At 36.9% G+C, this 72,089-nt stretch overlaps 2 protein-coding genes and 2 non-coding genes across 4 annotated transcripts; 2 read left to right on the forward strand and 2 right to left on the reverse strand.

Moving 5' to 3' along the window:
* Positions 1-11,043: 11,043 nt before the first annotated feature.
* On the forward strand, positions 11,044-11,147 carry LOC148545905 (small nucleolar RNA R71). Its single transcript, XR_015900311.1, has one exon. It is a non-coding gene; the product is annotated as a small nucleolar RNA R71 (small nucleolar RNA).
* A 17,741-nt stretch (positions 11,148-28,888) lies between these two features.
* LOC107619597 (protein ACTIVITY OF BC1 COMPLEX KINASE 7, chloroplastic-like) lies at positions 28,889-30,451 on the reverse strand. The gene is made up of 4 exons (XM_088500690.1): positions 30,378-30,451; positions 29,387-29,981; positions 29,102-29,245; positions 28,889-29,023 (listed from the first exon to the last, which is right to left on the reverse strand). The coding sequence occupies exons 1-4, from the start codon at positions 30,449-30,451 to the stop codon at positions 28,889-28,891; spliced, it is 948 nt and encodes a 315-aa protein (XP_088356816.1).
* Positions 30,452-37,447: 6,996 nt separating this feature from the next.
* Positions 37,448-38,815, forward strand: LOC107616611 (uncharacterized). The gene is made up of 4 exons (XM_088500391.1): positions 37,448-37,597; positions 37,946-38,003; positions 38,194-38,348; positions 38,695-38,815. The coding sequence occupies exons 1-4, from the start codon at positions 37,448-37,450 to the stop codon at positions 38,806-38,808; spliced, it is 477 nt and encodes a 158-aa protein (XP_088356517.1). The 3' UTR covers positions 38,809-38,815.
* A 24,346-nt stretch (positions 38,816-63,161) lies between these two features.
* Positions 63,162-63,269, reverse strand: LOC148545906 (small nucleolar RNA R71). The gene has a single exon (XR_015901445.1). It is a non-coding gene; the product is annotated as a small nucleolar RNA R71 (small nucleolar RNA).
* Positions 63,270-72,089: the final 8,820 nt, after the last annotated feature.

Consider the following 72,089-nt stretch of genomic DNA (forward strand, 5'->3'; position numbering starts at 1 on the left):
AGAGAGGACAAAAAGTTTGAGCAAAAGTTTGCCTCAAACTTTAGCTCAAACTTTTGGATTAATTGAAAACGAACCAGGGAGCAAAAAACTTGACCAAAAGTTTGCCTCAAACTTTTGGGCAAACTTTTGGGCAAAAAGCTGGAGCAAAAGTTTGCCTCAAACTTTTGTGCAAACATTTGGGCAAAAAGCTTGAGCAAAAGTTTGCCTCAAACTTTTTGGCAAACTTTTGGCATCACAAATCAACACCCTGGAGAGCAAAAGTTTGCGCCAACGTCTGCCTCAAACTTTTAGGCAAACGTTGGCGCATGAACAACACACCCTGGAGAGCAAAAGTTTGCGCCAACGTTTGCCTCTAACTTTTTGGCAAACGTTGGCGCCATGAGTGTGCAAGGGGAGGCCAACGTTTGAGCAAAAGTTTGACCCCAAACTTTTGCTCAAACGTTGGTATCAGCAAAATAGGGTGGCTGATGTGAAAAGTTTGAGTAAAAGTTTGCCTCAAACTTTTACTCAAACTTTTACTCAAGCTTTCATGATTCCAAACCCGGTTCAATTCGGTTCTTCTCCAAACTCCAAGAGCAATTAACCAAGGCCTCTATCAACCCAATTCCATCAAGAGCAAATGCCCAATTGAAGGCTTGAAGACCATTTGAAGAAAGTGTATAAATAGCATAGGATTTAAGTTTTTCAGGGAGCTTTCCTTTTAGTTTTCATAGAGAGTTTTCGGAGAGCTTTTGGTGTTGAGTGAATTTTAATTTCTAAGTCTCGGGGAAGGAGAATTGAATTCCCTTCCTCTTAGTTTCCTTGCTTTCAATTTCAATTACAATTGTCTTGGATCTTGGGTTGGAGAATTGAAGGAATTCTGTTTCAATCTCATCCTGAGACCTCTTTGTTTCTTTACTGCACAATTGAATTTAAATTTTTGTTAATTGCTTCTTCATCTACTTTCTTTGCAATTTACAATTCCTTTGCAATTGTTCTTGTTGGATCTAGGAAGGCATTGAGATCTAGACTTGGTTATCTAGTCTCTTGGGTCCTGAGATCCGGATTTCCCATTTTCAATTCTCTGTTTACTGCTTTCAAGCTCATTTACATTTCTGTTTTAAGATCCGTTCAATTCAAGTCATCCTTTACTTCTCTGCTTGTTGCAATTTTACTTTTCCTTGTTTAATTTCTGCAAATCCAATTCCCAATTCCCTTTACAATTCAAGCCATTTACATTTCTTGCACTTTAAGATTCTGCAATTTACATTTCTTGCGTTCTAAGTTTCTGCCATTTAATTTCTTGTTCTTTAAGATTCAGCACTTTAAATTTCAGTTCTCTTTAATTTCATGCCAATTACCCATTCCCTTTACTTTCTATGCAATTTAAATTCTGCAAATCACAAATCTCTCAACCAAATCTTGATTCGCTTGACTAAATCAACCACTAAACTAAAATTGCTCAATCCTTCAATCCCTGTGGGATCGACCTCACTCCCGTGAGTTATTATTACTTGATGCGACCCGGTGCACTTGCCGGTTAGATTTGTGTGTTTGGAATTCGTTTTCCAAAAATACACATCAAGTTTTTGGCGCCGTTGCTGGGGATTGATTAGATTGACAATGATTAAGTGAGGTGGTGATCTAGATCAAGCACTTTTTCTTTATTTTTCTCTAATTTTGACTAACCCACTAACTGTTTGAATTTTTGCTTAAGCTAACTAAAACTTCATTCTAGCAGTAGATTGAAGTGTCACTGGTTTGTGTGTTTCTTATGTTCTGCTTGTATGTCAGGTATAAGAAGAACCACACCCACCTTTCATGAACAAGACGAAAGAACTCTCAGGAGGTTAAGAAGAGCTGAAAGAGGAAAAAATATTGTTGGAGATGAGGAATCAGAAGAAGAATTCCAAGATATGGAGGAACATTCAACCAATCCACCTGGTGGAGCAGACAACAACAATAACAACCCACCCCAGAGGAGAGTTTTGGCCTCCTATACCTTTGCAAATGCTAGACATTGTGGAAGCAGCATTCTCACCCCTAATGTCAATGCAAATAACTTTGAATTGAAGCCACAACTCATTACATTGGTCCAAAACAACTACTCGTTTGGGGGAGGACCATTGGAGGATCCAAATCAACATCTATCTACCTTCTTAAGGATTTGTGACACTGTAAAGTCCAATGGCGTGAATCCTGAGACCTACAAGCTTCTGCTATTCCCGTTCTCATTGAGGGACAAGGCCGCACAATGGCTTGAAACTTTTCCTCAAGGAAGCATCACTAGCTGGGATGATTTGGTGACTAAATTTCTAGCCAAATTCTATCCACCTCAAAGAGTCATCAGGCTGAAAACTGAGGTGCAAACATTCACACAATTGGATGCTGAAAATCTGTATGAAGCATGGGAGAGATACAAGGCTCTGCTGAGGAAATGTCCACCAGAAATATTCACTGAGTGGGACAAGCTATAGAACTTCTATGAAGGACTCACTCTAAAGGCTCAAGAATCACTTGACCACTCAGCTGGAGGATCATTGCAACTGATGAAAATAGCAGAAGAAGCTCAAAATCTTATTGACATGGTGGCCAACAATCAATATTTCTTTGCTCACCAAAGAAATCGCCAACCATCACAAAGGAGAGGAGTAATGGAGCTAGAAGGAGTGGACTCAATCTTGGCTCAAAACAAGATGATGCAGCAGCAAATTCAACAATAATTTGAGCAAATGGCCAAGAGGATTGATAGCCTCCAAGTTGCAGCAGTTAACACAAGCCAACCATCATCCACATGGGGGCAAAATGAAGAAACTCAAGAAGAACATAACAAGAGCAAGTACAGTATATGCACAACCAAGGACCAAATGAAGTGTATGGTGATACATACAATCCATCCTGGAAGAACCACCCAAACCTCAGATGGGGAGATAATCACACCCAAAACCAACAACCATGGCAGAGGAACTCAAACCAAAACAATCCAAGAAGCAACCAAAACCACAACCAGCAGCAAACTAACCAGAACCCCTACAGAAAACCTCAAAACAACTACCCCAACCCCAACCAGTACCAATCCAATAACCAACCCACCAACCAAAATGCCTACCATCCACCACCCACATCTCATAACCCACCTCAAGTATCACCTAAATCTCAAAGACTCACTAACTTGGAGACCTTGATGGATAAAATGTTGAAATACCAGGAAATGACAACCGAGAACCATGAAGCCTCCATAAAGAGCCTAGAGAGGCAGTAATGCACATAAACTAGTTATGCTACGATTTAGGAAATTGCACGATCGGCAAAATTCCTTCCGGCAAGTGCACCGGTTATCGTCAAGTAAAAACTCACAATAGAGTGAGGTCGAATCCCACAAGGATTGGTTGAGTGAGCAATTCGGATTAGAAGCGTGTTCTAGTTGAGCGGAATCAAGATTGAGATGAGTATTGCGGAATGTAAAATTGGCGGGAAAAGTAAATGACAAGAAATTGAAATGGCGGAATCTTAAATTGCATGAATTAAAGAGCAGAAACTAAATTGCTGAAATTAAAAGGGAATGGGGGTGATTGCATGAATTGAGTAGCAGAATGTAAAGAGAAGATGGAAATCAGAATTGGGGGATTCATTGGGTTATAGGAGATATTGAGATCTCCGAATCAAAACATGTTTATCTCTTCCTCAAGCAATGCGTTCATTGAATTTTGCTTGGCAATCTTATATGATTGGATCCCAATCCCTTGGCTCACCAATTCTCTCTAAACATGAACAAATTCCCAATCCCTTGGTTTAAATGTTCATAAGAAGAGATGATGCTCGATCACTGATTATACCACACAGTTTCATGAACCACAATTTGGTAGGATTACATGTCACAATATCCATCCAAACCCCAATCCAATTCACTGTGAGAAAGCTTCTCTAGCATGAATCCTCCATTCCTTTCCCAAGGTTCCGAAGGATTCCAATTATGGGTAGTTTCTTTCCCAAGACAACTACCCAATGGAATTAGATCGAGAAGCTTTCTAACAAAATTCAAGAGAAAAGATTGAAGAAGAAGATAAACTATTATTGATTCATTGAATTACAATAGAGCTCCCTAACCCAATGAAAGGGGGTTTAGTGAGTCATAGCTCTGAATTCAATTACAAAGAAAATGAAAACTAGCTAAAAGTGAAGTAAAAGTAAAGGGTCCTTCCTAACTTAAATTCTATCCTATTTATACACTTTCTATATTGAGCTTCAGTTGTGCTTCTTGGGCTTTGAGGCCTCTCCTTGCTTTCCTTTTGCCTTGGGTTTATGATCCATAATCTTGATGAGGCTGTTGATCCAAATTCTGTAACATTCATTGAGCCAACTTAGTGATAATCAAATAATGACACATGACTCAATAAATTGAGATTTCAAACTCATCAATCCTTCAGGTCCAATCCCATAAACCATGATATTCAATTGGGTTTCATACCAGAGTAAGTTTAAGTTATTGTTTGTGCTCAAAGAGTAACTTAAACCGCAAGATTATTGGCCCAGAAACCTTTTCCAAGAGTGGCGTTTAAGTTGCAGTTTAAGCTTAAACTGCAGCTTAAACGCCAGATACTTCCAGTGAGGCCTTTTGTAGAAGCACGTTTAAGCTTCAGTTTAAGGTTAAACTGAAGCTTAAACGTGGAAATGGAAGAAGGTAGCCCTGGAGAGTAATGTAGTCGAACACGTTTAAGCTTCAGTTTAAGGTTAAACTGAAGCTTAAACGTGGATAAAGGAAGGGCAGCTCTGGAGGTCGAACACGTTTAACCTCCAGTTTGAGGTCAAACTGGAGGTTAAACGTGGAAGCTTAGAATGGTAGCCCTGGAGGTGTCGAACACGTTTAACCTCCAGTTTGAGGTCAAACTGGAGGTTAAACGTGGAAATGGAGAGAGCAACCCTGGAGGAGAAAGGCTGTCGAACACGTTTAAGCTCCAGTTTGAGGTCAAACTGGAGCTTAAACGTGGAAATGGCTCCCTGGTGCTATTCCCACTTCTGGCGTTTAACCTCCAGTTTGAGGTCAAACTGGAGGTTAAACGTGGACTCCTTCCTGAGTGGCATTGTCATTCTGGCGTTTAACCTCCAGTTTGAGGTCAAACTGGAGGTTAAACGTGGAATGCTTCTTTGGTGAGACTTTTCATTCTGGCGTTTAACCTCCAGTTTAAGGTTAAACTGGAGGTTAAACTTCCATTCCAGCATTCCTTAGCCTTCATGATTCTGGCGTTTAAGCTCCAGTTTAGGCTTAAACTGGAACTTAAACTCCACATGTGATATTCAAGCTTCCTTTATTGATTTTGTTGCTTCCTTGCTTAGCCTCTTCTTCCCTGAAATCATCCAAACAAATGCATCAAAGTCTTGCAACATTTCATGAGAAATCTTCCATTCATAGCATTCAAGTAATATAACTAAAACTCATGGAAATTGCATCAAATTCATATTGTTTGGATGGTTCATTGCTTTGTTCTTCATTTAACCATTTTTGGTTACTTTAAGCTCAAGAAAATGCATAAAACAACTAAAACTAACAGAAAAATGCTAGTGAAACTAGCCTAAGATGCCTTGGCATCACAACACCAAACTTAATACTTGCTTGTCCCTAAGCAAGTCCTGAGTTATTTAAGAAGAAAGTATGAAACAGAAAGCAATTACATTGGCTATATTAGCAAGCATTTGAAGTTCCTCAGAAGGGTTTTATGCAGAAAGTTGCAGAATCACTTTTTCATACTTATCAGGTAAGATTATCACTTTTTCATTGCATCCATCAAACACTGCTATGGCCTCTTGTTATTTTTATGTCTTTGGCACTTTTCTCTTCTTTGTTTTTCTTTTCTTTTTCTTAGAGCTTCTTTTGCTCCTTGTTTGCTTAGTGTCATGTGTTGCACAAGCCTTTGGCATTTTCTTTTTCTTATCAGTGCACTACACATATCCACTTTAGGCATTTTAGTTCACATTTCTTCTTGAGACATTGGTGCCCAGCACCTCTTTGTGTGACTAAATGTTTTGTATTTAGGTTGCTCTTGATAATGGACTTTTGGTTGATAATCCCGGGTTAGTTAACCCAAGTTACCAAGTGTTGAAACACTCCTCAGAACCTATTCATCCAAGCATATCCTTAATACATAAACACCACAGGCATTTGTCTCAGAAGTTCAAACCATTGGTACCTAGCTTATTTTCTCAATTTTTTTGCTTTTTGGTTGCCCTTTTTCAGTGGCTTTTTCTTCTTCTTTTTCTTTCTTTTTCATGGCCAAAGACATTTATTCATCAAGATCCATAGACAGTTTTCAATTTCTACACAAAGAATGATAATTCTACACTCTAATTCTAGTGATCTGACTAAACAATCAAGCATGCATACCACCACTTAATTCTACTTGATTTGTCACTAATTTAGCCAAGTTACTTTTGTTCAAACTTTTCTTTTATTTTTTTAAACAGAACAAGCATGGCAAGCACTCGTTTAAGAAGGTGAAGTTATATCCAAACATCTAGGCATTCACTTTATTCAAAGCAAACAACAGACACATATACTAAAAACTTCACATTCCAGAAAGATTCAACAATTACAGTTTAAACCAGAACACGCATGCTTTTGTTTGCCCTTTTTAAAGAATTATCAAGGAACAATACCACCTTGTGAAATTCCTTGTTTTCTCTTTGTTGTCAGGAAACAATTTGATTTCTCCTTCTTCTCCTAAATGTTGCTTCATGCTTTAAGATTCTTGTTTCCTTTCCTGCAAAGAGTGATGAAGTTGCTTGCTTCTCAAGCACTTGAGTGGTTAGCTCAACTATGTGTGGGTAAGTATCGGAGTCTTAGGTTGGTGTGTGAACACCAAACTTAGTCTCCCACTTACTTCTCTGTTCTTTGAATCCTTGAGTTCTCTTGGAATGAAGTTGCTACTAAGGGTTTTAAGCATTTCTGTGACTGCTTAGAATGGTTGTTCCTTTCATATAATTCAAAGGTTGTTGTGTTCAGTTGATCTTTATGGTGGAACACCAAACTTAGAGTCACACATTCCCCTTTGAATTATTGATCCATGAATTCATTGTTTGGTGTGAAACACCAACTTAATTCTTTGCAATGCACAGAAACTACTTCACCCTTTTTATTGAAACAAATAAAAGAAACAGCAACAAGGTATTACCTCAGGTTGGGTTGCCTCCCAACAAGCGCTTCTTTAACGTCATTAGCTTGACGGTCAGCTTCCTCAGTTGAGGTGATATTTAACTTTGTCCTTCTCCTCCACATCTCCCAAGTAATGTTTGAGTCTTTGACCGTTCACAATGAAGGTTCGTTGTGACTTTTCTTCCATGATTTCTACTTGTCCATATTTGGAGACCTTGGTGACAAGGAATGGTCCAGACCACCTTGATTTTAGCTTCCCTGGAAATAGCTTCAGCCTAGAATTGTAGAGCAATACTTTTTGTCCTTCTTCAAATTTCCTTAGGGCTATGTTGCTGTCATGCTTCTTCTTTGCTCTTTCTTTGTAAATTTTGGCATTCTCATAAGCTTCCGCTCTGAATTCTTCCAACTCTTGAATTTGCAACATCCTTCTTTCTCCAGCAGCTTTGTTGTCCAAGTTCAAAAGTTTCAAGGCCCAGTATGCCTTGTGCTCCAACTCCAGTGGCAGATGGCAAGCTTTTCCATATACTAGTTGGTAAGGAGACATTCCAATTGGTGTTTTGAAAGCTGTCCTATATGCCCAAAGAGCATCATCTAGCTTAATTGACCAGTCCTTCCTTGAAGTTCCCACAGTCTTTTCCAGGATCCTTTTGAGTTCTCTGTTAGATATTTCGGCTTGCCCACTTGTCTGTGGATGGTATGGTGTGGCTACCCTGTGTTTGACTCCATATTTTAGAAGCAATGCTTCTAATGGTTTGTTGCAGAAGTGGCTTCCTCCATCACTGATGATTGCTCTTGGAACCCCAAAACGGCAAAAAATGTGTTTTCTGAGGAAGTTCATGACTACCTTATTATCATTGGTTGGAGTTGCTATTGCTTCAACCCATTTGGAGACATAGTCTACTGCCACAAGAATGTAATTATTTGAGTATGAGGAGGGAAATGGTCCCATGAAATCTATCCCCCATACATCAAACAATTCAAGTTCCAGAATGAATTGTTGTGGCATTTCATTTCTTCTTGGCAGGTTCCCCGCCTTCTGGCATTCATGGCAGTGCTTCACTAATTCTTTTGCATCTTTGAAGATAGTGGGCCAATAAAAACCACACTGCAACACCTTAGCTGCTGTTCTTTCTCCTGCAAAATGCCCTCCATAAGTGGAGCCATGGCAGTCCCATAAGACTTCCCTTCCTTCTTCCTCGGATATGCATCTTCTGAGTATGCCATCGGAACATTTTTTGAACAAGTATGGTTCGTCCCAGATGAAGTATTTGGCATCATTTACCAATTTCTTCCTTTGATGTTTGTTAAATTCCAACGGTAAACTCCCAGTGGCCTTGAAGTTTGCTATGTCTGCAAACCAGGGTGCTTTGTGAATTACCATGAGTTGTTCATCAGGAAAGCTCTCATTTATATGTGTGCTTTGTGTGCTTCCTTCTTCACATGGTATCCTTGATAAATGGTCTGCCACCTTGTTCTCTACACCCTTCTTGTCTTTGATTTCAATGTCAAATTCTATTTGGTTGTAGCCTGAATATCCATCCAAGAAGCAATAGTAAGCATGTCCGGCAAGCCTTTCAAGCATCTGATCCATGAATGGGAGTGGGAAATGATCCTTTCTGGTGGCTTCATTGAGCTTCCTGTAGTCTATGCACATCCTCCACCCAGTGACGGTTCTTGTGGGTATGAGTTCGTTCTTCTCATTTGGCACCACAGTTATGCCACCTTTCTTGGGAACTACATGGATGGGACTAACCCATGGGCTATCAGAAATGGGGTAGATTACCCCTGCCTGCCATAACTTCCTGACTTCCTTTTGTACCACTTCTTTCATGACGGGATTCAATCTTCTCTGAGCTTGAATGGAGGGTCTAGCATCCTCTTCTAACAAGATTTTATGCATGCATATGGATGAACTTATCCCCTTCAAATCAGCTAGGGTCCATCCAATGGCATCTTGATGAGTTTGCAGCACCTTGATCAATTCTTCTTCCTGTTCTTGGCTAAGGGCAGAGCTAATGATAACAGGGTGACTCTCATCACTACCCAAGTATGCATACTTGAGATTAGGGGGCAATGCTTTGAGCTCAGGTTTTGGTGCTTCCTTTTCTTCTTTCACTCTCTCTGGCATGCTTAGCATGGTTGTGTCAGCGCCCTTGATATCACTAACTTCAATATCCTTGGTGAACTCCTCCTCTGCCACTTCCTTTATTGTTTCCTCAAAAGTTTCTTGTACTGCAATGTCCACTACATCAACCCTCATGCATTCCCTTAGTGATTCTGATGGATAACTCATTGCCTTGAATACATTAAACACCAATTTCTCATCATGTAGTCTAAGAGTGAGTTCACCCTTTTGTACATCTATGATGGCTCCAGTAGTAGCTAGGAAGGGTCTTCCCAGAATTATTGAAGCTTTGGCTTCTTCCTCCATATCTAACACCACAAAATCAGCAGGAAATATAAATTCTCCCACTTTCACCAACAAATCCTCAACTATCCCATGAGGGAATTTAAAAGTTCGATCTGCCAATTGGAGGGCCATTCTTGTTGGTTTGGCTTCCTCAATCTTCATTCTTCTCATCATTGTTAGCGACATCAAATTGATGCTGGCCCCTAAGTCACACAAGGCCTTCTCCACCATGACTTCTCCTATGATGCAGGGGATTTGGAAACTGCCTGGGTCCTTCAATTTCTGAGGCAATTTGTGCTGAATGATGGCACTGCATTCTTCAGTTAACAACACAGTTTCCTCATTTCTCCAGCTTCTCTTCTTGGTCATTAATTCTTTTAAGAATTTTGCATAGAGTGGCATTTGCTCTATTGCCTCAGCAAAGGGAATGTTGATTTGAAGCTTCTTGAAAATCTCCAAGAACCTGGAGAATTGGCCATCCTTTTCACTTTTCATCAAACGTTGAGGATAAGGTGCTTTAGGTGTGTAAGGCTTCAGGACCTCTTTTTCTTTTTCTTTTGTTGCAGACGGTGTAAAAGATTGTCCTTGTTCTTTGTCTTTCACATTTTCCTTTGCTTCATCCTCTGTGGTTTCCTTTGAGATCTCCTTTAGATTCTTTCCACTTCTGAGGGTTATGGCCTTACATTCTTCCCTTGCAATAGCCTTGGCAGCATGAGAACCGCTTGTCCCAGGGGCTTGCTTAGTCAAATACAAAATTTGATTTTCTAGCTTCTGGATGGCAGCTCCTTGGTTTTTCAAGTTAGAATTTACTTCTTCCTTAAAAGCTTTCAATTCGGTTATGTCTTGACTCATGGTTGCAAGCATTCCTTCTATCCGGTTTAATTGATCTTGAAATTGTTGGTTCGGATTAGGTTGGGTAGGTTGATTATTTTGGCCATGATATGATGGTTGGGAGTAAGTGTTTTGTGTGGCTTGGTATGATCTTTGGTTGGAGTTTTGGTATGTGGAATTGTTGTGTTGGTTGTGGTTGTAAGGTTTGTGGTTTTGTGGTTGGGTTTGTTGGTTTCCCCACCCAAAGTTTGGGTGGTTTCTCCAGCCTGGGTTGTAAGTGTTGGAATGTGGATCATATGATTGCCTTTGTTGGTTTCCCACATAGTTGGCCTCATCCCAATCACCTCCTTCAATGCTTACTTCCTCTTGATCTTGTGTGTGTATTGCAGCCACTTGCTTTGTTTCTAATTGCCTGGTAAGCTCTGCTAGTTGCTTGGCAAACACCTTGTTTTGGGCTAGAATTGTATCAACATGGTTCAGCTCCATGACTCCCTTAGTGTTGTGCCTTTCTGATGCATAGTAGTACTCATTCTCAGCCACTGTCTCAATCACTTCAATGGCCTCTTCCACAGTCTTTTTCCTGTTCAATGAACCTCCTGATGAATGGTCTACAGCCTTCCTTGATTCATAAGAGAGTCCATCATAGAAGATATGCAATTGCACCCAATCATGGAACATGTCTGGTGGGCATTTCCTTGTCAAATCCTTGAATCTCTCCCATGCCTCGTAGAGAGTTTCACCATCTTGTTGTCTAAAAGTTTGAACCTCAGATCGAAGCCTATTGACCTTTTGTGGGGGGTAGAAACGTGCCAGAAACTTACTTTCCACCTCATCCCATGTTGTTAGACTCCCCCTTGGGAATGATTCCAGCCACTTAGCTGCTTTGTCCCTAAGTGAAAATGGGAACAAAAGCAGTTTATAGGCATCTTCCTGGACTCCATTGGACTTCACAGTGTCACAAATTCTCAGGAATTTTGTGAGATGTTGGTTGGGATCTTCATTAGCACTCCCACCAAATGAACAATGATTCTCCACAAGTGATATTAGCTGTGGCTTGAGCTCAAAATTGTTGGCCTGAATGGGTGGTTTCTGGATGCTACTACCACAATTTCCAGAGGTTGGGTTTATGTATGAACTAAGAACCCTCCTCTCAGGAATGGCATTGTTTCCATCAGCTCTCTCATGGTTGTGAACTTCTCTATCCATATTGAGATCTAAAGCTTCCTCAAAATTGTCCTCAGATTCTCCTTCAGATTCCTCTTCTCCCACTACTCTCTTCCCTCTTGCTTCCCTTCTCAGTCTATGAAGGGTCCTCTCTGGTTCGGTATATGGAGGAGTTGATGTCTCTCCTCTCCTACCTGTCATACAAGAACACAGCACAGGCACAAACAAGTGAAATACTCTTGGTTAATGGAAGAGTATGGTTAGAGCAATTGAGGAATTAATTCAAACAGTTAGTGATTCAGTGAGTCAGTTGCTTGAATTTAAAGGCATAAAGAAAGAAAGCATGTAACCGAGTGCAGAAATTAAAATTCAACAAGTAACTTGAACAGAATTAACAAAGCAAGAGAAAATTGCTCAATCTAGTTAGCTTCCAATTGGAGAATTGCCAATCGAAAACCAATCCCCGGCAACGGCGCCATAAACTTGATGCACATAAACTAGTTATGCTACGATTTAGGAAATTGCACGATCGGCAAAATTCCTTCCGGCAAGTGCACCGGTTATCGTCAAGTAAAAACTCACAATAGAGTGAGGTCGAATCCCACAAGGATTGGTTGAGTGAGCAATTCGGATTAGAAGCGTGTTCTAGTTGAGCGGAATCAAGATTGAGATGAGTATTGCGGAATGTAAAATTGGCGGGAAAAGTAAATGACAAGAAATTGAAATGGCGGAATCTTAAATTGCATGAATTAAAGAGCAGAAACTAAATTGCTGAAATTAAAAGGGAATGGGGGTGATTGCATGAATTGAGTAGCAGAATGTAAAGAGAAGATGGAAATCAGAATTGGGGGATTCATTGGGTTATAGGAGATATTGAGATCTCCGAATCAAAACATGTTTATCTCTTCCTCAAGCAATGCGTTCATTGAATTTTGCTTGGCAATCTTATATGATTGGATCCCAATCCCTTGGCTCACCAATTCTCTCTAAACATGAACAAATTCCCAATCCCTTGGTTTAAATGTTCATAAGAAGAGATGATGCTCGATCACTGATTATACCACACAGTTTCATGAACCACAATTTGGTAGGATTACATGTCACAATATCCATCCAAACCCCAATCCAATTCACTGTGAGAAAGCTTCTCTAGCATGAATCCTCCATTCCTTTCCCAAGGTTCCGAAGGATTCCAATTATGGGTAGTTTCTTTCCCAAGACAACTACCCAATGGAATTAGATCGAGAAGCTTTCTAACAAAATTCAAGAGAAAAGATTGAAGAAGAAGATAAACTATTATTGATTCATTGAATTACAATAGAGCTCCCTAACCCAATGAAAGGGGGTTTAGTGAGTCATAGCTCTGAATTCAATTACAAAGAAAATGAAAACTAGCTAAAAGTGAAGTAAAAGTAAAGGGTCCTTCCTAACTTAAATTCTATCCTATTTATACACTTTCTATATTGAGCTTCAGTTGTGCTTCTTGGGCTTTGAGGCCTCTCCTTGCTTTCCTTTTGCCTTGGGTTTATGATCCATAATCTTGATGAGGCTGTTGATCCAAATTCTGTAACATTCATTGAGCCAACTTAGTGATAATCAAATAATGACACATGACTCAATAAATTGAGATTTCAAACTCATCAATCCTTCAGGCCCAATCCCATAAACCATGATATTCAATTGGGTTTCATACCAGAGTAAGTTTAAGTTATTGTTTGTGCTCAAAGAGTAACTTAAACCGCAAGATTATTGGCCCAGAAACCTTTTCCAAGAGTGGCGTTTAAGTTGCAGTTTAAGCTTAAACTGCAGCTTAAACGCCAGATACTTCCAGTGAGGCCTTTTGTAGAAGCACGTTTAAGCTTCAGTTTAAGGTTAAACTGAAGCTTAAACGTGGAAATAGAAGAAGGTAGCCCTGGAGAGTAATGTAGTCGAACACGTTTAAGCTTCAGTTTAAGGTTAAACTGAAGCTTAAACGTGGATAAAGGAAGGGCAGCCCTGGAGGTCGAACACGTTTAACCTCCAGTTTGAGGTCAAACTGGAGGTTAAACGTGGAAGCTTAGAATGGTAGCCCTGGAGGTGTCGAACACGTTTAACCTCCAGTTTGAGGTCAAACTGGAGGTTAAACGTGGAAATGGAGAGAGCAACCCTGGAGGAGAAAGGCTGTCGAACACGTTTAAGCTCCAGTTTGAGGTCAAACTGGAGCTTAAACGTGGAAATGGCTCCCTGGTGCTATTCCCACTTCTGGCGTTTAACCTCCAGTTTGAGGTCAAACTGGAGGTTAAACGTGGACTCCTTCCTGAGTGGCATTGTCATTCTGGCGTTTAACCTCCAGTTTGAGGTCAAACTGGAGGTTAAACGTGGAATGCTTCTTTGGTGAGACTTTTCATTCTGGCGTTTAACCTCCAGTTTAAGGTTAAACTGGAGGTTAAACTTCCATTCCAGCATTCCTTAGCCTTCATGATTCTGGCGTTTAAGCTCCAGTTTAGGCTTAAACTGGAACTTAAACTCCACATGTGATATTCAAGCTTCCTTTATTGATTTTGTTGCTTCCTTGCTTAGCCTCTTCTTCCCTGAAATCATCCAAACAAATGCATCAAAGTCTTGCAACATTTCATGAGAAATCTTCCATTCATAGCATTCAAGTAATATAACTAAAACTCATGGAAATTGCATCAAATTCATATTGTTTGGATGGTTCATTGCTTTGTTCTTCATTTAACCATTTTTGGTTACTTTAAGCTCAAGAAAATGCATAAAACAACTAAAACTAACAGAAAAATGCTAGTGAAACTAGCCTAAGATGCCTTGGCATCAGGCAGATGGGGCAAATCTCTAAGCAGATCTCTATTGAGAGACCTTCAAGCTCTCTGCCGAGTGACACAATTCCAAATCCTAAGGAAGAATGCAAGGCAATACAATTAAGGAGTGGGAGAACATTGATGAGCAATAATGACATTACAAAGAAGCAAGCAGAGAGCAGCAAAAGGCCAATAGAAGATGAGGAGCAAACAAAGGCAGATGAAACCAAGGATCAAGTTGTGATGCCAAACAAGAGCATTGAGAAACTCAAAGAGAAGGACAACCAACCACACGGTTCAAAAGAAGTAACTCAGGGACAGCAGCAAATAGGAAAGAGCATCACACCTCCACTGCCATATCCCCAGAGGTTCAACAAAGAAACTAAGGACCAACATTTTCATAAGTTCCTTGAGACTTTCAAAAAGCTGGAAATCAATATTCCCTTGGCTGAAGCACTTGAGCAAATGCCTCTGTATGCCAAGTTTTTGAAGGAGCTTATCAACAAGAAAAGAAGTTGGCTTGAGAAGGAAACCGTGTTACTCACCGAGGAATGCAGTGCTTTGATTCAAAGGGGCATTCCACCAAAACTTAAGGATCCAAGAAGCTTTGTAGTCTCATGCACCATTGGCAGAATAATTCTCAACAAAGCTCTCTGTGACCTTGGTGCTAGCATCAACTTAATGCCTCTCTCAATGATGAGAAAACTTGATATAGAAGAGCTTAAACCCACCAGGATGTCATTGGTCATGGCTGACAGATCAATCAAAACACCCACTGGAATTGTGGAGAATTTGTTGGTGAAGGTTGGGGAGTTTATTTTCCCAGCAGATTTTGTGATTTTGGATACTGAAGAGGAAGGAAACAATTCAATCATTTTGGGAAGGCCATTTCTAGCCACAGTAAGAGCCACTATTGATATAGAAAAAGGAGAAATGATCTTCAGGGTCCACAATGAACAAATGGTCATAAACGTCTTCAAGTCAATGCAACACATTCCCGAGCAAGAGGATTATGTGAGAGTGGACATGATAGAGAGTTTGGTGGAAGAAATGCTGGAAGAAAGTCCCCAAGAGCAAGAAGGAAATCAAGGGGAAACAGTGGAACAAGTAGCTGAGACTTCTATTGAGCAAGATGAAAAACAAGACAAGAAGGAAGAAGTACGAAAACAAGAACTGAAACCATTACCCACCCATCCCAAATATGCATTCCTTGGCACATCGGAGAGCTTCCCAGTAATCATTAATTCATCCCTGACAAAGAAGGAAGAAGGAGAACTTCTTGATGTACTCAAAGCTCACAAAGATGCTTTAGGATGGACCATTGATGACCTGAAGGGAATCAGCCCTGTAGTGTGTATGCATAAGATCCTCTTGGAAGATAATCCCAAACCAGTGGTTCAACCACAAAGAAGGCTAAATCCCACAATGAAGGAAGTTGTCCAGAAGGAAGTAATGAAGTTGTGGAATGCAGGGATAATCTTCCCAATATCTGATAGCCCATGGGTAAGCCCGGTTCAAGTTGTACCAAAGAAAGGAGGAATGACGGTCATCACTAATGAGAAGAATGAGTTGATCCCTACTAAAACAGTGACTGGGTGGAGGATGTGCATAGACTATAGAAGATTGAATGATGCCACCAGGAAGGACCATTTCCCTCTCCCATTCATTGATCATCAGATGCTGGAAAGGTTGGCCGGCCATGCCTATTATTGCTTTTTGGACGGATATTCTGGGTATAATCAAATCGTGGTGGACCCCAAGGACCAAGAGAAGACTGCTTTTACATGTCCATTTGGAGTCTTTGCATACCGGAGGATGCCCTTTGGGCTTTGCAACGCCCCTGCCACATTTCAAAGGTGTATGCTCTCCATTTTCTCTGATATGGTCGAAAAGTTTTTAGAAGTCTTCATGGATGACTTCTCTGTTTTTGGTGATAATTTCAATGCTTGCCTAAACCATTTAACCCTTGTTTTGAAACGGTGCCAAGAAACTAATTTAGTGTTGAACTGGGAGAAATGCCATTTCATGGTACCCGAAGGGATTGTTCTTGGCCATAAAGTTTCAAGAAAAGGGATAGAGGTTGATAAGGCAAAGGTTGAAATCATAGAAAAACTCCCTCCACCAATTAATGTGAAATCTGTTAGAAGTTTCTTGGGGCATGCTGGATTCTACAGAAGGTTTATCAAGGATTTTTCAAAAATAGCCAAACCTTTGAGTAATCTGTTAGTGCTTGATAACCCTTTTGTCTTTGATGAAAACTGCCAGCATGCCTTTAAAACTTTGAAAAACAGACTTACAACAGCACCAATCATCACACCTCCAGATTGGGAGTTACCTTTTGAACTCATGTGTGATGCAAGTGACCTTGCAATTGGTGCTGTACTTGGGCAAAAGAAGGGAAACTTACATCATGTCATATACTATGCAAGTAAAGTGTTGAATGAGGCCCAAAAAAATTACACCACAACAGAGAAGGAGTTGCTAGCTGTAGTTTATGCATTTGATAAGTTTAGATCATACTTGATAGGATCCAAAGTTGTGGTTTATACTGACCATGCTGCACTTAAGTATTTGATGTCAAAACAGGATGCTAAACCTAGACTTATCAGGTGGATATTGCTCCTACAAGAGTTTGACATTGAGGTAAGAGATAGGAAGGGCACTGAAAACCGGGTTGCTGATCATTTGTCGAGACTACCACATGAAGCAATTCAAAAAAACCTCTCAACCCATGAATGAAAGCTTCCCAGATGAGCACCTGTTGCAGATCCAGCAAGCACCTTGGTTTGCTGACATAGCAAACTACAAAGTGGGAAGGAAGATACCTCAAGAGTTCTCTAAGCAACAAGTGAAGAAGTTAATCCATGAGGGAAAGAAATTCTTATGGGATGAACCCTTCCTGTTCAAGAGATGTTCTGATGGAGTAATTAGAAGGTGTGTCCCTGAGAGTGAAATGAGGGATATCCTGTGGCACTGCCATGGTTCAGCTTATGGTGGACACTTTGGCCCAGAGAAAACAGCTGCAAAGATATTGCAGAGCGGCTTCTATTGGCCAACTAACTTCAAGGATGCCAGAGAATATGTTCAGCAATGTAATGAATGCCAGAAAGCAGGAGGATTAACAAGAAGGAATGAGATGCCTCAAAACTTCATCTTGGAACTGGAATTATTTGATCTATGGGGAATTGATTTCATGGGGCCCTTTCCCCCTTCTTATTCTTTCAGATATATCTTAGTCGCAGTGGAGTATGTCTCAAAGTGGGTGGAAGCCATAGCCACGACCACCTGTGATGCACAGATTGTCCTCCAATTCCTTAAAAAGCACATTTTCACAAGATATGGAGTGCCCAAGGGTCTTGTCAGTGATGGTGGTAGTCACTTTTGCAACAAACAGATGGAGAAGCTCCTCCACAAATATAGAGTAATCCATAAAGTGGCCACACCTTACCACCCTCAGACTAATGGCCAGGCTGAACTAGCAAATAGGGAATTAAAGAAGAGCCTAGAGAAAACAGTGGGAAGCACAAGAAAAGATTGGGCTAGGAAGCTAGAAGATGCATTATGGGCATATAGGACAGCTTTCAAAACTCCTATTGGCAAGTCACCCTTTCAGCTATTGTATGGCAAATCCTGCCACCTCCCTGTAGAGCTTGAACACAGAGCTTTTTGGGCCACTAAACTCCTCAACCTTGATTCCCAAGCTGTAGGAGAAAAAAGGTTGTTGCAACTAAATGAGTTAGATGAATTCAGGATAGAAGCTTATGAGAGTGCTAAGATATACAAGGAAAGAGCTAAGAGGTGGCATGACAAGAAGATCACAAAGAAGGAATTCAAGCCAGGACAGCAAGTGCTCCTGTATAATTCAAGGCTTAAGATTTTCCCTGGCAAACTGAAGTCAAAGTGGACTGGTCCATACTTGGTAACAAAGGTTTTTCCTTATGGGAGTATTGAACTGCTAGATGAAGCAACAAAGAACCAATTCACAGCAAATGGTCACAGAGCAAAGCTGTATTTGGGAGGACAATGGGATAAGGAAAAAGAAGTCCAGAACCTACTGCCTTCTTGAAAGGAATTGAAAGATGTCAAGCTAGTGACAATAAAAGAGCACTTGTTGGGAGGCAACCCAACCTGAGGTAGTTTTCTTTTCATAGCTTTTTTCAATAAAAATGTTGAATAATTAATATGTATTGCAAGGACACAAAATTTTGCCTAGAGTTAACCTGCTGTATCCAGAAAAGTGGCAAGAAATTAAGTTTGGTGTTCCCACACCAAATTGAATCCACAAGCCACAATCAATTCATGCATACTAACTGGTCATCTAAGGGCTTGAGAAGCAAGCAACTTTTGAGAATTATGCAGGGAATTCACCACCATTTGAAGACATTATGCATCATAACTCAAAAGGGCACAACAGAAGGAAGGACAAAGGAACTGCAAACCAATAGGTTGTATTTACACTTAACTCTTACTGTTGAAAAATGTTTTGACTTGTGTTTTGTTAAAGTGTTCATCTAATACAAGTAGAATCACTCTTAGAATAAGTAAGCTAGTCTATGTGTGTGCTTGTGTGTTTACTTTCACTGAACAAAAAGCATGCTTTGTCCCCTGCATTTTCAATTCAATAAAAGAAATGTTTGAATGTGAAGTGAGATAGTTCTCTGTTAGATAGGAGTACAATAAAAGTAAGTGGTGGTGTGTGTGTGTGATTGTATAATAGCTCACTTTAGTGAATAAAAGAACTAGGATGTCTCCTTCTAAGTATAAAGTGGCCTACTGTCTATGAATCTCAATCAAATAAAAATCCTTGGTTAGAAAGAAAAACAAAAAGAAAGAAAAAAAAAAGGGGAGAAAAAGAAATAGCCAAAGAGTGGCAGAACAAAAGAAAAACAAAAAGAAACAAAGCTGGACACCAATAGCTTGAACCTTAGAATATATGCCTGTGGTGTCTTTGTATTAGGATCTGCTTGGATTATTAAGCTCTTTGGAGTGCATCAACACTTGATGACTTGGGTTAACTAACCCGGGATCATCAGCTGAAAGTCCACTATCAAGAGCAACCTAACTACAAGGCATTTAGTAGCCCAAAGAGGTGCTGGGCATCAATGTTCTAAGAAGGAATGTGAGCCAAGTGTCTATAGTGAATAATGTGTCAAGTATAAAGAAAAGGAAATGAACTTGCTACACATGACACTCAAATAAAGCTTATGAACAAAATAATAGCCAAGGATAAAGAAATAATGAGAGGTCATAGCAGTATGTTACTTGAAGCTTGAAGGAGACTTTCTAGGCTTAAGAGTCAATAAGAGGTGAGTGTTTACATATCCACATAAAACCCCATGAACTACCAATAACACTCTACTAGCATGAACATCCTCTTCCATTTCATTCTTTCTTCTCAATAAATCATTTCTTGCTTGGGGACAAGCAAGCTTTAAGTTTGGTGTTGTGATGACAAGTCATCTTAGCCTAGTTTCACTAGCCTTTTTCTTTTATTTTCAATTGATTTATGCACTTTCTTGAGCCATAAGCAAGCTAATTGGGTAGATTTTCATGCTTCCTTTGATTTAATCAACCATAGATGAATTAATGCAATTTCATGAGGTTTTATGCTATAATTGTCACATATTATGAGAGAATGAATATCTCATGATTTTGAGCATAGCTTTGATGTGTTTGGTTGATTGATGATAGGTGAAGAAAGCTTGGAGAAAGGTTGAAGCAAGAAGGAATGGCTAGGAGGAAGAGAGGACAAAAAGTTTGAGCAAAAGTTTGCCTCAAACTTTAGCTCAAACTTTTGGATTAATTGAAAACGAACCAGGGAGCAAAAAGCTTGACCAAAAGTTTGCCTCAAACTTTTGGGCAAACTTTTGGGCAAAAAGCTGGAGCAAAAGTTTGTCTCAAACTTTTGTGCAAACTTTTGGGCAAAAAGCTTGAGCAAAAGTTTGCCTCAAACTTTTTGGCAAACTTTTGGCATCACAAATCAACACCCTGGAGAGCAAAAGTTTGCGCCAACGTTTGCCTCAAACTTTTTGGCAAACGTTGGCGCATGAACAACACACCCTGGAGAGCAAAAGTTTGCACCAACGTTTGCCTCTAACTTTTTGGCAAATGTTGGCGCCATGAGTGTGCAAGGGGAGGCCAACGTTTGAGCAAAAGTTTGACCCCAAACTTTTGCCCAAACGTTGGTATCAGCAAAATAGGGTGGCTGATGTGAAAAGTTTGAGTAAAAGTTTGCCTCAAACTTTTACTCAAACTTTTACTCAAGCTTTCATGATTCCAAACCCGGTTCAATTCGGTTCTTCTCCAAACTCCAAGAGCAATCAACCAAGGCCTCTATCAACCCAATTCCATCAAGAGCAAATGCCCAATTGAAGGCTTGAAGACCATTTGAAGAAAGTGTATAAATAGCATAGGATTTAAGTTTTTCAGGGAGCTTTCCTTTTAGTTTTCATAGAGAGTTTTCGGAGAGCTTTTGGTGTTGAGTGAATTTTAATTTCTAAGTATCGGGGAAGGAGAATTGAATTCCCTTCCTCTTAGTTTTCTTGCTTTCAATTTCAATTACAATTGTCTTGGATCTTGGGTTGGAGAATTGAAGGAATTCTGTTTCAATCTCATCCCGAGACCTCTTTGTTTCTTTACTGCACAATTGAATTTAAATTTCTGTTAATTGCTTCTTCATCTACTTTCTCTGCAATTTACAATTCCTTTGCAATTGTTCTTGTTGGATCTAGGAAGGCATTGAGATCTAGACTTGGTTATCTAGTCTCTTGGGTCCTGAGATCCGGATTTCCCATTTTCAATTCTCTGTTTACTGCTTTCAAGCTCATTTACATTTCTGTTTTAAGATCCGGTTCAATTCAAGTCATCCTTTACTTCTCTGCTTGTTGCAATTTTACTTTTCCTTGTTTAATTTCTGCAAATCCAATTCCCAATTCCCTTTACAATTCAAGCCATTTACATTTCTTGCACTTTAAGATTCTGCAATTTACATTTCTTGCGTTCTAAGTTTCTGCCATTTAATTTCTTGTTCTTTAAGATTCAGCACTTTAAATTTCAGTTCTCTTTAATTTCATGCCAATTACCCATTCCCTTTACTTTCTATGCAATTTAAATTCTGCAAATCACAAATCTCTCAACCAAATCTTGATTCGCTTGACTAAATCAACCACTAAACTAAAATTGCTCAATCCTTCAATCCCTGTGGGATTGACCTCACTCCCGTGAGTTATTATTACTTGATGCGATCCGGTGCACTTGCCGGTTAGATTTTTGTGTTTGGAATTTGTTTTCCAAAAATATCCATCAAAGGGTATGTCAAGAAAGGTGAAGTTTGAGTCTCAGAGGGTGACCAAGAAACTGAAGAAGAAACTTTTCTTTGATTAGAATACAAGAGACTCAGAGGTAAGTAGTGTTAACCGTTGGCCAAACTATTTCCTATCAAGAAAATGATTCTAGGCGCTACTTTCAACAACTTATAGACACTGCTACATTTTAGACTTTTAGTAACATTTATATGTTAACATTTATTAAAATGTTAGTAATTATCATAAAATTAAATTCTAAGTAACATTTATACTCATATGTTAGCAAATATATTTATTTTTTTTAAGTTACAAAAAGTGTTACCTATTCTATTCTTAGTTAATTTTCAAAATGAAACCACATCTCACTCTCGCTCTCAGTGCTTTGAAATGTGAAATCTCGTCTCCATCCTCCTCAATTTCTTCCTCTGCCTCTTCGATCTCTCCTCAAGATGGAAACCACAATCGCGTGTTCTGCTCTGAAGTTTTGAATCCAACTTTTAATCCTCTTCAATCTCTTGCTCTGACTCTTCGATCTCTCTTCAGCCACTATCATCAAAGCCTTCGTCACGGTATAGTCACCGTCAATGTGAGTTCTCTACTCTAGGATCTGAATTGGAAACTCTTAAGGTATGTAGCATATAATCTATTGTTTTATGCTTGTGTTCTTGTGTCTAAAGTTAATCTCGTTGAATTGAATCCATGTCTTCTGAAAATTGTGCCTTTTGTTAATCTCATGCTTCACTACTCATTTCAATAATTTTGGAAATGAAAAGGTTGATTTGATAGGTTCACAAGTCTTTCATGCTAGTTCTCTTACCTGATTATTACTATATATCTTATATCTTAGAGAAATTTGGAAGTGCATTTAAGGTGTTCGAAGAAATGCCTGACAAAATTTTATGTTACTATATATCTTATATCTTAGAGAAATTTGGACATAGTATAATTTAAGAGAGTATGATTTGAGAATATACAAAATAAAAATTTTCTTGAAGTCACCAAAAGTCTAATGCAATAATCTCTTTTGACAAAGTATGAACAGTTTTAGTATGTGAGTTTATGTAAATTTTTCACTATCACCTTTAGTGAAGATATCAATCAAATTGTTATATTAGTGTACTGGAAATTCAAGAAGGTACAATATATAATAATTAACTAAGTCGTAATCTTCCTCTAATTATTCTGAATATTAATTAATATGTTTTTGTTTAACAACAAGTTATGGTTAGTAATAGTAGTAACTCTTGGAATAATAAGCCGTTCATCATCTCTATTGCAGACAAGTTTATCTGTTCTATGCTACCTGAATCACCTTCTCGATCAATTTCATACTCTCCGAGTAATCAAATTAATTAATAAACCGAGTAATATATATGTTGGGTTTAAATTGAGAGTTAATTAACTTAATTAATATATGGTGTTTTTGAAAGTAGGAGGGCTTATGTTCAAGCCATGAGGGAGTAACTTGCAGCATGCAAGGGCTATGTTTAAGATTTGTTGGCCATGAATTGATTGAATTCCTAATGGTATTGTCTCTTTCTCATAACAATTTCAATGGTAGCATCACTCCTTCACTTACACTTTCCAGCACCATTCAGAATCTTAATGTAAGTCACAATGGCTTCTCTGGTCAAATACCAACTTCATTTCTCAATAAGAAGTTGTGCACTGATGGGATAGCCAATGCTGAAGGATATGATATTTTTGTTGTTTTCAGCTTCAAAAAAATCATTAGTTTTTTTGTTATTGTTGTTATTGACTTAATGTAGCCTGAAATGTGGTAGGAATAATTTGGTTAAATTGGGTCAATATCATATTATTTTCCCCAAATTTTTGTAATTGTTATTTATTTTTCATTTGAAGAGTCAGTTAAGGTTTGATGAGTTTTGATTTTTGAATTGGATGAACAAAGTAAAGGAGCAGAGGATTGGATGAATTACCCTGATTAACATTGACTAACTTGCAGGTCACAAATATATTAGATCTGAACACTTGCTTCTTGGTCTCCTTCGTGAGGGTGAAGGTGTAGTGATAAACCACTATTTTATGGTTTATCTTGTGCTCAATTGAGTGGATTTTATCAACTCTTTACCCACTTATTCATACTATTTGCATGGTTTTATATTTGCCTTCCTAATTATGTGCTTTGATTGAAAACATGCTTCTTTGGCCTTAAGTTCCCTATGTTTAATCCTCTTTTATTACCATTAGATGCCTTGATATCTGTGTTAAGTAATTTCAGAGATTACAAGGCAGGAATGGCTCAGAGGATGGAAAGGAAACATGCAAAAGTGGAAGGAATACAAGAAGTTGGAGAAATTGCTAAGCTGTCCAGCCTGACCTCTTCGCACTCAAACGGCTATAACTTTAGCTACAGATTTCCAAATGATGTGGTTCTAGTTGCCTTGGAAAGCTAACGTCCGGGGCTTCGATTTGATATATAATTTGTCATAGCTGCTCTGACGTTAGGCGACGCGAACGCGTGAATGTCGCGCCCACGTCGCATCTGCGAACTTCAATCCACGCCACCGCGTGGACGACGCCTCCACGTCACCTTCTCGCGACCTGAACGTAACAGAGATTGCTGGGAGCCATTTCTAGGCTGTTTTTTACCCAGTTTTCAGCCCAGAACACACAGATTAGAGGCTATAAAGTGGGAGAATACATCCATTCATAATCATGCTTTCATATACACAATTTTAGGATTACATGTAGTTTTAGAGAGAGAAGTTCTCTCCTCTCTCTTAGGATTAAGATTAGGATTAGGATTTCATCTTCTGGAATCACAGGTTCAATATTTCTTTTATTTATTTTTCTAATTTAATTTATGAATTCCCATGTTAAGATTTGAATATTTTATTTAATATAATTGAGGTATTTCAGATTTATCACTTCTTCTATTGTTTGATGTTCTAAGTTGGATCCTAACTTGATTTTGGAGTTGATTGATATTTGGAGACCCTTGAGTTGAATTACTCAAGAGTTAAATTGTAATTGGGTTTATTGTTGGCTGGCTCTCTAAACACTAACGCTAATCCAAACACAAGGGTGAGGATTGGAACTTGTGCATATCAGTAGACTTCCAACTTACTTGACTTTCCTTTACTCAGTACAGGATAACTAGGTAGAAACAACCTTCAATTATCAGTTGATCTTGAGAAATCCAACAAGGATAGAACTTCCAATTAATCTTCTCCGGGTCAAGGTTTTTAATTTAATTACATAAATTTTCTTATTTATTTTTATTGCTTTAATTTATAAATATACCTGTGCCCATTGCCCAAACTCCAAAACCCCCAATTTACAACTCTTAACCAATAATAAGAACACCTCCCTGTGATTCCTTGAGAAGACGACCCGAGGTTTAAATACTCGGTTATCAATTTTAAAGGGGTTTGTTACTTGTGACAACCAAAACGTTTGTAAGAAAGGTTGATTGCTTGGTTTAGTAACTATACTTGCAACTAGAGTTTACTATAACTTCTAAACCATCAATCCTCAGTTCTTCAAAATGGCGCCGTTGCCGGGGAATTGCAAACGTGTGCCTTATTATTGGTTATTTTAAATATTTACTTTTTGCTTGTTTATTTGTTTTTATTTTTGTTTTTTTATTTTTGCTTTTTCATAAATTAAGAGGTTATTGGTTTTTATTTAGTTATTAAAAATTTTTTTTCTAAAAATTTTTTCTTGGTGTTCATCTTGATCTTCAAGTTGTTCTTCGTGTTCATCTTGACCTTCAAGTTGTTCTTAGTTGTTTTCTTCGTTTTGATCTAAAAATTTTAAGTTTGGTTTCATTTTATTGTTTTTCTCTTTCCTCATTAAATTCAAAAATTCAAAATTTAAAACTCAAAATTTCAAATTTCAAAATTTCAAAATTCAAAATTTAAAATTCAAATTTCAAAATTTAATTTTCAAATTCAAAAATTTTAGTTTCAATAACCTTTTAATTTAAATTTATTTTTATTTTCGTTTTTAATTTTTATTAGCTACCATGAATTCTCACCCCTCTCGCTTTGAGTTTGGTTCTAAATCTGTTGAAAAGAGTGGAAGCTATAACAGGAATATGCATCAAGGTCTAAGCAATCAAAGATGGATATGGTGATAGATATGGTGGACCCCCTTGTAATTACCAACAAGCCCCACCCTGTGCTTATGAACCACCTCCACAACATACCTTTGAACCACCAAACTCACAAGCCCCTTTCCACCATTTACCTCCATATGACCCTAACCCACATCCACCATACCAACCACCCTATGAACCGAATGAGCCATACATAGATCCACCCCAACCTCCATTGGATAACAATACACTCATCTCTAACATCATTGGTCTCACCTCTATACTCCAAAATCTTATATCCCGCATGAACCAACCCTCTACCTCCAATATTCACTACAAGAAAAACACCCATTCAAGTACATTTGAAAAGTGTAGCCAAAAGTGAAAAAAAATGATGCCTTAGGCTACGGCTACGCTTTTTGGACTACGGCTACGCTTTTTGGGGTGATTCCTATTCGGCCGTTGCCTATTCTCAAAGGCTACACTTTTCTGCACCAAAGGCTACGCTTTTGGCATTTGAGAATAGGGTACGCTTTTCAAGTGATGCTATCCAGGACCAAAGGCTACGCTTTTCAGCTTCCATTTTTGCCAGAATAGGCTACGCTTTTCAACACTACTGCATCACCTGTAAAGTGTAGCCACATTGTATACCATGACTACTTTTTATAAGTGTAGCCTTAGGTCCCTCTTTTTTTATTTGTATACCTATAACTACTCTATATAAGTGTAGCATTTTGTTCCTCTTTTTTTTTTTAAATATATATATATAAACAAAAATTTCTAATAGTTTTTATCTAAAATATAATATTTGAGAATATAATTATATATAATCCTGTATTTTTAATTAAATTAGTTAATTATTATAAAATAAAAATATACATATATAATAATACCATACAATAATTTTTAAACAATAAAAATTATCCTGAAACAAAATATAATTATATAATGAACCAAAAATATTGGGATAATCATAATTATGAGTATTCATATATCTCAAACTAGAATAAGCATACTCATATAATGTACTTAGAGTTTACTACTAATAAACTAGGAATGACCAAAATATTATATCATATAAATGTATCTTCTAATAAAAGACATCATCATCAACCATACATCTTTCAATTTCGAACACTCTATCTTTGCCAATAAACTATCATGATAAATATCTCAATCTTCATTCACATCTCCAAAATTATCCTGCATAATTATATAAAAAAATGATTATCATTTGAAAAAAATGCAACAAGAAAAAAATAATTAACATATTAATCTTCTCACTATAAGAAAATCACTCATTCAACTACAGTTGAAAAGTCAAATTGCAACTTCAAAAATAACAAAACAAGCAAAGTGAATTTACACATGAATTCTGCACTCTAACAATCAGAATTTTCGGCATCATCATCATTCAATTAGTCACAACCTCAATTCTAACATCCTAATTCTTACCTCTTTTTGTCAATTTTCAACAAAATTCTGACAACACTTTAATCAAATTTACATGATCCACCATTGCAACAGAGACTTTGTTAATAATAACAAAGAACAACATCTAGAAGATTATAACATGTCAATAGATATTTAGATCAAGCAAATGGATCAATATTCAAATCAATCTTAAACTTTAACATCATTAAAAGTTTTCAGGTATTTTGAATGCATATCACTTACTTATAAAGGTAGTGACGAAGACTGGGCGAGCAGAGAGCAGATCAACATTGGCGGTGTTCCCAGTTCCAAATGGAGACTCAATCTGAATCATTGGCGGTTACCATTCATGGAATGCATCAGATGCAACTGGATCTTAATGCTCAATCTGCAGCAAATCAATAATTCATCATCATAATAAATAACTTTAAACAAATTCACTACCAAATCGAGAATCAAATAAACATGCTAATTGTGTACATTCCAAAAATAATGTAGAAGCCATGTCACACCCCTAATTATTGCCTGCATTCATATTACATTACATATAATACTTTTGCAACTCAATCAAACTCAGTTCATTAATAGAGAACTATGATTGGAATCTTAAATTGGAATGAACAAATTAAAATAAAAACTGGACATATCAAAGCTGCATCCTCTGGTAATTATTAGAACCAATTGACCAACTCTAACTATGCCAACAATGGCCTCAACCATTAAAATTTGAAGGACTTTAAGCAGTGAATAGCTTTGGTTGTAGCTCTCTTCATTTCTCTTCAAATAAAATATCATTCAATTAAGTCATTTTCTGAAAATACTAATTGCAAGTCTTCATTGTCTCTATAAACTTGAACTAGAACTGCAGCCTTGTACACAAACATCCCAAATATGACCGGCACAAGTTGAAATGAACGATATATATTAATGCAAATGAGAATGTGTTCTGTCTAGTAATGTGCACTTCAAATATTTTATAGCATAAATTTCAAATTTTACCTGAAAATCAAAGAAATCATTGGTAAAATACTGATGGGATAGAACCGAAATACCATAGATTGCTGCTGGAATCACAAGCCTTGGAAATGAAAGGGACATGCTACAAGCCTTTATCAACAACTCCAATGAATCTTCTAGGTCCTCACTTCTTATACCAAGCTGCTATTTTCTTCTCATCCACATAGAGAAGCACCTACTTGAAAAGAAATCACATTCGCTATAGAAAATTAAATAATGCAAATCAAACCTGAAAATGACTCCAATCTCATAACTCACAGCAGCCTCCACATCATAAAGCAACAATAAAAATCATTGAGAGATTCAAAGTTACAATAAATCCTGCCACAAAGTATACTAGTAAAAAGGTTTCCTTTTAGTCACAATTTAATATACCCTTCCCAATTCCCAAAGACGCCCTTCCTATAAGAAATATACTAGCAAATTCAAAGTTAAAAAGTTACTCAATAATCCCTAAAGACAACTCTAAAATTGGAACCAAAACTCCAACTCTGTTTGGCACTAAGGAATCAACTTGCTTTACTTGTAATCAAGTATTTCTTATAGCTGTCTTGTGTAAAAAAGTTAAATTAAAATAAGGTAGGTACATAGCTTAAAGGATTCCAAACCAGCTAACATGCTCGATAAGCTTATCAGCAAAGAACATAAAATTAAATGCAGGATAGCACGATGAACCTAAACAGTATTAAGATCATTACTGGATCATATCAATCCTCAGAGAAAGTAAGCAGCAGGCTGATCTTATGCTACCTGACCAAGACTAGCAGCGGCTATTGGCCGATCTTCGAACTCCCTAAACAGTAAGCTAATGGAAGCTCCCAATTCACTCTCAATGAAGCTTTTTGCTTTCTTTGGAGAGAAGGCAGGGACCTTGTCCTATCAAGAACAATCTTATATTCAGAATACATTGATCTAAGAATCAACACTTACCATTTCATGTCAAAGAATCTATACCTGCAACTTTGCTAGCTCATCCACAAATTCACGTGGAAATAGATCTAACCTTGTTGATGATAACTGCCCAAGCTTGATGAAAGTTGGACCAAGCTGCAACACACGCTCCCTTAACCACGACGCTGTTTTCCGCCTTCTGCTTTTCTAAATAAAAATGTAACCAAACAAATTCCAATCAGCAAAAAACAAACACAAGTAAAATAGTCTTATGTCTGAATCTGAGTGCTGCAAGAAAGTTAAAATTGGTTTTCTAGCAGCACTAATTAATGAAGTGTAAGAACCAACCTGTTTATCTTCTGTGAAGCCTCTAATATATGCCCATTTTGCATTGTCCAATAGAACCCGAATACGCAAAGAAAGCACAAAAGACCAAACATCAATAGATCTCTGCCAAGAACTGTAATTCTCATTAGCCCAACTGAAGCCTTCACCCGAGGGCAAAACCTTGAGCTCCTCCAGCGGTGGAAGTTCTACAGAGGTTCTTGATTTCACTGCCTTGGTCAAGGGTGGGTTAACATCTCTTTTTACAATAGTTGCTGCTCCATTAACATTTTGTTTTGCACCATTCACTGTCTTCACCTTATTATCTGACAGTGTGCTTCTCTTCACTACCTCACTTGAGGGTACCATTCTAACAGCTTTTCCATTGGTACCATACTTTGAATTTGATGCAGGCAATTCTGTCTGACGCATTACAACCAGGAACCTGGGATATGCATCATTCTCTGATGAATCACGCTGTCCCCTTTTATTCTTTGGAAACTTGGGATTCGAAATGGAGGATGAGAAGCTGAAGGAGTTTGGTGTTCTTCTATGATTTGTCAACTTTATATGGTGACAATAGCAACCATGCAAAGCCATTCTTATTGATGAATTAACCCTTCAAGAAGCATCAGTATAAACAAACAAGACTTAAAGGATGATTAGGTGAATGCATCAAAATCAAAATCTAAAATAATTTAACAAGACAGAATTTATCATTAGCTGAATTTTTATAGCATATTTTTATTCAGTGTCGCAGCAACAAGCTTTGTACAATTTAATTGGGGTGAACATGATTTTGGGGTTATAAGATAGAACATGTAATCAAATAACTAAAAATAAAAACTCACTTATTACTTAGCTAAACTAATATACCATTACTATTTGATAATAATAATAATAATAAGGTTATTCACGTTGACTAAAATGTTAACATAAGATACATGTGTCCACATCTTAATAACATGATACATAACAGATATTGATTTATTTAGAATCCAGCAATGATGTTTACCAGCTAACTTCTTCCATCATGGACACTATTCTTTGCTGATAAGCTTCTGGAAGTGATTCCAAACCAGCTAACATGCTCTTATGTCTTATCCATGATTCAATTCAATTTAACTCAACCTAGTGTTCTTCATTCACATTAATCATATATGATCTGTTAAACAAGATTTTACAATGAAATAATATGTTGAACAGATTATGGCGAGATATATGATCTGGTATTAATCAACCCAATTAATTAGCAGATGGATCAAAATCGAATTGAGAAAAGTAATCCAAATAGAAACCGGAACCTGAAGAAGAGGTCTGGGGATATTGCAGCAGAACTTTTCAAAGGAGAGAATTGCATCCGCACCCTTGGCGTCGAAAACGGCACTGATGAAACGCCTGCAGAGACATCGAAATTGAAATTGAAATTGAAATGAGAATGAAATGAAAGTTGGAGAGAGAGCGGGGTTGGGAGTACGAACAGGAAGTAAATCGTAGAAGCCGAAAGTGAGGACAGGAGCACGGCAAGCCCTAGCAGCGGCGGCGGCTTCAATTGACCCCAGGAGCGACCATAGTGCACGGCGGAACAGCCTCCTTCTCTCTCGCGTCGCGTCTTCGTCCTTTCTCTCCATTTAGTCTGCGAATCATCTTTCTCTCTCTCTCCTCTGGACTCCCTCCTCCACGACGGTGATGGCGGCGGCTGCAGCGGCGGTGACCCCCTCTCACTCTCTGGTCTCTCGCTCGCGCTCTCATCTCTGTCTTCCTCCTCTCCTCCCTCTGGTTCACTCATTCACTCGGATCTGGGTGTGTGTGTGAAAGGGTGCGTGGCGAAGGTGAGTTAGGGTTAGGGTGAGTTGCGAAAGTGAGGGTGCTGCCGTGCTGGAACGTGAATGTGATTTAGTGATAAGGAGGAAAAAAATTACTAAGTGTTGTGGGTGTATTTGGCTTTAGATACATTAGGCATCACTTTTAAAACACACCCAAAATTTAACAAATAGGCTACCTTCTAAAAGCGCCCTCTTTGATAGAAAAAGTGAATCTATAGATATTAACCTATGGCTACGCTTTATAAGTGATTTCTATAATACCTAAGGCTACACTTTTTAAATGATGCCACAATTATGTATCCTTTTCTCTTATAAAAAGGCAACACGGAGAAAAGCGTAGCCTATTCATAGAATAGGCTACGTTTTTCAAATGTAGCTTAAAAAAAGTGTGGCTGAATGGGTATTTTTCTTGTAGTGATTCAACCCTCAAGCTCTAGTGCACTTCCTTTTCAACCACATAATGATCTTTTCATCCCATCACCACCCTCCATGGAAGAGCACCCACATCCATCAATCCAAGAGCAAGATGATCCAAATTATGCTATTGATATGGAATAGGAAAGAAGAAATCATCTTCGCAAATCCATACTTCATCAAGAGCTAGAGGAGGCCCTACGGGTAAAGGTAGGAGAGACCCTTGAAGATGAAAGAGTAGTTGAAAGGAGTTGTCATGGAAAGAAAATCATCGAGGATGAGTATGATTTTATACTTAAACAATTGGACAAAGCAAAAATTATTAAAAAGGAAGAAGTGGTTGCAGACTTAAGAGATACTGTACCTCCATTAGAAAGTCTAGTCACAGAGCCTCCTTCCACGGTGTTTGATGTTGATGTTGAGGAGAGTGTACAACCTCCAAGGCATATCATGGTTAAGGACTTGGAAGAGGTTGATCAAGAGATGGAGATTCAAGAAGAAGAAGCACAACCTCCCATGCCCTTGGTAAGTAATGAAGAGAAGATTGAATTAGAAGAAAGCTACCAAGAGGAACAGGTTGAAATTGAAGAAGCTTGCAAATAGGTGGAAGTTGTCAAAGAGCACAAGGGAGTGGAGCTTGAAATCACCTTGCCAAAGTTATTGGAGACCCCTCCCCCTAAGTTGCCATCATCCTTCACAACATTCACGTGGGTAAAATTCATATCCCTTAGCTTTCTAATTCCACTTGAATATGGGCTACTGGAGATGGATGGTCAACTTAGAGCTCTTTGTGACATTAAGAGTAAGAGGAAGATGGTCAGTGGTAAGAATTATCCTGCAAAGTTCATTATGGTTGGAAGCTTTAAGTTTAAACGCAAAGGTTGGTGTAGAGCTCAATTGAATGGGTCTAGAAAGCTGTTTGGTAGCTGCAGTGAGAATTCAAATTACTTATCACCCGGCTGGAAAAATACAGATCCCGACAAAAATGGGTGTAAAAGCAAGGTTTGGGATCCTGGAATCTGCTCTGGCATTTGTCACCCCTGGAGCCTAAGAATCTGTTTGAAGCTTCTTAAGGGCTTCACACGCCTAGTTTGGGATCCCGGAGGTTACTGGAAGCACAAACACTGGTGGAGATTCTTGGATGAATACAAGCATAAGCCACCATAATAGAGAGCTCACCAAATGTCCAACTTAAGGACTTTAACTAAAAGTGCTAGGTGGGAGACAACTCACCATGGTATGATCGTCCCTTTTTCAGTTTTAATTCTAGTCTGTTTTGTTTGTTTTTGAGTTTTATTTTATTTTATTTCATTGAACCTGGAATTACTCAAAACATCCATATCATTTTGCACTCTGCATACTGCATCAAAAAAAAAAAAAGCACGCACGCGACGCGGCAGCGTCGTTGACGCGTCCGCATCGAGTGGGAATACTGGCCTCCCACGCGACCGCATCACTCACGCGGCCGCGTGACCTGGACTTCGACGTAAAAATGGGTGCACGACCGAAAGTTGTGCTAGAGTGGTGCTGGATTGGTGCTGGACGCATAATCCTTTCCACACGGCCGCGTGACCGACGCGACCGCGTCACATCCCAATCATTGACCACTCACGCGATCGCATGCCCCACGCGATCGCGTCACCCAATATTTGGCAATTAATGATTTTGAACAGAGAGTTGTGCGAGTGCGAGGCTGCCCTCGCGCCAGTGGCATAAAACGGGTCACGCGACCGCGTGACCGACGCGACCGCGTCAATCAGTATAAGCGCAAGTCGCGCGACCGCGTCGATTGCGCTGCACGGCTTTCCTGATTTGCCACTTATCTTATCTTTTCTTCCCCAATCCTAATTTCATCTCCCTCCTTTCTTACTTACTTCTTCTTTCTTTCTTTCCCTTCTCATTCTTCTTATCTTTCATTTTATTTTATTTTCTTTAATTTATTTGCATACTTTCATTCATTGCATATTTTTATTTTTCTTTTCTAAATTTATTATTTTACCATTGGTGTTCAAATGTTCTTATTCAACTGTTATATCTTTTCTGGTATTATTTTGGTGCTTCATGACTTGTTTTATTCTGATTGGGTAATATTATTTAAATCAATGCTAATTTTTATATTACTGATATTCCTTTTGTATTGACATGAACTTACATTGTCTTTCATTACCCACTCTCTTCCCCATTGTTGCAAATTTTGCACCACTGGTATGCCATGGCTTCTATTATTTTCTCACGTACATGTTGAAGCTTCCATGTAAATGAGACCCTTATCATTTGGCATCAACACCCATATTTTATTTATTTTCTATCTTTTGGGTTACTTTTCTTCTTTTTCTCTTCTATTAGGCTGGCCACCAAAGACGGAAAAAGGGAAAAAATTCTAAAAGGGGAGACAAACAAGTCCATCTGCACAATCCTTGAAAAAAAAGCATCAGTTGGAACAACCCGTCCACCTGCACATCTCAGCATGCACCGAGGACGGTGCAATCTTTAAGTGTGGGGAGGTCAATACCGATCTCCATGGGTTAGCTATTTTCTTCTTTTCAACACCATTGTTTTATTTTTTTTTTGTTTGTTCATTGTTGCATTTGCATGGTCAATTGCATGTTTATTTGATTTTTGTGCATTTAGTTACTACTTGGATGAAGTAATATTTTCTTTTTCAAGAAATTTTTATAGTATTTCACTAATTTAAATTGAAAAATTTTTTTGTTAAATTTGTTTGAAGTTGTATTTGGAACATGGTTTTTGAGCTAAAGAACACACAACCTGTGAGATTTGAGCTTATTTATATGGTTACATTATTTAACCATAAATATTTTATTCCTGTGTGTTTCCTTCTCTATGATTGTAATCTATATTTTGTTCCAATTTATATGTCCATTATTTAGTGCATTTACATGCTTGCATATGATTGAGACCATTGTTTGATTTTAGCTCACTTATCCTAAATAAGCCTACCCTTTAAATCACCCTTGTCAGCCACTTTGAGCCTTTTAATCCCCATTTCTTCTGTATTTTACCACATCACTAGCCTTAAGCAGAAAAACAATTAAATATCCCAATTGAATCTTTGGTTAGCTTAAGATAGGGATTGTGCAACAATTAAGTGTGGGGAAACTGTGGGAACTTGGGTTAATAAGGGAATGTATCATGTTTCTAATTTATTTGAATATTGGGAATTTGGGAACCTACTCATGAAAAACCAAAATAGAAAAATAATGGAAAATCCATGTGCATTGATAAGTTATGTTTATTTTTCTACAAAAAAAAAAGAGAAAAATCCAAAAATATTCAATAAATAAGTAAATAAATAAGGGGACAAAATTACCCCAATACTAAGTTAATAAAAAGATCAATGCACATGTGATAAAAGTAAAAAAATATCAAAAATTTGGTACATGAGTATGGAAATCATACAAAAGTGGGAATTATGGGTAGTTAGGCATGAATTTAACAGTATATAGAGTATATGTATATTAGGTGAGAGCTTAGGTTAGTCAAAGATTCATATTAAAGCTCACTCAGCCATATACATATACCCTTACCCTTACCTTAGCCACATTACAACCTTGAAAAGACCTCATGATGTTTGCATTGGTATATTAAATATTGTTGATTGGTTAGGTGAAGAACAAATTTTAGAAAGCATGACTAGAGAAGAGTAGAATGATTGACCCTAGACACTTGAGAGTTAGAGTGATATACACTACCAGTAAGGGTTCAGTGCTCAATTCTATGTTCCCTGCTTTCATGAGCTATCTTCTTACAAGTTTACTTGTCTTTTATTGTATAATTTGAATTAGTGAAATCTGATTTATGTTTGTCTTGGAGAACTTATTTATTTTTAAACCAAGTAGATAAAAACATTTTGCATGTAGTTGCATTCATATAGATAGGTTGCATTTCATATGTTTTACCATTCCTCTTCATCTTTATAGCTTCTCTTGAGCTTAGCATGAGGACATGCTATTGTTTAAGTGTGGTGAGGTTGATAAACCACTATTTTATGGTTTATCTTGTGCTCAATTGAGTAGATTTTATCAACTCTTTACCCACTTATTCATACTATTTGCATGGTTTTACATTTGCCTTCCTAATTATGTGCTTTGATTGAAAACAAGCTTCTTTGGCCTTAAGTTCCCTATGTTTAATCCTCTCTTATTACCATTAGATGCCTTGATATGTGTGTTAAGTGATTTCAGAGATTACAGGGCAGGAATGGCTCAGAGGATGAAAAGGAAGCATGCAAAAGTGGAAGGAATACAAGAAGTTGGAGAAATTACTAAGCTGTCCAGCCTGACCTCTTCGCACTCAAATGGCTATAACTTTAGCCATGGAGGACCAAATGATGCGGTTTCAGTTGCGTTGGAAAGCTAACGTTCAGGGCTTCGATTTGATATATAATTTGCCATAGCTGCCCAACGTTAGGCGACGCAAACGCGTGAATGACGTGCCCACGTCGCATCTGCGAACTTCAATCCACGCCACCGCGTGGACGACGCCTCCGCGTCACCTTCCCGCGACCTGAACGTAACAGAGATCGCTGGGAGCAATTTCTGGGCTGTTTTTGACCCAGTTTTCAGCCCAGAACACACATATTAGAGGCTATAAAGTGGGGAAATGCATCCATTCATAATCATGCTTTCATATACACAATTTTAGGATTAGATGTAGTTTTAGAGAGAGAGGTTCTCTCCTCTCTCTTAGGATTAGGATTAGGATTAGGATTTCATCTTCTGCAATCACAGGTTTAATATTTTTTTTATTTATTTTTCTAATTTAATTTATGAATTCCCATGTTAAGATTTGAATATTTTATATAATATAATTGAGGTATTTCAGATTTATCACTTCTTCTATTGTTTGATGTTCTAAGTTGGATCCTAACTTGATTTTGGAGTTAATTGATATTTGGAGACCCTTGAGTTGAATTACTCAAGAGTTAAATTGTAATTGGGTTTATTGTTGGCTGGCTCTCTAAACACTAACACTAATCCAAACACAAGGGTGAGGATTGGAACTTGTGAATAGCAGTAGACTTCCAACTTACTTGACTTTCCTTTACTCAATTCAGGATAACTAGGTAGAAACAACCTTCAATTATCAGTTGATCTTGAGAAATCCAACAAGGATAGAACTTTCGATTAATCTTCTCCGGGTCAAGGCTTTTAATTTAATTACATAAATTCTCTTATTTATTTTTATTGCTTTAATTTATAAATATACCTGTGCCCATTGCCCAAACTCCAAAACCCCCAATTTACAACTTTTAACCAATAATAAGAACACCTCCCTGCAATTCCTTGAGAAGACGACCCGAGGTTTAAATACTCGGTTATCAATTTTAAAGGGTTTGTTACTTGTGACAACCAAAACGTTTGTAAGAAAGGTTGATTGCTTGGTTTAGTAACTATACTTGCAACGAGAGTTTACTATAACTTCTAAACCATCAATCCTCAATTCTTCATGTAGCAGCACGTGTTCTTGAAAACCTGGGTGCTGATCCAGCTAATATTCGCACTCAGGCTAGTATTATGGCTTTGTTTACTTCCTTTCTACATATTTTCGATACATATGCATATTTTTATCTTAACTTCTTTTTCTTAATCTTATAATATCTATAGGTTGGATGCAGGTTATCCACATGGTTGGTGAGAGTGCTGACAGTGTTGGTGCTACTGTAGGCTCAGGTAGTAGCAGCAATAAGATGCCGACTTTGGAGGAGTATGGCACAAATTTGACCAAGTTAGCAGAGGAGGTAATTGGCTTTTCCTAGTCTTCTTCAATGGTGAGACTTTGACCAAGTTTGTACTTTGGGTCGTTCAAAAATCTCTTGTCATTCATGGACAACAACAAAAAGAAAGCTTCTTCTTCCTCATCATCCTCTTCCACCACCAACTTTGATCATCTTTTTGGTCCCAAGGATCCGTCTACCATGTCATCTTCTTCCACAAGCATCTTTGGCTATATTTTCCCCCTTCCTTCTTCCACTGTATGCATGCCTCTTAACATTTATTGTTGATTCTCCTCTTGCATGTTCCTTTTTTCCTTTTTTCTTTAGTCAAATAATGTTAATATTAGCATATTTAAGACTTTTTCTCTCACATAACCTCCAGCTCTCTTAATAATTTTGGTCAATATTGTAATTATTCTACTATACACGGCATTTGACCAAGCAATCATGAATTTTTAAAATCTTTAATTACTTGAAGCATATTAATTTTGCACCTCTCTACAGGTTATATATATAGTATTCAATTTCTAATTCAAAAAAAATCTTATTTAATAATCGTATTATATGTGAATATATATAAGTAACATATGACATGCACAAATTTAGGTTGGAGGGAGAGATTCAAGGAAGCAGGAGGTGGGATTCAAAAATTATGGAGCACCAGGTTCGTTAGTATAAAATATATACTAGTTGAATTTATTTGACTTAGGTACTACGATCCCACATTTGAATAGTACAAACAATAATTGATAATATATATGTTGTCTACATAGAGGGAACATATTTAATTTGCTTTATAATATAAGTTTGAATGTTTAGGCAGTTTGAGTAATATAATAGTGGTTGGTTTGTAGGTAATTACGGTAAAAGTGAAAGCAGTTGTGGCAACAAGAATGAGACAGTGGAGCCCAGCAGCTACTACAGTTCATCAATCTACTATAGTGGTCAAGAAAATTATTCCCCAAGAACAACAACATCATCAACCAGGACCACTGAATCCCACCATGCTGTGAGTGCCTTAATCCCCATCCTTTACTTTATTTTCTAGTGGTCCATGCATCACACTTCACACATATTCTTATATTATTTTATTTAATTGGCTACTATGGACCTGCACCTCACATTATAGCTTATCACCGTTACAAGTTTTTTAAGCCTCTCTGCCACCTGGCATATGGTAGTTAAGTTAATTTATCTACAGTTAACTAACCATTACTTGATACCTCTATATAATTGACTCAACTTATTCATTAATTGCACTTTGAGTTTCACTATATACATATATCTTAGATAAATCAAATTGGATCCTGTTGTCGGAAGGCAGCAACAAATTGAACGTGTAACTCAAATTTTAGGTCGTCGTACCAAAAATAACCCTTGCCTTATTGGAGAACCTGGTGTTGGGAAGACAGCTATTGCTGAAGGTCTTGCCCAACGTATTGCAAATGGGGATGTTCCTGAAACCATAGAGGGAAAGAAGGTAAGCAGGATTATTCTTTCTGTAGAATGTAAATGGTGATCTATTTTATAATTGATCATATGTTATACTCTCACTTGTGCTAGTTACCCATATATGCCTTTTCATTTCTACGCTATTGAGCAGCCCTCTGTTCTGCATGATTTAGGTTATAACCCTTGATATGGGACTGCTTGTAGCTGGAACTAAATATCGTGGAGAATTTGAAGAGAGGCTGAAGAAACTAATGGAAGAAATCAAACAGAGCGATGAGATAATACTATTTATTGATGAAGTCCACACTCTGATTGGAGTAGGAGCAGTTGAAGGGGCGATTGATGCTGCAAACATATTAAAACCAGCTCTTGCTAGAGGGGAATTGCAGGTAGTCATTTTCCTTAACAAGTTGAAAAAGGAGGCTACTTGGTTGTCTGACCTTGACAATAATTTGATATTTTAGATATTTCAGATGCAATTAGCATAGAAATTAAACTGTCATTTCATACAATAATAGTAATTTTGAGGTTGAAAATGGTGCTGGGGCATGCAGGTTAAAATCTTTAATGAAATCCTTTTAAATAATTTTCTGATTGGTGCAGGCATATGAATCTTTAATGAAAGCTTTCTCTGAAGTCTGAACATAACAAGGTAATATTTATACCAACTGATTTTATTTTTTCTTTTAAATAAAAAAGTGTTTCCTTTTTCTTTTCCTAATAATTTATCTCGTTCAGTTTGGCAATCTTCCATATGGATTCCAAGCAAATACCTGGCTTGTCCCTCCATCTGTTGCTGAGTCACCTTCAAACTTTCCTGCCCTTCCTACTGAGGACGAAAGATGGGGTGGTAATGGTGGTGGCCAAGGTAGAAATGGTGAATATGAGCTTAGACAATGGCCATTAAATTTTGCAGTATTGGCTTCTCTTCCCTGCAAAACTGAAGAGGAGAGAGTGGTCAGAGATAGAAAAGCTTTCCTGCTGCACAGTTGATTTGTTGATACCTCGATATTCATGGCCATCAAGGCAATACAGCATGTCATGGAATCCAATATAAAGAATGAATCAAATTCTCCAAGTTCAATTCTGCATGAAGAGTGCGGAGGAGACTTGTCAGTTGTTGTCAAATGCGATATTCGCAATGGAAATAGAGTTTAAGTGTTATAAGTATTTTTCTCATTTTATTTGCATCACGAAGCAAACTTGTACAATGATTATTGATTAATAAAAGAGTATAAAAATTTTATTTTTTGAATTTGTGAATTTAATGAAATATTTTATGTTGTAGTAATTAATTTTAGTATATTTATATTGTGTATAATATAAAATAAAAAATAGTATAATATAACTAAAAAAATATTACTAAAGATCTTTTGTAACATTTTTTAAGTGTTACAAAAAATATCTACGGTAACATTTTTCTAAGTGTTACAAAAAATATCTATGGTAACATTTTTCTAAAAGTTACATAAAATATCTATTGTAATATTTTTTAAGTGTTACAAAAAATATCTATGGTAACATTATTTTAGGTGTTACAAAAACTATCTATTATAACATTTCTCAAAATATTACTATAGAATATTTTTTGTAACATTTTTACTAAATGTTATTAAATCTTTAGAAAAATGTTAATAAAACTCTTTAGTAACATAGGATATATTTAACATTTGTTAAATGTTACTAATATACATAGGTAACATTTTAATATAATTTGGTAGCATTTTTTAAATGTTAGTAAAAGTCAATTATGTAGTAGTGAGATGATGTTGCTCATTGGAAGAGGACACTACTTTAATTGGTCTACATTCGGTGGTTACCTTAGATCAAAGGTAATTTATGTTTATATACTGAAATCTACTAAACTATTATGTTTTCCCTATCCTGTGTTATAATGCATCAATATAGTGTTGCCATGCTTTTGCAATAGATAAATTCTTGTCATTTTAAGGTCTATTAATTTAAATAATGTGGAGAGTAAACATGCAACTCATACTTTGCAGATAAAATGCATGGAATGTGGAGGAAAATCTGAGCGTCTGGAAGGGATGATGAATCTTACCGTTGAGACAGAAGGGGACATAGCAACCCTGCACGAATCTCATTTTGAGTTTATAGGCTTGTATTTTTTGTTGTTTATATTTGTAGCATAATTTATTACTTTTCAAGAGAAATTGTATATCAATATTTTGAGTTTAATGAAATATCTCATTTTGTAGTAATTAATTTCAGTATATTTATATTATGCATAATAATAATAATTTTTATCAAAAATAATTGAGATTCTAAAAGAAAAAGGTAGTTCATTGCTTCTAAGAAAATAAGTATAATATAACTAAAAAAAGTCTTAAGATTTTAGCGGCAATAGTAATGGCCGGTAAAAGTAAATAACATTACAATTTTAGAATTATTTTTAGTGGCTATATAAATTGCCGGTAAAATAGGTTTTGGCAGAAATAGTAATGGTCGCTAAAAATGAATAATATTGAAATTTTAGAATTATTTTTTGTGGCCATATAAATTGCCAAAAAATGGCTGTTAAAAGTTATATACTTTTTACGGCCATTAAAACGGTCTTTACCGGCAAATGTTATAATTGCCGCTAAAACCTTTTAGTGGCAAAGCATAAGACGGTTAATGTCTAATTGCCGGTAAATGTATTAGTGACTATTTTTATTTCCGCTAAAAGTAAAATAAATGGCCGTTAAAAATGATTTTTTTTGTAGTGGCACAAGGCGTGCGGACGCCCTCAATAGAGTGCACCTTCCAACGTGTGCGCACAGGTTGCAAAACTTCGTTGGTTGTGTGCGCGCACAGGTCGTGCTAGCGCTCTGAACAGCAAGCCTTCCCCTGTGTGTGCGTGCGGACACAAATCAGAAATCACAAATTCTGCAACATGCACAAAATTCAGATTTTGGCACCAAACATTGAATGATCATAACTTCCTCTACAAAAATCCATTCTCTACAAACTTTATATTAATTTAAAGCTCTCAAAGCCATCTTTAATTTAAAATAAGTTTCATGCAATTTTAAGCTTTGAGGCGCAAGTTATGATCTATCAAAGTTCACCAAAAATCTATTTTTACCAAAACCTTGAAAATTCAATTTTCCACAACTCTCAACTTAAAACCAAATCAAAACCTACTCAACACAATACCAAATTCACTCATGAATCCATACCAAACATTCCTCAACCATATCGACTAATCAATCATCCAAACCATTTAATACCCACCTCAACTAACGCTAATTTCAACCTAATATTCACATCAAAACTTATAAATTCTATCATTATTCAACTATACCACATCCAACATTTAATACCTTAATTTATCAACTCCTTCAACACTCATCAATCCAAACATCAATTTATCATCATCCATACATCAATTTATAAGAGTATAATAATAATAGGGAACTAATCGCAGCTTGCGGAGTTTAAGCCGACTAGTTACAAACAGAAAAATACAGAGTTTTAGAGTTAAAACATCTTATACAACTTATCTCTCAAGTAAGCCACTAAGGCCATAAAGATAAATATACAAAGAGATGTGAGAGTAACTATAACAAAGTAAAATAGAAATAAACCAAGGAGGAACCATACTCTGCTCTGTCACCATATCTGCAATATCACCGAAGTGGATTTGTAACCTGCATCTGAAAAACAACAACAACATATGGTATGAGAACCGGAGGTTCTCAGTATGGTAACAGTGCCCAATATGTAAGATGTAAGGCTCCGGGAGGCCGAAGGCAATACTGGAAGTTCACATCGAATACGGATATTCAAGCTTAGAATAAAATAAATAAATAAAGAACTTAAACCATAAACAGGGTTATCTAAACTTAGGAAATTTCTAACTACTACTAAATCACACCGCCTTATCCCACAGCCTTCGCCAACCTACCCTCCATGCGACCCTATCGCCACCGCCTACCTATCCTCCTCAGCACCAAACAAACACAAATAATGCAAGCAAGTAAAATACAGATAGTATTCATATATAACAAGTAATTCAAGAAGCAAGTAGGCATATTATACAATTAGGCAAACTCAAGTAATCAGAGCAAACAAACACATAAGAGATGCATATGATGAATGCCTATCCTATTGGCTCGTGATATCACTTGTTGGTCTATAAATGCCAACCCGACACATCCTTTTAGATGTAGCTTTTCTGCCATGCCCACGGATATAGTGCCGGGCACACCCACGGATATAGTGCCAGGCACACCCTATTCACCCACGGATATAGTGCCGAGCACACTCGCATGCGTAACACAAGGATATAGTGCCTGGCACACTCTTGCAGCAGAAAAGGTTATTAATCATAATTCAATCCCAGGGACATAATACTCTGCACACTATCATGCTTAACCCAAGGATATAATGCCTGGCACACTCTCAACATTCATCAAGATCATCATTCCTCTTTGAGTTACCACCACACTTAACCCAAGGATATAGTGCCTGGCATACTCTCAACATTCATCAGGGTCATTCATTTCTTTTTGAGTCCTCAACTCATCACAACCATCATCAATTCATCAGTTCCATTCCGAACTCATTAGTTCATCAGTTTCTCAATTCGCCAGTAATCACCAAGTTCACTACTCTCCCTTCTCTCTCAACCAAACTAATCATCAATACACTGGAAACCTAAACCTCTGTTCTCTAACTTTTCAAAGTAATACCCAGATAATTCCACCCAAGACGTTTTCTATGGTTAACATTCAAAAACGAGCCAAAAAGTCTTAAATAGGTGTCACAGAAGTTTACAAGCTTGTTGGGAAGGTGAAACAGTTAAAAACAAGATTTTAGTTGAAAAACAGGGCATGTGCGTACGCACAAGGGTGTGTGTGCGCACGCCCAGAAGGGTTTTCAAAAGCTATGCGTACGCACAGGTAGTAAAATTTCAACTCTGTTCATTCGCACAAGGCGTGCGGGCGCCCTCAATAGAGTGCACCTTCCAACGTGCGCGCACAGGGCTGTGCATGCGCACAGGTTGCAAAACTTCGTTGGTTGTGTGCGCGCACAGGTCGTGCTAGCACTCTCAATAGCAAGCCTTCCGCTGTGTGTGCGTGCTCACAAGTCTATGCGTGCGCATAGCTTCAAAAAAACTTACAGGGGTGTTTGTGCGCACAAGGCTGTGCGTGCGCACACAAACCAGAAATCACAAATTCTGCAGCAGGCACAGAATTCAGATTTTGACACCAAATTTTTTAATGATCATAACTTCTTCTACAAATATCCATTCTCTACAAACTTTATATCATTTTAAAGCTCTCAAAGCCATCCTTAATTTAAAACAAGTATGATGTGATTTTAAGCTTTGAGGTTCAAGTCATGATCCGTCAAAGTTTTCCAAAAATCCATTTTTACCAAAACCTTAAAAATTCAATTTTCCACAACTCTCAACTTAAAACCAAATAAAACCTAATTAACACAATACCAAATTCACTCATGAATCCATACCAAACGTTCCTCAACCATATCAACTATTCAATCATCCAAACCATTTAATACCCACCTCAACTAACGCTAACTTCAACCTAATATTCACATCAAAACTTATAAATTCCATCATTATTCAACTATACCACATCCAATATTTAATACCTCAATTTATCAACTCCTTCAACACTTATCAATCCAAACATCAATTTATCATCATCCTAACTTCATAATCTACATCATTTATCAACAATCTCAACAGTCACCTTCAATTACCAACAACATCAATATTCATCATCAATAATCAACCATATCAACAAACCCTCATCAACAACACTAAATCACACATTCATCATCAACCTTCTTAATCATTAAATACCAACAATCATCATTAGATTCATATATTCCACATACATAAATACTTCACTTACTGCCCATCATCATCATAATAGTCATCCACCATCAATCATAGCTCAACATCAATAATACATCCTCATGCAACATTAACTCAAAATCAACACCATTCAATATCATCACCAACCACAAATTCAAAACCCACAATCATCATCATAATATATCATCACATATCATAATCATCAATATCCTTCAACAAGCATCATGAACACATATTATGCATTCCAACATTCAATCATCATTCAATCCTATCTTATGGTCCACTAGCCTAAGTTTCTAGAAACATTACATATTACATAAAGGAAACCAAAACCATACCTTGGCCGATTCCCAATATACACAAAACACCAAAAGCTTGATTCCAACAAGATCAACAAGCCTCAAGCACCAACACCACCTCCAAGACTCACTAACTATCAAGCAATACACATATAACATACCAACATCAAGCTTAGGGATCACAAAAATAACTAAACACAAGGGTTTAGTAAGACCTTACTTTGCCCAACCAGATTAAGGATAAAATCCAACAATTATCCGCTACTAGAGATCACCTAAATAAGCAAAACAAAAAATCTACTCAAAAATCAAACCCAAAAATGAAGAACTCCTAGGGCGGAAAACTGAAGCGTGATTTGAGAGATCTTACCAAATTTTCTTAGATAAGAATGAAGAGCTCGACAAGAGCTTCGCGTGGCCACAAACAGCTCGTCAATCGGAGTTTCGTAGCTCAAACTATGGCTCCCGGAAGGTGAGGATGAATAGTGACATTCCCTTCTTCTCCTCTCATCTCCAATCTGCGCCCCTCTCTCTCAAGTTAGGTCAAAATGAGCTGAATACTCATTAATTGGCCTTATATATGTTGGGCCTTGGGCCCGGTTTGGGCCTGGTCCAATCCGTTAGCGTTTTAGGTCCGTTTGGCCCACTTTGGGCCAAAGCCTTTAAGATTAGCTCCTGATTTTCGATTCTAAATTATTTTCATCCTTTCAAAATAATAAATCAACTTTCAAAATCTTATTTTCCAAAATACGCGGTACTGGACAAACTAGAGCCAGTACTGCCAGCTTAAGTGCCAGTACGCATTTTTACAAAAACATTTCGAAAAGGATACATTTTTCAACTCAGAAAAATTCATTGAAATCAAATTTACCTTTCAATTTTCAAATTAAAACTTCTAAATTTTGAATCTACTACGGGAACCTAAAAATTATTATTTTTACTAAAACGATTAAGCCGGTTCTTACAGCTTCTCTGGAGCTTCCGTTGTTTTGATTTTGTGCGGAGATAGGGTTTTGGTAACTTTATAATAGTTAAATGTGAATTTGATAAGTGAATGTTGATTTGGTTGATTATTGTTTGAGTTTGAATGAGTTTATGTTGAGTTATTGTTGTTACCTGTGATTTGTTAACGGCTTTGAAAAATAGCTTAGTGGTGGTTGTTTTAATGATTTTGGTACTGTTGTGATATGATATTATTGATTAAAATTGATGAGGTTTGATGACCGAGAGAGTAAATGAAAAGCGGTGAAAAATCGGTAATAGTAAAGCTAAAAAAAAGACTTAAAACTCAAGTTGAAAACTTGAAGGATTTTGGAAATGATATTCAGTTCTTTGATAAAGTTATAATCGGGGAATTAATATTTATGTTTGAGAATGAAATCGTAATTTAATAAAAATTGAATTTAGTTTTGTAATTATATACGTTTTTTGGGTATTTTGGGTAATAAATAAAGTTCAGGGGCAAAATGGTATTTTATAAAAGTTTAGGCTATTTTTATAAATATGAAAATAATTAAGGGTTTGAATATAATTTTATACAATATTAAGATTAAAAATATAGTATTACAAAGTTCGTGGTTTAGAAAGTAATTAATAAAAGCTTTAAAATAAAGTTTTATAAACTAAGTTTTAAAAGAAGATTATAAATATTATTTTAAATGCTTTTTTAAAATTACTCATTTATATTAAAATAAATCATTATTATAATTAGTATTTATCAAAGATATTATTTTGTAAGAATATTATAATGTGTAATATTAATGAGAAAGCAAGCAAGCAGAGTAATCTTAAAAGCTTTAGAAAACGCAGTCTTAATTAAAGTATTATATAACTCTTTTTCATAAGACACTTAGGAAAAGACGAGAGAATAATGTGAAAATAAATTATATTATGGAATAATAGGAAAGAAAAGAAGAAGAAAAGAAAAAAAAGGAAAGAAAAATATTATAGAAACATTTGCCGCAGAAGAGCAGAGAGCAAAGACTAAAGGAATCTAACGAACCTCTGCCACAAGAGAGTAGAGCATAGGAAAGAAAAGAATGCATTAACTAAAAGGATATCTACCACAGGAGAGTAGAGGAAAAAGATAAAAAGACTTCAGAAGACTGTCTGCCACAGGAGAGCAGATGCGATATTGTTTGGGTCGTAGCGCCAAATGTATAGTGGGGACGCCCACACACTGAGAACTGTTTTCCAGATATAAGCACATTAAAAGTCACATTGTATGCAGCCTAGCCGTAAGACTTATAAGCACACAGTATGCATCTGAAAAGCCATATCTAGGACTTGTGCCCGGGTAATATCAGGAGCGGGTAGGCAACCGACACATGAGCTCATGGCCTGCGATAGGAATAGATATGCATCATGCTTGTTTACGCATATTTGTTTGTGAATGTGTTTCCTGTGATTGTGGGTGTGCTAAATGACTGTTCGAATTCTGTGTTCTATAATTGTTGAATTAGATTGTCCTTTGTTGACTATTATAACTGACTAAGTATATATAAAATGAACTAAACCTCTAACCCCGACCCTACTAAGAACTTCCCAGTTCTTACCCCCTATTTCCACTCCTTTCAGCTACAGGTGCGAAGGTTTAGTGCGGAGCTACAGGAGCATAGAAGATTGTGTTTACGAGTTGAATTGTTAGATTTTATTTTCCCCTCGTCATTTATTATTTTAGTTTTTAGAGGGGTAGGAATTGTATTTGAGGATCTTTGAGTAAGTTTATGTATATAATGCTCTTTGGATATATATATTTTTGTGATTAAGTGATTAAAAGTAAAAACTTTCCGTTTCCTTAATTAAAGTTTCGGTTCGTATTCACGAAAGCTCAATATTAAATAAACATAGTATATAATTAAAGTATTAGAGGTTAGTAGCGCTCAGACTTTTAGTACGATCATAAGGTGCTAAAAGTTAGGGTATTACATTATGGTATCAGAGCAGTTCGTTCTTGTTAGAGCCTTGGGAATGGACTGACTATGCTTCACCTGCATACTCTGAGTGTCTGTCATGCAATAGGACTTGTCCTAGTAACAAGAGTTTGAGTTTTAGATGCATGACTGTTTATTGATTAATACTGTTAGTCAACCGTTGCATTTCTCATGGTATTAGGTCTGGCCACCTTAATACTAATGACTTATGTATATGGGAACACTAATGAATTATTATAGACAAGATAGAAATAATAGGTTATGTGAGTCACGGGATCTGAGAACGTTAGAAGTTTCATTTTAGGATTCATTTTGACGTATTTTCTTTATTCGGGCTACACGAACTCATGCCATCTCTTCCTTCATTATCTTCATTGAAATTCTCTTTCTTGGTTTTTTTCAAAATGTGATCTGATTATTTCTCAAGGATACCTTATCGTTCATGCATATCTTTGCTTGATTATGATCCAATCTATTCACTTGAATCCTTTCGAGTGTTCATCCTTGACGTTGTTTGTATTTCTCTCACGAATTTAGTCCCCTTTTTGTAGAGTTCGAACTTATTTTAATGTATCAATTTTCGAGGACGAAAATTTTTATAATTGGGGTAAGATGTAACACCCCGAATTTTTGAAAATTAAATAATTAGTTATTTATAAGTCGTTATATTATATTAAGATCACAACTACATAATTGATTTTTACTTTTAAAAAATGTTACCAAATCATATTAAAATGTTACCTATGTATATTAGTAACATTTTAACAAATGTTAAATATACCCTATGTTACTAAAGAGTTTTACTAACATTTTTCTAAAGATTTAATAACATTTAGTAAAAATATTACAAAAAAAAATTCTATAGTAATATTGTGAGAAATGTTACAATAGACCATTCATGGTAACACTTAGAAAAATATTACAATAGATATTTTTTGTAACACTTAGAAAAATGTTACTATAGGCAATTTTTGTAACATTTCGAAAAATGTTACCATAGATATTTTTTGTAACATTTAAAAAATATTACAATAGATATTTTATGTAATACTTAAAAAATGTCACAATAAGTCTTTCTAATAACACTTTAAAAAATGTTACAATAGATATTCTATAGCAATACTCTAATAAATGTTACAAAAGATTTTCTTTGCTAACAACAAAAAATATTACAATAGATATTTAGTAACATTTAAATACATAAAATATTGAATTAAAATCTTTTTCTCAATTACATATTCTATACCCACTTTACAAATTAAATCCAAGATACTTAAATATTAAAATTGGTCTAATAAGTTAATTTTTTTATTCCTTCAATATGCTTAATTACATTATTAAATACAAAATTAAAACCACAAGAATGGACGTTAGGCCAAAACAGAGCTCCCCCGTTGTGTCACTGCGCCGCATCTCCTTCGCCGAAGCACGCCCAAAACCACGGGCAGATGTTAGGCCTGAAATGGAGCACCCTTGCCATGCAGCCCACCCTCGTTGTCTAGCACAATTGCTCCAGCCCCAACCTCCACGCATCCTACGCTGTGAAAGACACCAGAAAACTCCTTCATCTCCGATTTCAAGGAGACCCCAAACAATGTACGTAGCTCTTTAGATGGATGTTTTTTTGTATTGTAAATAGATGTTTCTAAATTTAAGATTGCGGATGTTCTTCGTATGATGGATGTTTCTTTTCTCTTTAGAAGGATATTTTTTTATTGTACATAGATATTTCTTGGTATAGGATTGCGAATAATTTTTTTTGTATACGATTTGAAATGATTTCTTCTTGTTATTGAGACTGTATGAATAAGTGGATTTTTCTTTTTAGCATTAGTAGATGTTTCTTTTATGATTTGGGAGTTTTATCAGTGATATAATTTTTGGATGTTTTTTTTCTGATTTATTAGTTATTTTTATTGATTTATTGGATTTTTAATTAATTGGAAGTTTTTTTATCTATCAAATTTCTTTTTTTGGTTTGAGTGGATCTTTCTAAAGTCATCAGATGTTTCTTTTTAATTTATTGGATAACTTTTCTGATTAATTAGATGTTTGTTGGACTATTATTCATGATTTTTTATTTTTATTATATTTACCATCAGGCTACAATTATTAGTGGAAAGATCTTGATATGATCAGAGGCTGTAGGAAAAATGATGATCAACAAATTAAGTGTAGATATTATCCAGATCTACATAGATGAAAAGATATAGATGTGTAATCACTGGGCAGCCCTATCTCTTTCTCAACTGAAAAAAAACTTTGTAACAAGAGAGAAGGAAGGTGCTGCGGTGATCGACACGCTGCAAATCGTGATGGGAGAGATGCTGTGGTGGTCGGGTATGAATAACGAGGGAGAGATTGTTGCGGTAGTTGGGTGGCGTAGCTGCCAACGCGAGGGTAAGGGGAATCGCGGAGTGGAAAGGAGTTGCGATGGTTGGCAACATTACTATCGCGGAGTGGAGTGGGACTACAGCGTTCGATAGTGGATGTGACACACAAGAAGGAAGTTGCGATGGTGGACGACGTTTGGCAGCACTGCACCTTACTGTAGTTGAAGCTACGACATTGTTTCCTTCGCGGTGTGATGGAAGAAGTCATCAATGTGATTGTGAGAGATCTGTGTAAAGTGAGGCCATGGGTGTAAGAGTTTATTTTATTTTTGTTTTAGGATTTTATATTTTTAAATGTTAAATTAAATTTTTAAAAAATTGTTAAAGTTGGTTTGTTTGTGAGTTGATTCTAATACTTTTTTCTTTAAATGTAACACCCTAACTATCAAAGCTCACACTTCCGGCTGCGCCACTTTAATAGCTCAGACTTTACGACGACTCTTATACTATTTAATACTAAAATATGAGCCTGTTTAAAACTTTAAACCGCAACACCGCTCCAAAGTACTTTTATTATGTAACGTACATCCATACATACAATACAACTTACAAAAAACTCTCAAAGAGTATATATATATAACTTTACAAGCATTAACCAATACAATTCCTATCCCTCTTACATAATGTATAAAGATAAAGGTGAGGGAACAATATATAATGACTAAAGCAATACAAAACATCACGACAACAACTAGATAAACTCTTCGTGACTTCTGCGTCCATATCCTGAAAGGGGAAATTGTAGGGGGGTGAGAACATCATCCTCGAAAGGGTTCCCACCATAGGGTTGCAGAATTACTATAATAGGATACGAGAGATAAAATCGTTACAGTGATTCATAACCGCCTTATGTATCTTTTCAAAAATAACGGTTTATGATAAAATAGAAATCTGAAATCTTTTCTGAAAGAGGAACGGTTCAATTCTTGAAAACTCAAAAGCCTTTCAAAAGGTTTATCTAAACTGAACCAAATAGCCTTTCATACTTTTCCAAACCAGAAACACCAACCAACATGGCCTTCAGCCCAAATCATGATCAACCATGGCCCCAGACCCAAACAGTCCAACCAACAACCAATCAGCACGGTCCAACAGAATCCCAGTAACAAACACAAATAGGAAAGTTCAAACACAAACAAACAGTTACTACAAGTAGAACAATTAGTAGATAATCACAAATAATCACAAAGGCAAACCAAGTACAATATGCACACCCAAACAATGTCACATAGATGCATATGATACATGCCTGTCCCTCTGTCGTGCATCCCCAACTCGAGTTATTTCTCGATCATCATCATGATCATAATCATAATCCATATTCAACACCATCTCTGGTGTATATTCACCGGAGTGAGCTCATCCGGGACCTTCACATTGCCCAGCCACACTTACGACATAGGGCCAGCAGAGTATCGAGTCTCAACCTAGAACACGTGGTGGCTAGCCACTGCTTCCACCCAAGGAAACTCGTATCTCCGATAAGTGGAAGTGCAAAAATCTCAATATCAATATCTCAGCATATATGTATTTATTCTCAGCCATAAATCAACATTCATCTCAGCCATCCGGCTTAAATTCATGACTTATAGTCAACCATCTGTCTAATAGTTCAATCCTGAACCAGCCAAAATTCATAATCACACACAGCCATTCTGGCTCATAACAAAACAGCACTTCCACCATCCAACATCATCAAATTCATAAAATCATTATTCAAAGCCATAAATCACTTTTTCTCAATTTAATTTACTCTGAAATCAAATTTCATCTCTTTTCAGCATCGGCTTTAAAGATCTCATTTCTCAAATCATCTCACACTCATAAGCCACTTTTACTCAAAGTAAGTTCCCTTTTTAAAACAAAGCCACCCTCGGCATTCTTTTTCCAAAACTTCCAAAACCATGGCAAGTTAAGGATTTATTTAGAAATATTCAAAATCATCTATCCAACAACGGGATTTTGTAACAAAAGTTCCTCGGCAGAGTCTCAAATCTTTAGGGGAGAATAACATAACTCATTTTCTCAAATTCACTTAAAATTATTAAAACCTTGGCTTCCTGATTTGAGTAATAAAATAGGATCTAAGCCAAATCGAGTCATGTAATCAATTACTCCTTTCAAAGCCGTTTTCTTTACTTAAACAAAAACCAACTTCAACCCCATGAGAAATTCTAAAGCGTTTCAAACTGCTAAAAAATTGTCATAGTCTTGCAAAAATTCAGAAACTTGTCAATAGACGCTCAGGTTCTTTCAAAGTCACTAAAACTTCTCTAATTGAAACCCTCAAGTCAAATTCAAAGGCATAAACCCTTTTCACATTTAAAACAGCCTTAAAGCATAAGTTTCATCTAAATAACTTGTTCACAAGGGAAATATAATACTTTTCTTAAGAAACAAGACTAAATCACAATTTCCTTTTTAATAATTTATTTCAAAAGCATAAGTCATCCCTTTCTTAATAATTCAGATAAAATAGTAGAAATCTTTAACTTATAAGTTTCCGTATAACGTTTCAGTAAAGTTCTGGATTCTACCAGAATTTTGGCAGCACCTATCCTAAAACTTGGACTCTACCACCCTTTTCGGGTCCCATCCAAACCAATCCACAATCTTTATCAACAGTTCAAAACCCAAAATCAGTCCAAAAATAACTGAATCCAACATTCAACTCATTTTCATATTTCAAGGAACCCATTTCAAAATCAAATCATTATCAACCGATTAACTCATTTCCAAACTTTAAGGAAACCGTTCAGCAACAATTCGTTTATCAAAACCGAATCAATTAAAGCAACCCATGCTAAACCCAAAAGTGTATTCTATTTTTCACATTTTCAAGAAAATCGACTCAACTTAAATGAATTCCCAACGGATTAAACTCGATCTCAAATCTTTAAAAGAATCAACTTCAAAAATATTCTATTTCACAAAGCCGCACAACAATCCATTCAAACAACATTCATAGTCATTCAAGTCAACTAAACAATACATAAGACTGATACAATCACCAAATATACCATGTCTCACATCAGTATCCATATGTAATAATTCCAATATATGAAACATAGTTTTCGAAAAATAGCCCCTACCTCAAAACGCAAAACGATAGTCCAAACGCCTCTTAAAATTCTTTTCGTCTCAACCCGAAATCACCAGCAAATCAAGACCTCGGCTCTGCTTGCTCCCTCAAAACAGGAGCAGCTTCAAACCACAACTCCAGTTACTTTTGCAATAGCATATGAAACCTTAAATTGCAACATGCGGCCCGATAACTAAATCCTAAACATTAACAACGCGAAAACCTTAATAATACATAACTGAAAACCAACGCGAGGATTCCGAGATAGAGGTACTTACTGTGATGACAAAACGAAACAACCGAAATTCCGAATTGACCCGGCAGCAATTGTGGCATCAGTTCTCTCGGAGCAAGAACAACAACGACCTCAGCATCAATTATGCCTTTTTTGAATGATAACCCAGCAGACTAGAACAGAAATCCATAGTCCTATAATTAGGCCAGGAAGAAAATAGAGGAACAAAACTGAAACTAGAGCAGGGTTTAAAGCGTTACTGTTCCAAGAATGGAGTTTGGGAACGCATGGGAGCTGCCGTCGGGTGATATAAATGGTGCTCCCCTTCAGGCTGATGGTGATTGAACTGTGACGGCAAGCTCCCTCCGACGGGGGAGGCGACGGCGGTGCACGGCGCTGGCGGTGACAACTCCAGCGCAATAGCGAGGATGGAGCTTCTTCTCGGTCAGTGGCTCGCAGCTCACAGTGACGCGCGAAACTCCTCTTGCGGTGGTAACTGCTCCACTCTCCTCTGTGGCGGCGCTGAAGATCAAAGACGGCGACGTGAGCTCAAGCCCCACGGACAGGATGGTGGTGATGGCAGCTCTACCCTCTCACCTCCATCGCGTCTCACTCTCGACACCTCTCCCTCACCCCTGTTCGACCGGCACCAGGGCGGACTACACGGAACAGCGGCGACGAGAGTGCAGGGCGCGGCGACTCCGGCAGTCACGGCGGCAGCGAAACAGCAGCTCTTCGTTCTCTTTATTTCTCTGCTTCCCGTGTTTTCTCCTTTTCCCTTTCTATTTCTTGCTTTCATTTCAAGAAGAAGGGAAACCTGTGCGTGCTACTGCTGCTGGGTGAGGGAAACATTCTGGGTACTGCACGTTTGTTGGGAAGGAGAGGCTGCAGATGCTGGGTTGTGGGGGAAAAACGGGCCGGGTTGGGGTTTTCAGGGTTAGGTTTCATTTTCAAAAATTAGGGTTAGGGGTATTTTGGTAAATTCAAATAAAATTGGGACTAATATAGTAATTTAAACCCAAATTAAACCCAACACTAATTGTATATAGAAAAATACTATTTGCTCATTAATTTTACAAATTATTTTCAATAAAATGTCCAAATCAAATAATTAGAAATAATATAATTAAATTCTTTATTTTTCCAAAACAGTAGTATCAATATTTTAAAATATTAATTATTTGGTTTAAATCATATAAAAATCCTTATTGTTTCACAACTACCAACTTTATAATTTGAATACAAAATATAATTCAATAATTGTAAAATTGAATAATAATCTTAATTTATTTCAAATTTGATTAATCGAAACTTGCTTTAATTTTCTTTAATAAAAAAATTCCGAAATTAAAGCTACAGCTGAATTTGAAATTAGCTCATGATAACCCTTTTTCAAAAGTTCTGGGTCTTACATTAAACATACATGCATTCAATATATTAGAATAGTAAGTCAATTTTAGCAAATAAAAACTCTCTTGATAAGGGAACTAAGATGATATTTAAATATGATAGTATAAATAAAATATTATTTCAACTACACTAGGTTTTATGTGTTGATTACAACTTTTTTTAAGACCATAAATTTGTTTCTTTCAATGAATTGAAAATCCAATTTTGGTAAAAAAATATTTATATGCATTTTTTGTTTATATTTTTAGAAAAAAGAAAAAAAAAAACAAAAAACAAAAGCAACCTTAATTTTGGAAAATTTTGTTGATCTTTATTGTTATACACTCGTCTTCATTTAAATTTTAAAACTATACCGCCCCGAGTCTATTACTAATTTAAAAGTAACTAGAATTTTAACTTGTGCCACCCATTATTGTCAATTTCAAACACCAAAAATTAAAGGGTAATAATATAAATAGGATATGTCGAAAATCAACCCAATTATTTTGTGTGTTTTAAATGTGCTACTTTTTATGAACTATTAGATTTTATTAAATAAAAATTAAAGGATGTTATGAAAAAGGACTACTGATAGACTTTATAAATATAGAATATATTAGTATATACATACATAAATACATTTTAATATAGAATATTTTAAAAATGACAAGTATAATCTTTTTCTTTAAAATAAATATAAAATGTATAAATACATACAAAAATATTTTTTATTTATTAAGATTAATTATTATACTGTACTATTTTTAATTACATGATATAAAAAATTAAATTATTTTATATTACCTAAAAATAATTAAATTATTTTATATTATTTAAAAATAATTAGATTATTCACTAAAAACGATTTATTAATAGTTAATTTTATTAAAAATATATTATTATATAACACAATTTTTTATTCAAATATTTGTAAACATATATTTTATTCAAAATAGTATATATAATATTATTTTAACAAAACTAATTATTATATAATATTTGAAAAAACGTGTAATGTAACACCCTCATTATCAGAAACTCACGCTTCCGACTGCGCCACTCTGATAGCTTGGATATTATGATGACTCTAAAAATATTTAATACTAAAATAGGAGTCTGTTTAAAACTTAAACCATAATTTTTTGAAAACTTACCTCCATACATTACAAATTATAATACTCACAAAGAATACATATATATACATATTATTAATTTCACAAGCATTACATAATCAGAATCCTATGCCTCTGATGAAAACTTGTAAAGATAAAGGTGAGGGAAAAAAGTAACTAATACAACACAAATATCATTTAAAACAGAAATGGAAATAAATAAGCTCTTTTGAACTTCGTCGCCCGTAACCTGAAAAAGAAAAGACCTGTAGGGGAGTGAGAACATTGTTCTCGCAGGTTCTCAGTAGGGAAGGAAATACAATCAAAGCAAAGAAATACTTGCAAATACAATTAATTTCGTTATAAAAGCAGTTTATCCATGAAATTACCTTTTGGGAAAAGCTTTGTACAAAAACATAATTTGAAAAATTGTAAAGGAATTCCTTTAGTTTACAAATCAGTAAGGTGAATAGTTTAAAGAAATAAAAAGGATCAAAGTCGTGCTGATAAACCCCATTTTTAGGGTTTATCTTGTGCTTAATTTAGTAGATTTTATCCATTATTCTCACACTTATGCATATAAATTGCATGTTTTACATTTTCCTTCCTAATTTTGTACTATGGTTGAAAACATGCTTCTTTGGCCTTTAATTTGCTAATTTTAATCCCCTCTTATTACCATTCGAAGCCGTTATATGTTTCCTGAGTGTTTTCAGGGTTTATAGGGCGGGAATGGCTTAGAGGATGGAAAGGAAGCATGCAAAAGTGGAAGGAACGCAAGAAAATGATGTTTTGAGAAGCAGGCAGCGACGCGTACGCGTGAGTCACGCGTACACGTGACCAGGATTTTGCCAAGCGACGCGTACGCGTGAGTGACGCGTACGCGTGACAGAGCGTCACGTGCTGCATTACACAGAAGACGCTGGGGGCGATTTCTGGGCTCCTTTTGGCCCAATTCCAAGCCCGAAAACACTGCTTAGAGGTTATAGAGTGGAGCTGGATGGGGGATCATTCATTCACATCTCATTATTCACACATTAGCTTTTAGATGTAGTTTTCTAGAGAGAGAGGCTTTCTCCTCTCTCTAGGTTTTAGGTTTTAGTTCTATTTCTTCTTCAATTAAGATTTTTCATCTTGTTTTAATTTAGTTTCTCTTCTACTTTTATTTGTTCTAGCATTCTAGTTTATTTATTTTCCTTGTTGATGACTTTATGTTGCCAATTTAGTTTATGAATTCTCATGTTAGATTTGATTTCCCTTTTAATGCAATTTGAGGTATTTCATGTTTATTGCTTCTTCTATTATTTGTTATCATTGATTTTGCAATTGTTGGTTTTAGATTTTATATTCTCTTATTGCTTTTCTATGCTTTTATTTTGCGCCCACCAAGTGTTTGATAAAATACTTGGTTGGACTTTAAATTAGCTTTTTATATTCTTAGCTTAGATTGAGTAATTAGAGATTCTTGAATTGCCAAAGTCTCTTGTTGGTTGGTGATTGAGACTTGCTAGTTGGCTTGAACTTCACTAACTCTAGTCTTTGATTAGGACTTGTGAAGTCAAGTTGATTATTGCTCACTTGACTTTCCTTCATTATTAGAGGTTAACTAAGTGAGAGCAAAAGGCAATTACCATCACAAGTTACTATGATAATGGGGATAAGAATTCCAATTATCAATCCTTGCTAGGACTTTTCTTAAACTTTAGTTTACTTCCTTGTTATTTACATTTCTTGTTCCTTATTTCAAAACCCAAAAAGATACTTTTCCATAACCAGTTATAAGCATACTTCCCTGCAGTTCCTTGAGAGACGACCCGAGGTTTAAATACTTCGGTTGATTTTCATTGGATTTTCTTAAGTGACAAACAATTTAAATTTGATTGAGGTTTAATTGTCGGTTTAGATCTATACTTACAACGAGATTATTTTTGTGAAATTCTTTATCGACGATTTTTTCACCCATCAGTTTTTGGCGCCGTTGCCGGGGAATTGTAAACGTGTGCCTTATTATTGGTTATTGTGAATATTGTGAATAATTTTGCTTTTTTATTTCTTTGTTAGTTGTTTCTAGTTTTAGGAGTTTAGTTTCATTATTCCTTATTAGTTTTTGTTTTTATTTTCTCTCGATACTATGAATTCTCACCCCTTTGGCTATGAGTTTGGTTACAATCATGTTGTAGGAAGAGGAGATTACAATGAAAGCTTGCATCAAGGATGGGATAGTCAAAGATGGGAGGAGCCACAAGGATTTGATCAACCCTCTTGGCAACAACCTCCACCAACATATTATGAGCAAGAACCATTCCAAGGTGCATATCAATCCAATAACTATGGTGAACCCCCTTGTAGTTACCAACAAATCCCACCATATGCCTGTGAATCCCCTCTTCAACATAGCTTTGAACCACCGTACCCACAAGCCCCCTACTACCAAACAACCTCATATGATCCTAACCCATATCCACCATACCAACTACCCTATGAGCCATATGAACCATACATAGAACCACCCCAATTCTAACCCAATTACTTCCAAGAACCACCACCTCCAATGTATGCGAATTTTCAACCACAAGAGCCATATGATTCTAATTATGTTATCCAAGCAGAACAAGAGTCAAGGGATCATCTCAAGGAAACACCGGATCAACTTCAAGCAACCATTCATCAAATAGAACGAGCGGAAAGCCAAAAAGTACACGAAACTCTCATGGCTAACATATCTTAACTTGAGAACAAAGGATTAAAGTGTGATGTGTAACAAGTGGAAAAGATGGAGAGTGTTGAACCGCCATATCCTTATCATGATGAACCACCCTCCTATCATGAACTTTTTCTCCCAAGTAATGAACCCTCATATCCACCCCAATCTTCAATGGATGACACTCTAAGTATTCTTCTTCAAGAGCAAAGAGAGATGCAAAGGACGATACAAGAGTTCATAGCTACCTTGACTGAGGTAGTAGATAATTTAGCTTCTCTGCACGTCAGCACTCAAAGCACTCCCATGGCTACTGATGAGCGGATAATTTATACGCTTTTTGGCATTGTTTTTAGTATGTTTTTAGTAGAATCTGGTTACTTTTAGGGATGTTTTCATTAGTTTTTATATTAAATTCACATTTCTGGACTTTACTATGAGTTTGTATGTTTTTCTATGATTTCAGGTATTTTCTGGCTGAAATTGAGGGACTTGAGCAAAAATCAGATTCAGAGGTTGAAGAAGGACTGCTGATGCTGTTGGATTCTAACCTCCCTGCACTCAAAGTGCATTTTCTGGAGCTACAGAACTCAAAATGGCGCGCTTTCAATTGCGTTGGAAAGTATACATCCAGGGCTTTCCAGCAATGTATAATAGTCCATACTTTGAACGAGTTTAGATGACGTAAAAGGGCATTGAATGCCAGTTCTATGCTGCTGTCTGGAGTTAAACGCCAGAAATAAGTCACAAACCAGAGTTGAACGCCAAAAATACATTACAACCTGGCGTTCAACTCCAGAAAGAGCCTCTACACGTGTAACATTCAAGCTCAGCCCAAGCACACACCAAGTGGGCCCCGGAAGTGGATTTATGCATCAATTACTTACTTCTGTAAACCCTAGTAGCTAGTTTATTATAAATAGGACTTTTTACTATTGTATTAGATATCTTTGATCAGTTGTATGCTATCTTAGATCATGTTTTGGGGGCTGGCCATTCGGCCATGCCTGGACCTTTCACTTATGTATTTTCAACGGTAGAGTTTCTACACTCCATAGATTAAGGTGTGGAGCTCTGCTGTTCCTCAAAGATTAATACAAAGTACTACTGTTTTCTATTCAATTCAACTTATTCCGCTTCTAAGATAGTCATTCGCACTTCAACCTGAATGTGATGAACGTGACAATCATCATCATTTCCCATGAACGCGTGCCTAACAACCACTTCCGTTCTACCTTCGATTGAATGAGTATCTCTTAGATCTCTTAATCAGAATCTTCGTGGTGTAAGCTAAATTGATGGCGGCATTCATGAGAATCCGGAAGGTCTAAACCTTGTCTGTGGTATTCTGAGTAGGATTCTGGGATTGAATGACTGTGACGAGCTTCAAACTCGCGAGTGCTGGGCATAGTGACAGACGCAAAAGGAGGGTGAATCCTATTCCAGCATGATCGGGAACCTCAGATGATTAGCCGTGCTGTGACAGAGCATTTGGACCATTTTCACAAGAGGAGGGGATGTAACCATTGACAATGGTGATACCCTTGCATAAAGCCAGCCATGGAAAAGAGTAAGACTGATTGGATGAAGACAGTGGGAAAGCAGAGATTCAGAGGAACAAAAGCATCTCTACACGCTTATCTGAAATTCTCACCAATGAATTACATAAGTGTTTCTATCCCTATTTTCTGTTTAATTAGTATTATTTTCGAAAACTCCATAATCAATTATTATCCGCCTGACTGAGATTTACAAGGTGACCATAGCTTGCTTCATACCAACAATCTCCGTGGGATCGACCCTTGCTCATGTAAGGTTTATTACTTGGACGACCCAGTGCACTTGCTGGTTAGTTGTATCGAAGTTGTGACAAATTACGAATTGAGATTAGAGCACCAAGTTTTTGGAGCCATTACCAGAGATCACAATTTTGTGCACCAAGTTTTTGGCGCCGTTGCCGGGGATTGTTCGAGTGTGGACAACTGACGGTTCATCTTGTTGCTCCGATTGGGTAACTTTCTTTTCGTTTTCTTTTCAAAAAGTTTTCAAAAATTTTTCAAAAAAATCTTTCAAAAATTTCTCCTTTGTTTTCGAAAAAAAAAATTTTAAAATAAAAATGATTTCAAAAAAATATATATATTTTTCTTTAGAATTTTTAAGAATGAATTCTAGTGTTTCATGAAGCATGTTGAAGCCTGGCTAGCTGTAAAGCCATGTCTAAATTCTTTTGGATAGGGGCTTCCAGCCATCAGCATAGAGGCAAGTTAATTTGATAAGTAATGAGCAGTATATTCTGAGTTACATACTAAAGCTTGGCTGGCTATTAAGCCATGCCTGACCCTTTGATTGGAGCTTTAGACTAAAGAGCATAAGATTCCTGGAATTCATATTAAAAATTTTGGAATCCTTATTTTTCTTTTTCACAAATAATTTTTGAAAAATACAAAAAAAAAAAATTAATAAAATCATAAAAATCAAAAAAAATATTTTTGTGTTTCTTGTTTGAGTCATGTGTCATGTTATAAGTTTGGTGTCAATTGCATACTCATCTTGCATTTTTCGAAAATTGCATCCATGCATTGCATTCATCATGATCTTCAAGTTGTTCTTGATAAACCTTCTTGATTGATCTTCATATTACATTGTTTTTGTGTTGTATGGTGTTTTTCATATGCATTCTTGAATTCTTAATGCCTAAGCATGAAAGATTTCTAAGTTTGGTGTCTTGCATGTTTTCTTTGCATTAAAAATTTTTCAAAAACATGTTCTTGACGTTCATCTTCACATTCAAAGTATTCTTGGTGTTCATCTTGACATTCATAGTGTTCTTGCATTCATCACATACTTTGATCCAAAATTTTCATGCATTGAGTCTTTTTCATGTTTTTCCCTCTCATCATAAAAAAATTCAAAAATCAAAAAAACATCTTTCCCTTTTTCCCTCTTAAAATTTCGAAAATTAGATTTGACTTTTTTTAAAATTTTTTTTTAAAATCTGGTTGTTTTTATGAGTCAAATCAAATTTTCAATTTAAAAATCTTATCTTTTTCAAAATCTGTTTCAAAAATAAAATCTTTTTCATTTTTCTTAGTTATTTTCGAAAATTATAAAAATATTTTTCAAAAATCTTTTTCTTATTTTTATATCAAATTTTCGAAAATAACATCATCAATTAATGTTTTGATTCAAAAATTTCAAGTTTGTTACTTACTTGTTAAGAAAGATTCAAACTTTAAGTTCTAGAATCATATCTTGTGATTTCTTGTGAATCAAGTCATTAATTGTGATTTTAAAAATCAAATCTTTTTCAAAACTAATTTCAATCATATCTTTTCAAAAATATCTTCTTATCTTATCTTTTTCAAAATTTGATTTTAAAATATCTTTTCTAACTTCTTATCTTCTTATCTTTTCAAAATTGATTTTCAAATTTGTTTCAACTAACTAACTAACTTTTTGTTTGTTTCTTATCTTTTTCAAAACTACCTAACTAACTCTCTCTCTCTAATTTTCGAAAATATCTTCTCTCTTTTTCAAAAATTCTTTTTAATTAACTAATTATTTTAATTTTTTATTTTAATTTTCAAAAATTACTAACCTTTTTCAAAAACTATTTTCAAAAATCACTAACTCTTTTTCAAAAATTATTTTCGAAAATTCTCCTTCTCTCTCATCTCCTTCTATTCATTCATTCATCTACTAACACTTCATCTCATCCAAATTCGAACCCCCTCTTCCATCTGTGTTCAAATTTTTTCTTTTCTTCTACTCACACAGGGACCTCTATACTGTGATAAAAAGGACCCCTATTATTATTATTTTTCTGTTCTCTCTTTTTCATATGAACAGGAGCAAAGACAAGAACATTCTTGTTGAAGCAGATCCAGAACCTGAAAGGACTCTGAAGAGGAAACTAAGAGAAGCTAAAATACAACAATCCAGAGATAACCTTTCAGAAATTTTCGAACAAGAAGAGGAGATGGCAGCCAAAAATAATAATAATGCAAGGAGGATGCTTGGTGACTTTACTGCACCTAATTCCAATTTACATGGAAGAAGAATCTCCATTCCTGCCATTGGAGCAAACAACTTTGAGCTGAAACCTCAGCTAGTTTCTCTGATGCAGCAGAACTGCAAGTTTCATGGACTTCCATCTGAAGATGCTTTTCAGTTCTTAACTGAATTTTTGCAGATATGTGATACTGTTAAGACTAATGGAGTAGATCCTGAAGTCTACAGGCTCATGCTTTTCCCTTTTGCTGTAAGAGACAGAGCTAGAGTGTGGTTGGACTCTCAATCCAAAGACAGCCTGAACTCTTGGGATAAGCTGGTCACGGCTTTCTTAGCCAAGTTCTTTCCTCCTCAAAAGCTGAGCAAGCTTAGAGTGGATGTTCAAACCTTCAGACAGAAAGAAGGTGAATCCCTCTATGAAGCTTGGGAAAGATACAAGCAGCTGACCAAAAAGTGTCCTTCTGACATGCTTTCAGAATGGACCATCCTGGATATATTCTATGATGGTTTATCTGAGCTATCAAAGATGTCATTGGATACTTCTGCAGGTAGATCCATTCACCTAAAGAAAACGCCTGCAGAAGCTCAAGAACTCATTGACATGGTTGCTAATAACTAGTTCATGTACACTTCTGAGAGGAATCCTGTGAATAATGGGACGCCTATGAAGAAGGGAGTTCTTGAAATTGATACTCTGAATGCCATATTGGTTCAGAACAAAATATTAACTCAACAAGTCAATTTGATTTCTCAGAGTCTGAATGGAATGCAAGCTGCATCCAACAGTACTCAAGAGGCATCTTCTGAAGAAGAAGCTTATGATCCTGAGAACCCTGCAATAGCAGAGGTGAATTACTTAGGTGAACCTTATGGAAACACCTATAATCCATCATGGAGAAATCATCCAAATCTCTCATGGAAGGATCAACAAAAGCCTCAACAAGGCTTTAATAATGGTGGAAGATACAGGTTTAACAATAGTAAACCTTTTCCATCATCTACTCAGCAACTGACAGAGAACTCTGAACAAAATACTTCTAATCTAGCAAACTTAGTCTCTGATCTATCTAAGGCCACTGTGAGTTTCATGAATAAAACAAGATCCTCCATTAGAAATTTGGAAGCACAAGTGGGCCAGCTGAGTAAAAGGATCACTGAAATTCCTCCTAGTACTCTTCCAAGCAATACAGAAGAAAATCCAAAAGGAGAGTGCAAGGTCATTGAATTAATCACCATGGCCGAACCTGTGAAGGAAGGAGAGGACGTGAATCCCAAGGAGGAAGACCTCCTGGGACGTCCAGTGATCAATAAGGAGCTTCCCTTTGAGGAACCAAAGGAATCTGAGACTCATCTAGAGACCATAGAGATTCCATTAAACCTCCTTATGCCATTCATGAGCTCTAATGAGTATTTCTCTTCTGAAGAGAATGAGGATGTTACTGAAGAGCAAGCTGCCAAGTTTCTTGGTGTAATCATGAAGCTGAATGCCAAATTATTTGGTATTGAGACTTGGGAAGATAAACCTCCCTTGTTCACCAATGAACTGAGTGATCTGGATCAACTGACATTGCCTCAGAAGAAACAGGATCCTGGAAAGTTCTTAATACCTTGTACCATAGGCACCATGATCTTTAAGGCTCTGTGTGACCTTGGTTCAGGAATAAACCTCATGCCCCTCTCTATAATAGAGAAATTGGGAATCTTTGGGGTGCAAGCCACTAAAATCTCATTAGAGATGGCAGACAATTCAAGAAAACAGGCTTATGGACAAGTAGAGGACGTGTTAGTAAAGGTTGAAGGCCTTTACATCCCTACTGATTTCATAGTCCTAGATACTGGGAAGGATGAGGATGAATTCATCATCCTTAGAAGACCCTTCCTAGCCACAGCAAGAGCTGTGATTGATGTGGACAGAGGAGAATTGATCCTTCAAATAAATGAGGACAACCTTGTGTTTACAACTCAAGGATCTCTCTCTGCATCCATGGAGAGGAAGCATAAAGAGCTTCTCTCAAAGCAGAGTCAAACAAAGCCCCCACAGTCAAACTCTAAGTTTGGTGTTGGGAGGCCACAACCAAACTCTAAGTTTGGTGTCAAACCCCCATATCCAAACTCTAAGTTTGGTGTTGGAAGGTCTCAACAAAGCTCTGCACATCTGTGAGGCTCCATGAGAGCCCACTGTCAAGCTATTGACATTAAAGAAGCGCTTGTTGGGAGGCAACCCAATGTTTATTTATCTAATTTTCATTGTTTTTCATGTTTTATTAGGTTCATGATCATGTGGAGTCACAAAATAAATATAAAAATTGAAAACGGAATCAAAAACAGCAGAAGAAAAATCACACCCTGGAGGAAGACCTTACTGGCGTTTAAACGCCAGTAAGAAGCATATTTTGGGCATTCAACGCCAGAACAGAGCATGGTTCTGGCGCTGAACGCCAAAAATGGGCAGCATCTGGGCGTCTGAATGCCAGAAATGCACCCTGGAGAAGAGCTGGCACTGAACGCCCAGAACAAGCACCAATCTGGTGCTGAACGCCCAGAGTTGTGTGCAAGGGCATTTTGCATGCCTAATGGGTACAAGGATGCAAATCCTTGACACCTCAGGATCTGTGGACCCCACAGGATCAACTCAGCATCTGTGGACCCCACAGAATCCCCACCTACCTCACCCTCTCTCTCTCCATTCATGGCCATCCCTTCTGTTTTCCATTTACCACTTACATCCATACACCCACCTACCTTCAAAATTCAACATCTCTTTCCCACCCAATCCCACCCATATGGCTGAATACACACATCTCTCCATCTCCTCCATATCTTCTTCTTCTTCCTCTTCTTCTATTCTTTCTTCTTTTGCTCGAGGGCGAGCAATATTCTAAGTTTGGTGTGGTAAAAGCATAAGCTTTTTGTTTTTTCATTACCATTAATGGCACCTAAGGCCAGAGAAACCTCAAGAAGAGGAAAGGGAAGACAATTGCTTCCACCTCTGAGCCATGGGAGATGGAAAGATTCATCTCACAAGCCCATCACTAAGAAAAGGATGGAGCAAACAAGAGAGCACATTCATGGACCTCAACAGTCACATGAAAAAGCTCATCATCAAGAAATCCCTGAGATACCTCAAGGGATGCACTTTCCTCCACAGAATTTTTGGGAGCAAACCAACACCTCCGTAGGAGAATTAAGTTCCAACATGGGGCAATTAAGGGTGGAACATCAAGAGCACTCCATCATCCTTCATGAAATTAGAGAAGATCAAAAAGCAATGAGGGAGGAGCAACAAAAACAAGGAAGAGACATAGAAGAGCTCAAAGACATCATTGGTTCCTCAAGGAGGAAACGCCACCATCATTAAGGTGGACTCATTCCTTGTTCTTACATTCTCTGTTTTTCATTTTCTTTATGTTAAGTGCTTATCCATGTTTGTGTCTTCATTACATGATCATTAGTATTTAGTAACTTTGTCTTAAGGTTATGAATGTCCTATGAATCCATCACCTCTCTTAAATGAAAACTGTTTTAATTCAAAAGAACAAGAAGTACATGAGTTTCGAATTTATCCTTGAACTTAGTTAAATTATATTGATGTGGTGACAATGCTTCTTGTTTTCTGAATGAATGCTTGAACAGTGCATATGTCTTTTAAAGTTGTTGTTTAAGAATGTTAAATATGTTGGCTCTTGAAAGAATGATGACAAGGAGACATGTTATTTGATAATCTGAAAAATCATGAAAATGATTCTTGAAGCAAGAAAAAGCAGCAAAGAACAAAGCTTGTAGAAAAAAAAAGCAAAAAAAAATAGAAAGAAAAAAGAAAAAGCAAGCAGAAAAAGCCAAAAGCTCTTAAAACCAAGAGGCAAGAGCAAAAAGCCAATAACCCTTAAAACCAAAAGGCAAGGGCAAATAAAAAGGATCCCAAGGCTTTGAGCATCAGTGGATAGGAGGGCCTAAAGGAATAAAATCCTGGTCTAAGCGGCTAAACCAAGCTGTCCCTAACCATGTGCTTGTGGCGTGAAGGTGTCAAGTGAAAACTTGAGCTGAGTGGTTAAAAAGAGTGTGCTTAAGAACCCTGGACACCTCTAATTGGGGACTTTAGCAAAGCTGAGTCACAATCTGAAAAGGTTCACCCAATTATGTGTCTGTGGCATTTATGTATCCAGTGGTAATACTGGAAAACAAAGTGCTTAGGGCCACGGCCAAGACTTATAAAATAGCTGTGTTCAAGAATCATCATACTGAACTAGGAGAATCAATAACACTATCTGAACTCTGAGTTCCCATAGATGCCAATCATTCTGAACCTCAACGGATAAAGTGAGATGCCAAAACTATTCAAAGAGGCAAAAAGCTACAAGTCCCGCTCATCTGATTGGAGCTATGTTTCATTGATAATTTGGAATTTATAGTATATTCTCTTCTTTTTATCCTATTTGATTTTCAGTTGCTTGGGGACAAGCAACAATTTAAGTTTGGTGTTGTGATGAGCGGATAATTTATACGCTTTTTGGCATTGTTTTTAGTATGTTTTTAGTAGAATCTGGTTACTTTTAGGGATGTTTTCATTATTTTTTATGTTAAATTCACATTTCTGGACTTTACTATAAGTTTGTATGTTTTTCTGTGATTTCAGGTATTTTCTGGCTGAAATTGAGGGACTTGAGCAAAAATCAGATTCAGAGGTTGAAGAAGGACTGCTGATGCTGTTGGATTCTGACCTCCCTGCACTCAAAGTAGATTTTCTGGAGCTACAGAACTCAAAATGGCGTGCTTCTAATTGAGTTAGAAAGTAGACATCCAGAGCTTTCCAGCAATGTATAATAGTTCATACTTTGAACGAGTTTAGATGACGTAAAAGGGCGTTGAACGCCAGTTCTACGCTGTTGTCTGGAGTTAAACACCAGAAACAAGTCACAAACCAGAGTTGAACGCCAAAAATACGTTACAACCTGGCGTTCAACTCCAGAAAGAGCCTCTGCACGTGTAACATTCAAGCTCAGCCCAAGCACACACCAAGTGGGCCCCGGAAGTGGATTTATGCATCAATTACTTACTTCTGTAAACCCTAGTAGCTAGTTTATTATAAATAGGACTTCTTACTATTGTATTAGATATCTTTGATCAGTTGTATGCTATCTTAGATCACGTTGTGGGGGCTGGCCATTCGGCCATGCCTGGACCTCTCACTTATGTATTTTCAACGGTAGAGTTTCTACACTCCATAGATTAAGGTGTGGAGCTCTGCTATTCCTCAAAGATTAATGCAAAGTACTACTGTTTTATATTCAATTCAACTTATTCCGCTTCTAAGATATTCATTCGCACTTCAACCTGAATGTGATGAACGTGACAATCATCATCATTCCCCATGAACGCGTGCCTGACAACCACTTCCGTTCTACCTTCGATTGAATGAGTATCTCTTAGATCTCTTAATCAAAATTTTCGTGGTGTAAGCTAGATTGATGGCGGCATTCATGAGAATCCGGAAGGTCTAAACCTTGTCTGTGGTATTCTGAGTAGGATTCTGGGATTGAATGACTGTGACGAGCTTCAAACTCGCGAGTGCTGGGCGTAGTGACAGACGCAAAAGGAGGGTGAATCCTATTCCAGCATGATCGGGAACCTCAGATGATTAGTCGTGCTGTGACAGAGCATTTGGACCATTTTCACAAGAGGAGGGGATGTAACCATTGACAACGGTGATGCCCTTGCATAAAGCCAGCCATGGAAAGGAGTAAGACTGATTGGATGAAGACAGTGGGAAAGCAGAGATTCAGAGGAACAAAAGCATCTCTACACGCTTATCTGAAATTCTCACCAATGAATTACATAAGTGTTTCTATCCCTATTTTCTGTTTAATTAGTATTAATTTTGAAAACTCCATAATCAATTATTATCCACCTGACTGAGATTTACAAGGTGACCATAGCTTGCTTCATACCAACAATCTCCGTGGGATCGACCCTTACTCACGTAAGGTTTATTACTTGGACGACCCGGTGCACTTGCTGGTTAGTTCTATCGAAGTTGTGACAAATTACGAATTGAGATTAGAGCACCAAGTTTTTGGAGCCATTACCAGAGATCACAATTTTGTGCACCAGCTACATGTGGAGAACCAATAGAAGAGCGTAGCATGAAGGAGATACTAGAAACTTCAGTGGACAATGAGGAATGTGACTTTGTATTGGAACAAGTGGAGGAAGCCGTAATAGTTAAAGAGGAAGAAGTGGTTGAAGACTTAGAAGATGCTAAACCTCCATGGGAATCTAGAGTTGTAGAGTATTCCTCCAAGAAGCTTGAAATTAATGTCAAGAAAGCTACTGCACGACCTCCATGGCATATTCCCTATGAAGAATTGGATGGGATAGATCAAGTAGCGAATTCCTTTGGTGATGATGATCATGAATCAAGTCTTCCTAGGGATGAATCTACATCCACAAATGAACTCCTTGGGTATGAAGAACCTTCTCTGAGTGAGTTCGAGAATGATGTGGAAGTGGGAGTCCTTCGAAAAGGATGGATGGGAGTTGAATATACTTTGTCAAGAACGTTGGAGACTTCTCTACCTAGGTTGCCGTCTACTTTTTCATTTGAGTAGGTAAAACTTATCTCTATTCGCTTTATTGTCCCACTTGAGTATGGTTTGCTTGAAACAGATGACCAACTTAGGGAGCTTTATGGAATTAAGCGTAAGAGAAGGTTATTTAGTGGTTGGAGTTGCAAATCAAGGCTCATCAAGGTTGAGATTTCAAGAGCTAGATGCAAGGGTTGAACTAGTGATCAACTGATTGGGTCTAAGAGAAGAGTTTGGTTTTATTGGTTTGATAATATTTGAATTTATTTTGGTAGCTTGTTAGTTAAAAAAAATTTTGGCAACCCACGCATGCGCGTGGGCGATGCGTGGGTGTCGATGAAAATTTTGCTCTCCCATCTAACGAACAGAGAGTTGTGATAGAATCGTACGGCTGGTGTGCTAGAGGCACACTTCAACCCATGCGTACGCATCCCTGACAGGTACGTGTTGATGCCAGGGCATCTTAGGCTAGTTTCACTAGCCTTTTTCTTTATTTTTAATAGGTTTTATTCACTTTCTTGAGTTATAAGTAAGCAATTTGGATAGAAATTCATGCATACCTAGATTCATCCAACTATGGTTAATTTGATGCAATTTAATGAGAATTATGCTATAATTACTTGTATGCTAAGAATGATGAGAATTCTCATGACTTTAGCAAGGCTTTGATGCATGTATTGGTTGATGACAGGTGAAGGAAGGCATGGAAAGAAGTTGAAGAAGTAGCATGGAAAAGATGAAGAAGAAGCAACGTTGGTGGCCAAGTTGGACCACTAATGTTGCCTCCAATGTTGGAAGAGAGGTAGAGCAAGTCTCTGCATGATTTACTGGTGCTCACGTTTGAGGAAACGTTGGCAAGCCAACGTTACCCCCAACGTTGTGATAAAAAGTTCAATTCTGGAGCTAAATGAATTTTGAGCGACGCGTACGCATGAAAGAGCAAAATTTCTATATCCATACGCAAGCATGAGTCATGCGCATGCCTGGAATGGCAAAATTGACCATCCACGTGTACGTGACAACAAACGCTCCAACGTTGCCTCAAACGTTGCCTCCAACGTCCGCGATGAGAAGCCCAAAATTTAGAATTGAAAAACTTGAATTGACGCGCACGCGTCAGTGACGCGTACGCATGGATGGAAAAAAAGGCAATGCACGCGTAAGCGTGGTGTACGCGCACGCGTGAAAAAGTAAAATCACAGCCTTCATGCATACGCGTGGTGTACGCGCACGCGTGAATAAGCAAAATCACAGACTTCATGCTTATGCGTAATGCACGCGTACGCGTGGGTAAGCAAAACGTTGGCCCTCCAACATTGAGTCAAATGCCAATGACAGCAAAGTTATCTGGTTTTTCTGAAAGGCATTTGAGTCAACGTTGGCCATCAAACGTTGACTCCAACGTGAAGCATCAGAACTTGCAATTCACACAGATCTCTGGAAGAAAGTGTATAAATAGCTTAGAATTTAAGTTAGAGGGGACTTGGGGGGATTACTTTTACTTTCGGTGGAATTTAGTTTTCTGCAATTCTTTCATTTTTCAGAATGTATCTTTCAATTCCATTTTTCATTTTGAGAGCTATGAACAACTAAACCCCTTTCATTGGGTTAGGGAGCGCTATTGTAATTCAATGGATCAATAGTAGTTTTCATTTTCTTCTTCTTTCTTTTCTCTTGATTTTTGTTAGAAAGCTTTCGGTCTTAATTCAATTGGATAGTTGTCTTGAGAGAGAAGCTATCCATAATTGGAATTCTTCGGATCCTTGAGAGAGGAATGAAGAATTCATACTAGAATTGCTTTCTCACATTAGATTAGATTGGGGTTTGGATGGATATAGTGACATGTAATACTACCAACAATTTGATCTATGAATTTGTGTGGTATAATCAGTGACCGAACTTCAACTATTTCGATGAGCAATTAAATCAAGACATTGGGCAATTGTTCATGCTTAGAGAGATTGGTGAGCCAAGACATTAGGATCCAATCATCTAAGATTTCCAAGCAATGTCAATGAATGCATTGATTGAGGAAGAGATGAAAATGATTTGATCCAGAGAGTTCAATATCTCCTAAAACCCAATGAATTCCCTATTCTGATCTACCCATTCTATTTATTTTTTGCTCTTTAATTTCATGCTAAATCCCCATTCCCATTTAATTTCTTGCAATTTAAGCTTCTGTCATTTAATTTCCAGCAATTTAATTTCTATCATTTAATTTCTTGCAATTTAAGTTTCCCACCAATTTTACTTTCTGCAATCCTAATTAAATTATGATTTCACTCGACTAGAACAAATCTCAATTAACATTGATCAACCAACCAATTCCTATGGGATTTGACCTCACTCTACAATGAGTTTTTACTTGACGACAATCTGGTACACTTGCTGGTAGGAAATTGTTGAGAGACAGTTTCCGGGTGAGTCACGCATCATCTGCATTTCTGATTTTCCATGCGTGGGCGTGACTGACGCGTACGCATCGTATCAAAATTAACCCCAATGCAAAGTTACAGAGAGATGTGCTAAAACGGCGATGGAATTGTGCGTTTAGCACAATTTCGCTCGACGCGTATGCGTCACCCTCAGTTCTCTCCCTTCACGCGTTCGCGTCTATGACGCGTATGTGTCGATGCCTATTTTTCTCCTCCACGCTCAAGTGTGACCCACGCGTACGTTTGGATTTGAATTCATTAACCCCTGACGCA

This window comes from Arachis ipaensis, chromosome B9, assembly GCF_059453495.1.
Source record: "Arachis ipaensis isolate K30076 ecotype BB chromosome B9, ASM5945349v1, whole genome shotgun sequence".
NCBI lineage: Eukaryota > Viridiplantae > Streptophyta > Magnoliopsida > Fabales > Fabaceae > Arachis > Arachis ipaensis.

Excerpts from the sequence above, each read along its gene's own strand:
- LOC107619597 (XM_088500690.1), bottom strand. The coding sequence starts at position 30,451 with ATGTTAGCTGGTTTGGAATCACTTCCAGAAGCTTATCAGCAAAGAATA. Across the intron at positions 29,982-30,377 it reads ATGATGGAAGAAGTTAGCTG|GGTTAATTCATCAATAAGAA; the intron begins GTAAACATCATT and ends TGCTTCTTGAAG. Across the intron at positions 29,024-29,101 it reads ATGAGCTAGCAAAGTTGCAG|GACAAGGTCCCTGCCTTCTC; the intron begins GTATAGATTCTT and ends TGTTCTTGATAG.
- LOC107616611 (XM_088500391.1), top strand. The coding sequence starts at position 37,448 with ATGGACAACAACAAAAAGAAAGCTTCTTCTTCCTCATCATCCTCTTCC. Across the intron at positions 37,598-37,945 it reads TCCCCCTTCCTTCTTCCACT|GTTGGAGGGAGAGATTCAAG; the intron begins GTATGCATGCCT and ends GCACAAATTTAG. Across the intron at positions 38,004-38,193 it reads CAAAAATTATGGAGCACCAG|GTAATTACGGTAAAAGTGAA; the intron begins GTTCGTTAGTAT and ends GTTGGTTTGTAG.